At 39.7% G+C, this 72,089-nt stretch overlaps 1 protein-coding gene across 1 annotated transcript; it reads right to left on the bottom strand.

Moving 5' to 3' along the window:
* Positions 1–39,242: 39,242 nt before the first annotated feature.
* wdr18 (WD repeat domain 18) lies at positions 39,243–70,148 on the bottom strand (the record flags this gene model as incomplete). Its single annotated transcript, XM_080735700.1, has 11 exons — positions 39,243–39,554; positions 41,021–41,089; positions 41,779–41,954; positions 45,591–45,715; positions 47,416–47,480; positions 49,445–49,588; positions 54,142–54,280; positions 55,299–55,432; positions 63,407–63,517; positions 66,183–66,349; positions 70,106–70,148. 11 exons carry the CDS (start codon positions 70,146–70,148, stop codon positions 39,426–39,428), a joined length of 1,302 nt encoding a protein of 433 aa, XP_080591826.1. The 3' UTR covers positions 39,243–39,425.
* Between the last annotated feature and the right edge of the window lie 1,941 nt (positions 70,149–72,089).

Raw genomic sequence — 72,089 nt, 5'->3', positions numbered from 1 at the left:
CACAAGTGTTGCTCTAGCTACTAAATGGGGCAGTGAAACCCAGTTCCAAACAACCAGGGCGAGAAAGATAAAGCGTCACTTTGATGAACTTGCTGAAGACGGTCGGCTTACTGACGCAGTAAGCAACTTTCGGGTGAACGTTTTCAATGCTTTTCTCGATATTATCATACAGCAACTTGACCAGAGATTCACCAGCTTACGTGGGACTGCAACTATATTCGAGGCAATTCACCCCAACACACTGTTACTAGCACAGGATAAAGAGTTACACCAAGCTGTTACTAGCACAGGATAAAGAGTTACACCAAGCTGTTACTAGCACAGGATAAAGAGTTACACCAAGCTGTTACTAGCACAGGATAAAGAGTTACACCAAGCTGTTACTAGCACAGGATAAAGAGTTACACCAAGCTGTTACTAGCACAGGATGACGAGTTACACCAAGCTGTTACTAGCACAGGATAAAGAGTTACACCAAGCTGTTACTAGCACAGGATAAAGAGTTACACCAAGCTGTTACTAGCACAGGATGACGAGTTACACCAAGCTGTTACTAGCACAGGATAAAGAGTTACACCAAGCTGTTACTAGCACAGGATAAAGAGTTACACCAAGCTGTTACTAGCACAGGATAAAGAGTTACACCAAGCTGTTACTAGCACAGGATGACGAGTGACACCAAGCTGCCCAACAGCTTAGGGAGCGATATAGCCACCAGCTTCCCTGGCCAGCTGCTTTCTTTACGAACTTGTTTCAGGGACAAGATATCAAAACAAACTCTGTTGTGGATTTAGCTAAAATGCTCATTATAAACCACGCAGAAGTGACCTCTACATTCAGCGAGGTTTGCACAGCCTTTTTTTATTTCTAACTATTCCTGTCACTGTCGCAACCGCTGAGCGGTCATTCTCAAAATTAAAACTCATAAAAAACTACTTGAGGAGCACAATGGGACAAGAGAGACTAGTTGGACTAGCCATACTGTCAATAGAGAGTGAACAGGCAAGGAAAACAGATATACAAAAGATAGTGGATGATTTTGCAGAGCGCTCGTCGAGTCCCCTTTAAATAGTGGTGATTGAGTGCTGCAGCTGCTGCTATACGAAATTGCATACTTGTTCAATACAATAATAATGCAATTTAATTGCAATACTATACGAGTTGTCATGTACATGTGGTCGCTGTCCGCGATGGTGGTGCTGAATAAAATATCTGCATTTGTAGAAATTGCTGCAGCTGTATATTGATTGAAATGTGTTCCAAGTTGTCATGGTCGCTGTCCGCGATCATGGTGGTGCTGAATTAAAATGCTTAATTGTGACAACTATGACTACTATAACGCCGCTGTTGCGGTCATGTTTGTTGGCAACTCAATAACTAAATAAAAGTTTAATTGAAATGTAACTTAAAGCTTTCATTTATTATGCAGACTGTCACTAGCAGCATGAGGTAAGGTAGTGCGTTCTATGACCAGGAGTCCAGGACTTCTCTTCTATCCCGCATGTGTGTGTGTCAGTGTGTGTGCGCACTGTCACTGTGTGCATTTTGGTTGAATAAGATCTGTTGCATTGCTGTGCGCTTGTGTGCCGTCATGTATACAATACTATTGTGTATATAGGCTAGGTGTGCCACTGCCAGTCAGATAGTTTTGTCGGTGTGGGGGGGGGGGGGGGCTGCGGTGAGTGGCGGAGCCGGAGGCCCGGTCATTGTGGCTCGCATACCGGCCCGGTTTTTCCTTGTTCCGCCACTGGTCTGATGGACTGACTGATGGATGGACTAATGAACTGATGGTGACTGACTGACTGACTAAACTATGGTAGCGACTACACCACGTTACTGACTAAATGAATGAATGATTTTATTTTCGTGTCTGGCTGCCTTTCACAGCCCATCCCTTACGGGATTATTCAGACACAATTTAAATAACAGTTTTTTCCAGTGCCAACATGCTGACACAAAAATGAATAACTAAATAAATAAACAAAATAAAGTAATACTGCATACTGTATACTTCTGATCAAAAGTACATCAAGAGTCTGATATTCTGACTAAATAAACTATGGCACTGTCCAGGGACATGGAGAAAATGTTGGAGGCAGGGTCTGAAATGTTTAAAAGCATCGAAAATAGCAGACCTCCAAGCTCCCAACGAGACTGACTGTTTTCAGATTCAGATTCAGATTACTTTATTAACCATTGTGTAATACACATAGGAATTTGCTTTGGCATACTACATTTTTGCATTCAAATCATTTTTTCACATATAACAAAACAAAAAACAGACAAACACCAAACAACACCGACAGAACGCAACACGTAGTCACCACAGCAGCCATGGGCGGCGCTATCTTGATCTGTGGTACTACTGACTAGACCGGTGCAGACTTGTTACTGACCAAACAAACTATGATACAGACAGACTCTTGTTCCATTCAACACTTTTATAAAACCCAATGAGCAGGACACTGCGGGGAATTGAACCTCGTCCATAGTCAACCGTGGAACTAGGAGTTCCATACCAGTGTCTTTTGCTTTTGGTTTTATTTAGGTTGAATGGATCAGTGAATAGTCTGGTGTTTTACTCCGTTTCAAACTGTCACTGTTGGGTGTGCTTTTCCAAATAATACAAACAATCTCCTTTGCTGCTTTTTCCAAATAATACAAACAATCTCCTTTGCTGCTTGCATTCTTCTCCACACAATGTTCAAAGGCTCTGACAAAGCTTCTGTACTGCAGGGGATCTCCATCAAAACATGGAATCTCTCTTGGCGGCAGTAAGTGATAAGTTTGTAGCTGTACTAGCATGGCGGTTATGTCATTTTGTCTTTGTAATAAGTTGAAAATAGCTGAGGTGCTGTGGCTTTGTGAAGTTACAGTGGGGTTTGTTTTCTGTTGCTGTGGTTGTAGAGATTGCTGCGTGGAAGGTTGAGTTAGCAGTTGCTGTGGTTGTAGAGGTTGCTGCGTGGAAGGTTGAGTTAGCAGTTGCTGTGGTTGTAGAGGGTGCTGTGTGGAAGGTTGAGTTAACTGTTGCTGTGGTTGTAGAGATTGCTGTATGGAAGGATGAGATAACTGTTGCTGTGGTTGTAGAGATTGCTGCATGGTAGGTTGGAACTCTTTGGCTTGAGGATTGAGTGTGACTGTGGGTTCCTTTAACATGGTTCCTTTCCTGTAGTAGGATTCCATTCCATCTGAATGTGAGAGTGACAGAGCAATTGGCAACTGGGGGATTGTAACACCATAAAATGTCCTATTTTTTAACATTTCTTCCTCCTCTATTTCCCTTTTCTTTTTCAGAATGTTTTCCTGCTCCTGCAGAGCGAACTTCTCCTTTATTGCTGCAACTTTAATCTCCAGTTCAGCCCTCTCTGCCTCTGCCTGTAGGCAAGCTGATGCTATAGAAGACCTGCTGGTCCTGCTGTTCCAGACTTTGTCTGACTTCTATGAGCTGATTTAGTTTCCACATTAGATTGTCCACATCACATCCACATCACATTAGAATGCTGTCAGTTGGTTTAATTAAATTGTCCACATCATCCTCCTTCTCGAACAATTTCCACAGCCTTTGTACTTTTTCACTTCATCCACAAATTCCTTGACATTTATCATTTTTGCATTGAACCATAAATCATGTTAGCCTTCTCCTCTGGGGGCAATACTGACAACAGAGCCTTCTTCTTGCTTCCTTGATTAAGTTTAAATACTTCATAAACACACATTGATTCCGTTTGAATACTTCATAAACACACATTGATTCAGTTTAAATACTTCATAAACACACATTGCACCTCATGTTTGGATCCAGTTTAAATACTTCATAAACACACATTGCACCTCATGTTGGGATCCAGTTTGCATCCACTCCCAAATGCATTTTTGCAAGTTAGATGCCTTGTTCAAAATTTGCCTTTCTCTCTTTTTGCAAAATGTCCAGTTTATCCAGTAGGGCTTTAGGTGTCAATATGCTTTTTCGTTGCATGACCGGTGTCTCCGTTTCAACAACACTTTGAGTGGTTTTGGACTGCTTTTCAGCCTCTGGGGGCTGTGAACCTTTTACAACAGCCAGCGTGCCTTCAGTGAAATTGGAACAATGTTCAAAACCCAAACTTAAATCATAGTTAAAACCTCAAAACCTTCAGAACAGAGTCAGACCCACGAACAGGTTGCAACCATAACATTGTAACACTGTGAAACCAGTGATTTGAGATTTTGTTGTTCTACTTGCTGTATTCAGTGATGCATCTTGGATGTCTCCAAAGACTGGATCTGAGAGGATTGTGATTGATGCTCAATGAATGTGACGATGTCTTTCCATAATAGAATTTGCAGAGACTCGGGTTAGGGTTAATTTTCTCTTAGCTTATATGGAAGCTCCGAAATCAATGTTCTCATGTTGGATGACATATTCAGTCCCCTCATGTATTGCACATTCTACATTGCATTGCAACACTGGCGAAGGAAAAGTGTGAAGGCTTGAAGGGATTTGACATCTTCAGTCTTCAGTGGTGGCCAGCCAAGCACCTTCTCTATATATGCCATTTTGCCATATGCCATTTTGTCTTTGTAATAAGTTGAAAATAGGTGAGGTTTCGTGGCTTTGTGAAGTTACATTTGGGTTTGTTTGCTGCACAGCCGGGTTCATGTTTGTTGTATTGTCCTGAACATTGTCCTGTGCTGCATTCCAAGATACATGTGGTCTTTGTACAGATGGTGGTTGTGTTGGAATGGGTGGTGGTTGTTGTCGAGCAGGTTGTAGCGGTTGTAGTGATTGCAGTGATGGTAGTTGCTGTAGTAAAAGTTGTGGTGGTTGTAGAGATTGCTGTGTGGAAGGTTGAGTTAACTGTTAATGTGGTTGTAGAGATTGCTGTGTGGAAGGTTGAGTTAACTGTTGCTGTGGTTGTAGAGATTGCTGTGTGGAAGGTTGAGTTAGCAGTTGCTGTGGTTGTAGAGATTGCTGCGTGGAAGGTTTAGTTAGCGGTTGCTGTGGTAGTGGAGGTTGCTGCATGGTATGTTGGAACTATTTGGCTTGAGGATTGAGTGTGACTGCGGTTTCCTTTAATACGTTTCCTTTCCTGTTGTAGGATTCATTTATCATTTTTGCATTGAACCATAAATCATGTTTTGCCTTCTCCTCTGGGAGCAATACTGGCAACAGAGCCTTCTGAGCATCTCTTGCTTCCTTGATTAAGTTTAAATACTTCATAAACGCACATTGATTCAGTTTAAATACTTCATAAACACACATTAAGTTTAAATACTTCATAAACACACATTAAGTTTAAATACTTCATAAACACACATTAAGTTTAAATACTTCATAAACACACATTGATTAAGTTTAAATACTTCATAAACCCACATTGATTCAGTTTAAATACTTCCTAAACACACATTGATTCAGTTTAAATACTTCATAAACACACATTGCACCTCATGTAGGGATCCAGTTTGCATCCACTCCCAAATGCTTTTTTGCAGGTTAGATGCCTTGTTCAATTTTGCCTTTCTCTCTTTTAGCAAAGTTTCCAGTTTATCCAGTAGGGCTTTAGGTGTCAATATGCTTTTTCGTTTTGTGACCATATGTCTCCGTTTCGACAACTCTTCGAGTGGTTTCGGAGAGTTTTTCAGCCTCTGGGGGCTGTGAACCGTTTACAACAGCCAGCGTGCATTGTGTCACCATCAGTAGGCCTATGCCTTCAGTGAAATCAGAACAATGTGCAAAACCCAAACTTAAATCAGTTAAAACCTCAAAACCTTCAGAACAGAGTCAGACCCACGAACGGGTTGCAACCATAACATTGTAACAGTGAACCATGAACCCTCGAACGGGTTACAACCATAAAACTGAAACCATGAACAACCAATGCATTGGACTTGTACCCAATTGTAGACTTGCTGTGGTTGTAGAGGTTGCTGTGTGGAAGGTTGAGTTAACTGTTGCTGTGGTTGTAGAGGTTGCTGTGTGGAAGGTTGAGTTGGCGGTTGCTGTGGTTGTAGAGATTGCTGCGTGGAAGGTTTAGTTAGCGGTTGCTGTGGTAGTGGAGGTTGCTGCATGGTATGTTGGAACTCTTTGGCTTGAGGATTGAGTGTGACTGCGGTTTCCTTTAATAAGTTTCCTTTCCTGTTGTAGGATTCATTTATCATTTTTGCATTGAACCATAAATCATGTTTTGCCTTCTCCTCTGGGGGCAATACTGGCAACAGAGCCTTCTGAGCATCTCTTGCTTCCTTGATTAAGTTGAAATACTTCATAAACACACATTAAGTTTAAATACTTCATAAACACACATTAAGTTTAAATACTTCATAAACACACATTAAGTTTAAATACTTCATAAACACACATTGATTAAGTTTAAATAATTCATGAACACACATTGATTAAGTTTAAATACTTCATAAACACACATTGATTAAGTTTAAATACTTCATAAACCCACATTGATTCAGTTTAAATACTTCCTAAACACACATTGATTCAGTTTAAATACTTCATAAACACACATTGCACCTCATGTTGGGAACCAGTTTGCATCCACTCCCAAATGCTTTTTTGCAGGTTAGATGCCTTGTTCAATTTTGCCTTTCTCTCTTTTAGCAAAGTTTCCAGTTTATCCAGTAGGGCTTTAGGTGTCAATATGCTTTTTCGTTTTGTGACCATGTGTCTCCGTTTCGACAGCACTTTGAGTGGTTTCGGAGAGTTTTTCAGCCTCTGGGGGCTGTGAACCCTTTACAACAGCCAGCGTGCATTGTGTCACCATCAGTAGGCCTATGCCTTCAGTGAAATCAGAACAATGTACAAAACCCAAACTTAAATCAGTTAAAACCTCAAAACCTTCAGAACAGAGTCAGACCCACGAACGGGTTGCAACCATAAAACTGAAACCATGAACAACCAATGCATTGGACTTGTACCCAATTGTAGACTTGCTGTGGTTGTAGAGGTTGCTGTGTGGAAGGTTGAGTTAACTTTTGCTGTGGTTGTAGAGGTTGCTGTGTGGAAGGTTGAGTTGGCGGTTGCTGTGGTTGTAGAGATTGCTGCGTGGAAGGTTGAGTTAACTGTTGCTGTGGTTGTAGAGATTGCTGTGTGGAAGGTTTAGTTAGCGGTTGCTGTGGTTGTAGAGATTGCTGTGTGGAAGGTTGAGTTAACTTTTGCTGTGGTTGTAGAGATTGCTGTGTGGAAGGTTGAGTTAGCGGTTGCTGTGGTTGGTAGTGGAGGTTGCTGCATGGTAGGTTGGAACTCTTTGGCTTGAGGATTGAGTGTGTCTGTGGGTTCCTTTAACATGGTTTAACATGGTGGATTCCATTCCATCTGAATGTGTGAGTGACAGAGCTTGGCGACTGGGGGATTGTAACACTACTATGTTTGCATTGGTAGCTCTCAGTTGTGCATCAAGCTCCATCATTTCCTTTCTCTTTTTCAGCATTTTTTCTTCCTCCTCCATTTCCCTTTTCTTTTTCAGAATGTTTTCCTTTGTACTTTGTGTCCAAGTATTCACTTCATCCACAAATTCCTTGACATTTATCATTTTTGCATTGAACCATAAATCATGTTTTGCCTTCTCCTCTGGGGGCAATACTGGCAACAGAGGCTTCTGAGCATCTCTTGCTTCCTTGATTAAGTTTAAATACTTCATAAAGACACATTGATTCAGTTTAAATACTTCATAAACACACATTGCACCTCATGTTTGGATCCAGTTTGCATCCAGTTCATAAACACACATTGATTAAGTTTGAATACTTCATAAACGCACATCGATTACGTTTAAATACCTCATAAACACACATTGATTCAGTTTAAATACTTCATAAACACACATTGATTCAGTTTAAATACTTCATAAACACACATTGCACCTCATGTAGTGATCCAGTTTGCATCCACTCCCAAATGCTTTTTTGCAGGTTAGATGCCTTGTTCAATTTTGCCTTTCTCTCTTTTAGCAAAGTTTCCAGTTTATCCAGTAGGGCTTTAGGTGTCAATATGCTTTTTCGTTTTGTGACCATGTGTGTCCGTTTCGACAGCACTTTGAGTGGTTTCGGACAGTTTTTCAGCCTCTGGGGGCTGTGAACCCTTTACAACAGCCAGCGTGCATTGTGTCACCATCAGTAGGCCTATGCCTTCAGTGAAATCAGAACAATGTGCAAAACCCAAACTTAAATCAGTTAAAACCTCAAAACCTTCAGAACAGAGTGAGACCCACGAACGGGTTGCAACCATAACATTGTAACAGTGAACCATATGAACCCTCGAACGGGTTACAACCATAAAACTGAAACCATGAACAACCAATGCATTGGACTTGAACCCAATTGTAGACTTGCTGTGGTTGTAGAGGTTGCTGTGTGGAAGGTTGAGTTAACTGTTGCTGTGGTTGTAGAGGTTGCTGTGTGGAAGGTTGAGTTGGCGGTTGCTGTGGTTGTAGAGATTGCTGTGTGGAAGGTTGAGTTAACTGTTGCTGTGGTTGTAGAGATTGCTGCGTGGAAGGTTTAGTTAGCGGTTGCTGTGGTAGTGGAGGTTGCTGCATGGTATGTTGGAACTCTTTGGCTTGAGGATTGAGTGTGACTGCGGTTTCCTTTAATAAGTTTCCTTTCCTGTTGTAGGATTAATTTATCATTTTTGCATTGAACCATAAATCATGTTTTGCCTTCTCCTCCAGGGGCAATACTGGCAACAGAGCCTTCTGAGCATCTCTTGCATCCTTGATTAAGTTTAAATACTTCATAAACGCACATTGATTCAGTTTAAATACTTCATAAACACACATTAAGTTTAAATACTTCATAAACACACATTAAGTTTGAATACTTCTTAAACACATTGATTAAGTTTAAATACTTCATAAACCCACATTGATTAAGTTTAAATACTTCATAAACCCACATTGATTAAGTTTAAATACTTCCTAAACACACATTGATTGAGTTTAAATACTTCATAAACACACATTGCACCTCATGTTGGGATCCAGTTTGCATCCACTCCCAAATGCTTTTTTGCAGGTTATATGCCTTGTTCAATTTTGCCTTTCTCTCTTTTAGCAAAGTTTCCAGTTTATCCAGTAGGGCTTTAGGTGTCAATATGCTTTTTCGTTTTGTGACCATGTGTCTCCGTTTCGACAGCACTTTGAGTGGTTTCGGACAGTTTTTCAGCCTCTGGGGGCTGTGAACCCTTTACAACAGCCAGCGTGCATTGTGTCACCATCAGTAGGCCTATGCCTTCAGTGAAATCAGAACAATGTGCAAAACCCAAACTTAAATCAGTTAAAACCTCAAAACCTTCAGAACAGAGTCAGACCCACGAACGGGTTGCAACCATAACATTGTAACAGTGAACCATGAACCCTCGAACGGGTTACAACCATAAAACTGAAACCATGAACCACCAATGCATTGGACTTGTACCCGATTTTAGACTTGCTGTGGTTGTAGAGGTTGCTGTGTGGAAGGTTGAGTTAACTTTTGCTGTGGTTGTAGAGGTTGCTGTGTGGAAGGTTGAGTTGGCGGTTGCTGTGGTTGTAGAGATTGCTGCGTGGAAGGTTGAGTTAACTGTTGCTGTGGTTGTAGAGATTGCTGTGTGGAAGGTTTAGTTAGCGGTTGCTGTGGTTGTAGAGATTGCTGTGTGGAAGGTTGAGTTAACTTTTGCTGTGGTTGTAGAGATTGCTGTGTGGAAGGTTGAGTTAGCGGTTGCTGTGGTTGGTAGTGGAGGTTGCTGCATGGTAGGTTGGAACTCTTTGGCTTGAGGATTGAGTGTGTCTGTGGGTTCCTTTAACATGGTTTAACATGGTGGATTCCATTCCATCTGAATGTGTGTGTGACAGTGCTTGGCGACTGGGGGATTGTAACACTACTATGTTTGCATTGGTAGCTCTCAGTTGTGCATCAAGCTCCATCATTTCCTTTCTCTTTTTCAGCATTTTTTCTTCCTCCTCCATTTCCCTTTTCTTTTTCAGAATGTTTTCCTTTGTACTTTGTGTCCAAGTATTCACTTCATCCACAAATTCCTTGACATTTATCATTTTTGCATTGAACCATAAATCATGTTTTGCCTTCTCCTCTGGGGGCAATACTGGCAACAGAGGCTTCTGAGCATCTCTTGCTTCCTTGATTAAGTTTAAATACTTCATAAACACACATTGATTCAGTTTAAATACTTCATAAACACACATTGCACCTCATGTTTGGATCCAGTTTGCATCCAGTTCATAAACACACATTGATTAAGTTTGAATACTTCATAAACGCACATCGATTACGTTTAAATACCTCATAAACACACATTGATTCAGTTTAAATACTTGATAAACACACATTGATTCAGTTTAAATACTTCATAAACACACATTGAACCTCATGTTTGGATCCTGTTTGCATCCACTCCCAAATGCTTTTTTGCAGGTTAGATGCCTTGTTCAATTTTGCCTTTCTCTCTTTTTTTAAAGTTTCAGCCTCTGGGGGCTGTGAACCCTTTACAACAGCCAGCATGGCTGGCTCAACCTGCGCAGATTCAAGTTCAAGTTCGACCCTTTGAGCGTGCATTGCGTCACCATCAGTAGGCCTATGCGTTTCAGCCCCAGTGGCGGGTAGTTCAACCATTACGCATAATTCATTTCATCCTGAACACCTTTATCAGACGCCATAATAAATAGCAATGCAAAATACCAACAGTTCAAATATAAAACTGTGCTTTCAGTGAAATCAGAACAATGTGTAAAACCCAAACTTAAATCACAGTTAAAACCTCAAAACCTTCAGAACAGAGTCAGACCCACGAACCGGTTGCAACCTTAACATTTTAACAGTGGACCATGAACCCTCGAACGGGTTACAACCATAAAACATTAGAAATGCTGTCTGTTGGTTTAATTAGATTGTCCACATCATCCTCATTCTCTTGAACCACAACCACATTTACACAGCCTTTGTACTTTATGTCCAAGTATTCACTTCATCCACAAATTCCTTGACATTTATCATTTTTGCATTGAACCATAAATCATGTTTTGCATTCTCCTCCGGGGGCAATACTGGCAACAGAGCCTTTTGAGCATCTCTTGCTTCCTTGATTAAGTTTAAATACTTCATAAACATACACTGATTTTAAATACTTCATAAACAAACATTGCACCCCATGTTTGGATCCAGTTTGCATCCAGTTCATGAAACACATTAAGTTTAAATACTTCATAAACACACATTAAGTTTGAATACTTCTTAAACACACATTGATTAAGTTTAAATACTTAATAAACCCACATTGATTAAGTTTAAATACTTCATAAACACACATTGATTCAGTTTAAATACTTCATAAACACACATTGCACCTCATGTAGGGATCCAGTTTGCATCCACTCCCAAATGCTTTTTTGCAGGTTAGATGCCTTGTTCAATTTTGCCTTTCTCTCTTTTAGCAAAGTTTCCAGTTTATCCAGTAGGGCTTTAGGTGTCAATATGCTTTTCCGTTTTGTGACCATGTGTCTCCGTTTCGACAGCACTTTGAGTGGTTTCGGAGAGTTTTTCAGCCTCTGGGGGCTGTGAACCCTTTACAACAGCCAGCGTGCATTGTGTCACCATCAGTAGGCCTATGCCTTCAGTGAAATCAGAACAATGTGCAAAACCCAAACTTAAATCAGTTAAAACCTCAAAACCTTCAGAACAGAGTGAGACCCACGGACGGGTTGCAACCATAACATTGTAACAGTGAACCATGAACCCTCGAACGGGTTACAACCATAAAACTGAAACCATGAACAACCAATGCATTGGACTTGTACCCAATTGTAGACTTGCTGTGGTTGTAGAGGTTGCTGTGTGGAAGGTTGAGTTAACTGTTGCTGTGGTTGTAGAGGTTGCTGTGTGGAAGGTTGAGTTAACTTTTGCTGTGGTTGTAGAGGTTGCTGTGTGGAAGGTTGAGTTGGCGGTTGCTGTGGTTGTAGAGATTGCTGCGTGGAAGGTTGAGTTAACTGTTGCTGTGGTTGTAGAGGTTGCTGTGTGGAAGGTTGAGTTGGCGGTTGCTGTGGTTGTAGAGATTGCTGTGTGGAAGGTTGAGTTAACTGTTGCTGTGGTTGTAGAGATTGCTGCGTGGAAGGTTTAGTTAGCGGTTGCTGTGGTAGTGGAGGTTGCTGCATGATATGTTGGAACTCTTTGGCTTGAGGATTGAGTGTGACTGCGGTTTCCTTTAATAAGTTTCCTTTCCTGTTGTAGGATTAATTTATCATTTTTGCATTGAACCATAAATCATGTTTTGCCTTCTCCTCCGGGGGCAATACTGGCAACAGAGCCTTCTGAGCATCTCTTGCTTCCTTGATTAAGTTTAAATACTTCATAAACGCACATTGATTCAGTTTAAATACTTCATAAACACACATTAAGTTTAAATACTTCATAAACACACATTAAGTTTGAATACTTCTTAAACACACATTGATTAAGTTTAAATACTTCATAAACACACATTGATTAAGTTTAAATACTTCCTAAACACACATTGATTCGGTTTAAATACTTCATAAACACACATTGCACCTCATGTTGGGATCCAGTTTGCATCCACTCCCAAATGCTTTTTTGCAGGTTAGATGCCTTGTTCAATTTTGCCTTTCTCTCTTTTAGCAAAGTTTCCAGTTAATCCAGTAGGGCTTTAGGTTTCAATATGCTTTTTCGTTTTGTGACCATGTGTCTCCGTTTCGACAGCACTTTGAGTGGTTTCGGACAGTTTTTCAGCCTCTGGGGGCTGTGAACCCTTTACAACAGCCAGCGTGCATTGTGTCACCATCAGTAGGCCTATGCCTTCAGTGAAATCAGAACAATGTGCAAAACCCAAACTTAAATCAGTTAAAACCTCAAAACCTTCAGAACAGAGTCAGACCCACAAACGGGGGCAACCATAACATTGTAACAGTGGACCATGAACCCTCAAACAGGTTACAACCATAAAACATTAGAAATGCTGTCTGTTGGTTTAATTAGATTGTCCACATCATCCTCATTCTCTTGAACCACAACCACATTTACACAGCCTTTGTACTTTGTGTCCAAGTATTCACTTCATCCACAAATTCCTTGACATTTATCCTTTTTGCATTGAACCATAACTCATGTTTTGCCTTCTCCTCCTCCTTTAAATACTTCATAAACAGATTTCGATTAAGTTTAAATACTTCATAAACACACATTGCACATCACACATCACAGTTCATTATTAATTTGCTAAAACAAAAACATCCCTTCCTTCTCTCTCTCAAGCTCATTAAATGCCAAAAACCTGGCAAGACCATAATTCCATAATTCTTTAGAATCATGACATTGCATACATGAGTAAATAATGTGACAAAAAAGCAACAGGGGCTGTGGGGAAAAAGTGGTTAATAATGAGACATTCCCTCAAAACATCAAACACACCACACCCTCCCAGGTTTAAGATGCACCATCACACAGAGGAAATGATTTATATAAGCAAACAGCTGTGTGAAAGCACACCTGTCTGAGAGTAGCTAGCAGTCATAAAGTAAGATCTAAGAATAAGAAAGATATACCCTATATAAGGGCCTGCACTGCTTTTACTGAGTGCAGACACAGAACACATCCTAATCTATGGCCTAATTGGGTTGGACAAAATAAGGCAACTCGGCAAAATCATTAGGGGGTGGCAAACTGGCGAATGATGTGACTTCAACATCCTCTCCATCAGAATGGATCATTTCCCTATCCTGGGCGAGAGCACGGTCAGATATGGGGGTGCATAATCAGCTATGGGGATCATAGCATACTGGCCTATGAATGACTTCATGAATGACTTAACAAGAACACCAAGACAAGGGATCACGCAACACACCAAGACAGCAAAAACCAACACCAAGACACAGACAAGACAGACTGACACCTCATCTTTGGATCCAGTTTGCATCCAGTTCATAAAAACACATTGATTAAGTTGAATATTTCATAAACACACATTGATTCCGTTTAAATACTTCATAAACACACATTGATTAAGTTTAAATACTTCATAAGCACACATTGATTATGTTTAAATACTTCATAAACACACATTGATTAAGTCTAAATACTTAATAAACCCACATTGATTAAGTTTAAATACTTCATAAACACACATTGATTCAGTTTAAATACTTCATAAACACACATTGCACCTCATGTAGGGATCCAGTTTGCATCCACTCCCAAATGCTTTTTTGCAGGTTAGATGCCTTGTTCAATTTTGCCTTTCTCTCTTTTAGCAAAGTTTCCAGTTTATCCAGTAGGGCTTTAGGTGTCAATATGCTTTTCCGTTTTGTGACCATGTGTCTCCGTTTCGACAGCACTTTGAGTGGTTTCGGAGAGTTTTTCAGCCTCTGGGGGCTGTGAACCCTTTACAACAGCCAGCGTGCATTGTGTCACCATCAGTAGGCCTATGCCTTCAGTGAAATCAGAACAATGTGCAAAACCCAAACTTAAATCAGTTAAAACCTCAAAACCTTCAGAACAGAGTCAGACCCACAAACGGGGGCAACCATAACATTGTAACAGTGGACCATGAACCCTCAAACAGGTTACAACCATAAAACATTAGAAATGCTGTCTGTTGGTTTAATTAGATTGTCCACATCATCCTCATTCTCTTGAACCACAACCACATTTACACAGCCTTTGTACTTTGTGTCCAAGTATTCACTTCATCCACAAATTCCTTGACATTTATCCTTTTTGCATTGAACCATAACTCATGTTTTGCCTTCTCCTCCTCCTTTAAATACTTCATAAACAGATTTCGATTAAGTTTAAATACTTCATAAACACACATTGCACATCACACATCACAGTTCATTATTAATTTGCTAAAACAAAAACATCCCTTCCTTCTCTCTCTCAAGCTCATTAAATGCCAAAAACCTGGCAAGACCATAATTCCATAATTCTTTAGAATCATGACATTGCATACATGAGTAAATAATGTGACAAAAAAGCAACAGGGGCTGTGGGGAAAAAGTGGTTAATAATGAGACATTCCCTCAAAACATCAAACACACCACACCCTCCCAGGTTTAAGATGCACCATCACACAGAGGAAATGATTTATATAAGCAAACAGCTGTGTGAAAGCACACCTGTCTGAGAGGAGCTAGCAGTCATAAAGTAAGATCTAAGAATAAGAAAGATATACCCTATATAAGGGCCTGCACTGCTTTTACTGAGTGCAGACACAGAACACATCCTAATCTATGGCCTAATTGGGTTAGACAAAATAAGGCAACTCGGCAAAATCATTAGGGGGTGGCAAACTGGCGAATGATGTGACTTCAACATCCTCTCCATCAGAATGGATCATTTCCCTATCCTGGGCGAGAGCACGGTCAGATATGGGGGTGCATAATCAGCTATGGGGATCATAGCATACTGGCCTATGAATGACTTCATGAATGACTTAACAAGAACACCAAGACAAGGGATCACGCAACACACCAAGACAGCAAAAACCAACACCAAGACACAGACAAGACAGACTGACACCTCATCTTTGGATCCAGTTTGCATCCAGTTCATAAAAACACATTGATTAAGTTGAATATTTCATAAACACACATTGATTCCGTTTAAATACTTCATAAACACACATTGATTAAGTTTAAATACTTCATAAGCACACATTGATTATGTTTAAATACTTCATAAACACACATTGATTAAGTCTAAATACTTAATAAACCCACATTGATTAAGTTTAAATACTTCATAAACACACATTGATTCAGTTTAAATACTTCATAAACACACATTGCACCTCATGTAGGGATCCAGTTTGCATCCACTCCCAAATGCTTTTTTGCAGGTTAGATGCCTTGTTCAATTTTGCCTTTCTCTCTTTTAGCAAAGTTTCCAGTTTATCCAGTAGGGCTTTAGGTGTCAATATGCTTTTCCGTTTTGTGACCATGTGTCTCCGTTTCGACAGCACTTTGAGTGGTTTCGGAGAGTTTTTCAGCCTCTGGGGGCTGTGAACCCTTTACAACAGCCAGCGTGCATTGTGTCACCATCAGTAGGCCTATGCCTTCAGTGAAATCAGAACAATGTGCAAAACCCAAACTTAAATCAGTTAAAACCTCAAAACCTTCAGAACAGAGTGAGACCCACGGACGGGTTGCAACCATAACATTGTAACAGTGAACCATGAACCCTCGAACGGGTTACAACCATAAAACTGAAACCATGAACAACCAATGCATTGGACTTGTACCCAATTGTAGACTTGCTGTGGTTGTAGAGGTTGCTGTGTGGAAGGTTGAGTTAACTGTTGCTGTGGTTGTAGAGGTTGCTGTGTGGAAGGTTGAGTTAACTTTTGCTGTGGTTGTAGAGGTTGCTGTGTGGAAGGTTGAGTTGGCGGTTGCTGTGGTTGTAGAGATTGCTGCGTGGAAGGTTGAGTTAACTGTTGCTGTGGTTGTAGAGGTTGCTGTGTGGAAGGTTGAGTTGGCGGTTGCTGTGGTTGTAGAGATTGCTGTGTGGAAGGTTGAGTTAACTGTTGCTGTGGTTGTAGAGATTGCTGCGTGGAAGGTTTAGTTAGCGGTTGCTGTGGTAGTGGAGGTTGCTGCATGATATGTTGGAACTCTTTGGCTTGAGGATTGAGTGCGACTGCGGTTTCCTTTAATAAGTTTCCTTTCCTGTTGTAGGATTAATTTATCATTTTTGCATTGAACCATAAATCATGTTTTGCCTTCTCCTCCGGGGGCAATACTGGCAACAGAGCCTTCTGAGCATCTCTTGCTTCCTTGATTAAGTTTAAATACTTCATAAACGCACATTGATTCAGTTTAAATACTTCATAAACACACATTAAGTTTAAATACTTCATAAACACACATTAAGTTTGAATACTTCTTAAACACACATTGATTAAGTTTAAATACTTCATAAACACACATTGATTAAGTTTAAATACTTCCTAAACACACATTGATTCGGTTTAAATACTTCATAAACACACATTGCACCTCATGTTGGGATCCAGTTTGCATCCACTCCCAAATGCTTTTTTGCAGGTTAGATGCCTTGTTCAATTTTGCCTTTCTCTCTTTTAGCAAAGTTTCCAGTTAATCCAGTAGGGCTTTAGGTTTCAATATGCTTTTTCGTTTTGTGACCATGTGTCTCCGTTTCGACAGCACTTTGAGTGGTTTCGGACAGTTTTTCAGCCTCTGGGGGCTGTGAACCCTTTACAACAGCCAGCGTGCATTGTGTCACCATCAGTAGGCCTATGCCTTCAGTGAAATCAGAACAATGTGCAAAACCCAAACTTAAATCAGTTAAAACCTCAAAACCTTCAGAACAGAGTCAGACCCACAAACGGGGGCAACCATAACATTGTAACAGTGGACCATGAACCCTCAAACAGGTTACAACCATAAAACATTAGAAATGCTGTCTGTTGGTTTAATTAGATTGTCCACATCATCCTCATTCTCTTGAACCACAACCACATTTACACAGCCTTTGTACTTTGTGTCCAAGTATTCACTTCATCCACAAATTCCTTGACATTTATCCTTTTTGCATTGAACCATAACTCATGTTTTGCCTTCTCCTCCTCCTTTAAATACTTCATAAACAGATTTCGATTAAGTTTAAATACTTCATAAACACACATTGCACATCACACATCACAGTTCATTATTAATTTGCTAAAACAAAAACATCCCTTCCTTCTCTCTCTCAAGCTCATTAAATGCCAAAAACCTGGCAAGACCATAATTCCATAATTCTTTAGAATCATGACATTGCATACATGAGTAAATAATGTGACAAAAAAGCAACAGGGGCTGTGGGGAAAAAGTGGTTAATAATGAGACATTCCCTCAAAACATCAAACACACCACACCCTCCCAGGTTTAAGATGCACCATCACACAGAGGAAATGATTTATATAAGCAAACAGCTGTGTGAAAGCACACCTGTCTGAGAGTAGCTAGCAGTCATAAAGTAAGATCTAAGAATAAGAAAGATATACCCTATATAAGGGCCTGCACTGCTTTTACTGAGTGCAGACACAGAACACATCCTAATCTATGGCCTAATTGGGTTGGACAAAATAAGGCAACTCGGCAAAATCATTAGGGGGTGGCAAACTGGCGAATGATGTGACTTCAACATCCTCTCCATCAGAATGGATCATTTCCCTATCCTGGGCGAGAGCACGGTCAGATATGGGGGTGCATAATCAGCTATGGGGATCATAGCATACTGGCCTATGAATGACTTCATGAATGACTTAACAAGAACACCAAGACAAGGGATCACGCAACACACCAAGACAGCAAAAACCAACACCAAGACACAGACAAGACAGACTGACACCTCATCTTTGGATCCAGTTTGCATCCAGTTCATAAAAACACATTGATTAAGTTGAATATTTCATAAACACACATTGATTCCGTTTAAATACTTCATAAACACACATTGATTAAGTTTAAATACTTCATAAGCACACATTGATTATGTTTAAATACTTCATAAACACACATTGATTAAGTCTAAATACTTAATAAACCCACATTGATTAAGTTTAAATACTTCATAAACACACATTGATTCAGTTTAAATACTTCATAAACACACATTGCACCTCATGTAGGGATCCAGTTTGCATCCACTCCCAAATGCTTTTTTGCAGGTTAGATGCCTTGTTCAATTTTGCCTTTCTCTCTTTTAGCAAAGTTTCCAGTTTATCCAGTAGGGCTTTAGGTGTCAATATGCTTTTCCGTTTTGTGACCATGTGTCTCCGTTTCGACAGCACTTTGAGTGGTTTCGGAGAGTTTTTCAGCCTCTGGGGGCTGTGAACCCTTTACAACAGCCAGCGTGCATTGTGTCACCATCAGTAGGCCTATGCCTTCAGTGAAATCAGAACAATGTGCAAAACCCAAACTTAAATCAGTTAAAACCTCAAAACCTTCAGAACAGAGTCAGACCCACAAACGGGGGCAACCATAACATTGTAACAGTGGACCATGAACCCTCAAACAGGTTACAACCATAAAACATTAGAAATGCTGTCTGTTGGTTTAATTAGATTGTCCACATCATCCTCATTCTCTTGAACCACAACCACATTTACACAGCCTTTGTACTTTGTGTCCAAGTATTCACTTCATCCACAAATTCCTTGACATTTATCCTTTTTGCATTGAACCATAACTCATGTTTTGCCTTCTCCTCCTCCTTTAAATACTTCATAAACAGATTTCGATTAAGTTTAAATACTTCATAAACACACATTGCACATCACACATCACAGTTCATTATTAATTTGCTAAAACAAAAACATCCCTTCCTTCTCTCTCTCAAGCTCATTAAATGCCAAAAACCTGGCAAGACCATAATTCCATAATTCTTTAGAATCATGACATTGCATACATGAGTAAATAATGTGACAAAAAAGCAACAGGGGCTGTGGGGAAAAAGTGGTTAATAATGAGACATTCCCTCAAAACATCAAACACACCACACCCTCCCAGGTTTAAGATGCACCATCACACAGAGGAAATGATTTATATAAGCAAACAGCTGTGTGAAAGCACACCTGTCTGAGAGGAGCTAGCAGTCATAAAGTAAGATCTAAGAATAAGAAAGATATACCCTATATAAGGGCCTGCACTGCTTTTACTGAGTGCAGACACAGAACACATCCTAATCTATGGCCTAATTGGGTTAGACAAAATAAGGCAACTCGGCAAAATCATTAGGGGGTGGCAAACTGGCGAATGATGTGACTTCAACATCCTCTCCATCAGAATGGATCATTTCCCTATCCTGGGCGAGAGCACGGTCAGATATGGGGGTGCATAATCAGCTATGGGGATCATAGCATACTGGCCTATGAATGACTTCATGAATGACTTAACAAGAACACCAAGACAAGGGATCACGCAACACACCAAGACAGCAAAAACCAACACCAAGACACAGACAAGACAGACTGACACCTCATCTTTGGATCCAGTTTGCATCCAGTTCATAAAAACACATTGATTAAGTTGAATATTTCATAAACACACATTGATTCCGTTTAAATACTTCATAAACACACATTGATTAAGTTTAAATACTTCATAAGCACACATTGATTATGTTTAAATACTTCATAAACACACATTGATTAAGTCTAAATACTTAATAAACCCACATTGATTAAGTTTAAATACTTCATAAACACACATTGATTCAGTTTAAATACTTCATAAACACACATTGCACCTCATGTAGGGATCCAGTTTGCATCCACTCCCAAATGCTTTTTTGCAGGTTAGATGCCTTGTTCAATTTTGCCTTTCTCTCTTTTAGCAAAGTTTCCAGTTTATCCAGTAGGGCTTTAGGTGTCAATATGCTTTTCCGTTTTGTGACCATGTGTCTCCGTTTCGACAGCACTTTGAGTGGTTTCGGAGAGTTTTTCAGCCTCTGGGGGCTGTGAACCCTTTACAACAGCCAGCGTGCATTGTGTCACCATCAGTAGGCCTATGCCTTCAGTGAAATCAGAACAATGTGCAAAACCCAAACTTAAATCAGTTAAAACCTCAAAACCTTCAGAACAGAGTGAGACCCACGGACGGGTTGCAACCATAACATTGTAACAGTGAACCATGAACCCTCGAACGGGTTACAACCATAAAACTGAAACCATGAACAACCAATGCATTGGACTTGTACCCAATTGTAGACTTGCTGTGGTTGTAGAGGTTGCTGTGTGGAAGGTTGAGTTAACTGTTGCTGTGGTTGTAGAGGTTGCTGTGTGGAAGGTTGAGTTAACTTTTGCTGTGGTTGTAGAGGTTGCTGTGTGGAAGGTTGAGTTGGCGGTTGCTGTGGTTGTAGAGATTGCTGCTTGGAAGGTTGAGTTAACTGTTGCTGTGGTTGTAGAGATTGCTGTGTGGAAGGTTTAGTTAGCGGTTGCTGTGGTTGTAGAGATTGCTGTGTGGAAGGTTGAGTTAACTTTTGCTGTGGTTGTAGAGATTGCTGTGTGGAAGGTTGAGTTAGCGGTTGCTGTGGTTGGTAGTGGAGGTTGCTCTATGGTAGGTTGGAACTCTTTGGCATGAGGATTGAGTGTATCTGTGGGTTCCTTTAACATGGTTTAACATGGTGGATTCCATTCCATCTGAATGTGTGAGTGACAGAGCTTGGCGACTGGGGGATTGTAACACTACTATGTTTGCATTGGTAGCTCTCAGTTGTGCATCAAGCTCCAGCATTTCCTTTCTCTTTTTCAGCATTTTTTCTTCCTCCTCCATTTCCCTTTTCTTTTTCAGAATGTTTTCCTTTGTACTTTGTGTCCAAGTATTCACTTCATCCACAAATTCCTTGACATTTATCATTTTTGCATTGAACCATAAATCATGTTTTTCCTTCTCCTCTGGGGGCAATACTGGCAACAGAGCCTTCTGAGCATCTCTTGCTTCCTTGATTAAGTTTAAATACTTCATAAACACACATTGATTCAGTTTAAATACTTCATAAACACACATTGCACCTCATGTTTGGATCCAGTTTGCATCCAGTTCATAAACACACATTAAGTTTGAATACTTCATAAACGCACATCGATTACGTTTAAATACCTCATAAACACACATTGATTCAGTTTAAATACTTCATAAACACACATTGATTCAGTTTAAATACTTCATAAACACACATTGCACCTCATGTAGGGATCCAGTTTGCATCCACTCCCAAATGCTTTTTTGCAGGTTAGATGCCTTGTTCAATTTTGCCTTTCTCTCTTTTAGCAAAGTTTCCAGTTTATCCAGTAGGGCTTTAGGTGTCAATATGCTTTTTCATTTTGTGACCATGTGTCTCCGTTTCGACAGCACTTTGAGTGGTTTCGGACAGTTTTTCAGCCTCTGGGGGCTGTGAACCCTTTACAACAGCCAGCGTGCATTGTGTCACCATCAGTAGGCCTATGCCTTCAGTGAAATCAGAACAATGTGCAAAACCCAAACTTAAATCAGTTAAAACCTCAAAACCTTCAGAACAGAGTGAGACCCACGAACGGGTTGCAACCATAACATTGTAACAGTGAACCATGAACCCTCGAACGGGTTACAACCATAAAACTGAAACCATGAACAACCAATGCATTGGACTTGTACCCAATTGTAGACTTGCTGTGGTTGTAGAGGTTGCTGTGTGGAAGGTTGAGTTAACTGTTGCTGTGGTTGTAGAGGTTGCTGTGTGGAAGGTTGAGTTGGCGGTTGCTGTGGTTGTAGAGATTGCTGTGTGGAAGGTTGAGTTAACTGTTGCTGTGGTTGTAGAGATTGCTGCGTGGAAGGTTTAGTTAGCGGTTGCTGTGGTAGTGGAGGTTGCTGCATGGTATGTTGGAACTCTTTGGCTTGAGGATTGAGTGTGACTGCGGTTTCCTTTAATAAGTTTCCTTTCCTGTTGTAGGATTAATTTATCATTTTTGCATTGAACCATAAATCATGTTTTGCCTTCTCCTCCGGGGGCAATACTGGCAACAGAGCCTTCTGAGCATCTCTTGCTTCCTTGATTAAGTTTAAATACTTCATAAACGCACATTGATTCAGTTTAAATACTTCATAAACACACATTAAGTTTAAATACTTCATAAACACACATTAAGTTTGAATACTTCTTAAACACACATTGATTAAGTTTAAATACTTCATAAACACACATTGATTAAGTTTAAATACTTCCTAAACACACATTGATTCGGTTTAAATACTTCATAAACACACATTGCACCTCATGTTGGGATCCAGTTTGCATCCACTCCCAAATGCTTTTTTGCAGGTTAGATGCCTTGTTCAATTTTGCCTTTCTCTCTTTTAGCAAAGTTTCCAGTTAATCCAGTAGGGCTTTAGGTTTCAATATGCTTTTTCGTTTTGTGACCATGTGTCTCCGTTTCGACAGCACTTTGAGTGGTTTCGGACAGTTTTTCAGCCTCTGGGGGCTGTGAACCCTTTACAACAGCCAGCGTGCATTGTGTCACCATCAGTAGGCCTATGCCTTCAGTGAAATCAGAACAATGTGCAAAACCCAAACTTAAATCAGTTAAAACCTCAAAACCTTCAGAACAGAGTCAGACCCACAAACGGGGGCAACCATAACATTGTAACAGTGGACCATGAACCCTCAAACAGGTTACAACCATAAAACATTAGAAATGCTGTCTGTTGGTTTAATTAGATTGTCCACATCATCCTCATTCTCTTGAACCACAACCACATTTACACAGCCTTTGTACTTTGTGTCCAAGTATTCACTTCATCCACAAATTCCTTGACATTTATCCTTTTTGCATTGAACCATAACTCATGTTTTGCCTTCTCCTCCTCCTTTAAATACTTCATAAACAGATTTCGATTAAGTTTAAATACTTCATAAACACACATTGCACATCACACATCACAGTTCATTATTAATTTGCTAAAACAAAAACATCCCTTCCTTCTCTCTCTCAAGCTCATTAAACGCCAAAAACCTGGCAAGACCATAATTCCATAATTCTTTAGAATCATGACATTGCGTACATGAGTAAATAATGTGACAAAAAAGCAACAGGGGCTGTGGGGAAAAAGTGGTTAATAATGAGACATTCCCTCAGAAACGTCAAACACACCACACCCTCCCAGGTTTAAGATGCACCATCACACAGAGGAAATGATTTATATAAGCAAACAGCTGTGTGAAAGCACACCTGTCTGAGAGGAGCTAGCAGTCATAAAGTAAGATCTAAGAATAAGAAAGATATACCCTATCTAAGGGCCTGCACTGCTTTTACTGAGTGCAGACACAGAACACATCCTAATCTATGGCCTAATTGGGTTGGACAAAATAAGGCAACTCGGCAAAATCATTAGGGGGTGGCAAACTGGCGAATGATGTGACTTCAACATCCTCTCCATCAGAATGGATCATTTCCCTATCCTGGGCGAGAGCACGGTCAGATATGGGGGTGCATAATCAGCTATGGGGATCATAGCATACTGGCCTATGAATGACTTCATGAATGACTTAACAAGAACACCAAGACAAGGGATCACGCAACACACCAAGACAGCAAAAACCAACACCAAGACACAGACAAGACAGACTGACACCTCATCTTTGGATCCAGTTTGCATCCAGTTCATAAAAACACATTGATTAAGTTGAATATTTCATAAACACACATTGATTCCGTTTAAATACTTCATAAACACACATTGATTAAGTTTAAATACTTCATAAGCACACATTGATTATGTTTAAATACTTCATAAACACACATTGATTAAGTTTAAATACTTAATAAACCCACATTGATTAAGTTTAAATACTTCATAAACACACATTGATTCAGTTTAAATACTTCATAAACACACATTGCACCTCATGTAGGGATCCAGTTTGCATCCACTCCCAAATGCTTTTTTGCAGGTTAGATGCCTTGTTCAATTTTGCCTTTCTCTCTTTTAGCAAAGTTTCCAGTTTATCCAGTAGGGCTTTAGGTGTCAATATGCTTTTCCGTTTTGTGACCATGTGTCTCCGTTTCGACAGCACTTTGAGTGGTTTCGGAGAGTTTTTCAGCCTCTGGGGGCTGTGAACCCTTTACAACAGCCAGCGTGCATTGTGTCACCATCAGTAGGCCTATGCCTTCAGTGAAATCAGAACAATGTGCAAAACCCAAACTTAAATCAGTTAAAACCTCAAAACCTTCAGAACAGAGTGAGACCCACGGACGGGTTGCAACCATAACATTGTAACAGTGAACCATGAACCCTCGAACGGGTTACAACCATAAAACTGAAACCATGAACAACCAATGCATTGGACTTGTACCCAATTGTAGACTTGCTGTGGTTGTAGAGGTTGCTGTGTGGAAGGTTGAGTTAACTGTTGCTGTGGTTGTAGAGGTTGCTGTGTGGAAGGTTGAGTTAACTTTTGCTGTGGTTGTAGAGGTTGCTGTGTGGAAGGTTGAGTTGGCGGTTGCTGTGGTTGTAGAGATTGCTGCGTGGAAGGTTGAGTTAACTGTTGCTGTGGTTGTAGAGATTGCTGTGTGGAAGGTTTAGTTAGCGGTTGCTGTGGTTGTAGAGATTGCTGTGTGGAAGGTTGAGTTAACTTTTGCTGTGGTTGTAGAGATTGCTGTGTGGAAGGTTGAGTTAGCGGTTGCTGTGGTTGGTAGTGGAGGTTGCTCTATGGTAGGTTGGAACTCTTTGGCATGAGGATTGAGTGTATCTGTGGGTTCCTTTAACATGGTTTAACATGGTGGATTCCATTCCATCTGAATGTGTGAGTGACAGAGCTTGGCGACTGGGGGATTGTAACACTACTATGTTTGCATTGGTAGCTCTCAGTTGTGCATCAAGCTCCAGCATTTCCTTTCTCTTTTTCAGCATTTTTTCTTCCTCCTCCATTTCCCTTTTCTTTTTCAGAATGTTTTCCTTTGTACTTTGTGTCCAAGTATTCACTTCATCCACAAATTCCTTGACATTTATCATTTTTGCATTGAACCATAAATCATGTTTTTCCTTCTCCTCTGGGGGCAATACTGGCAACAGAGCCTTCTGAGCATCTCTTGCTTCCTTGATTAAGTTTAAATACTTCATAAACGCACATTGATTCAGTTTAAATACTTCATAAACACACATTAAGTTTAAATACTTCATAAACACACATTAAGTTTGAATACTTCTTAAACACACATTGATTAAGTTTAAATACTTCATAAACACACATTGATTAAGTTTAAATACTTCCTAAACACACATTGATTCGGTTTAAATACTTCATAAACACACATTGCACCTCATGTTGGGATCCAGTTTGCATCCACTCCCAAATGCTTTTTTGCAGGTTAGATGCCTTGTTCAATTTTGCCTTTCTCTCTTTTAGCAAAGTTTCCAGTTAATCCAGTAGGGCTTTAGGTTTCAATATGCTTTTTCGTTTTGTGACCATGTGTCTCCGTTTCGACAGCACTTTGAGTGGTTTCGGACAGTTTTTCAGCCTCTGGGGGCTGTGAACCCTTTACAACAGCCAGCGTGCATTGTGTCACCATCAGTAGGCCTATGCCTTCAGTGAAATCAGAACAATGTGCAAAACCCAAACTTAAATCAGTTAAAACCTCAAAACCTTCAGAACAGAGTCAGACCCACAAACGGGGGCAACCATAACATTGTAACAGTGGACCATGAACCCTCAAACAGGTTACAACCATAAAACATTAGAAATGCTGTCTGTTGGTTTAATTAGATTGTCCACATCATCCTCATTCTCTTGAACCACAACCACATTTACACAGCCTTTGTACTTTGTGTCCAAGTATTCACTTCATCCACAAATTCCTTGACATTTATCCTTTTTGCATTGAACCATAACTCATGTTTTGCCTTCTCCTCCTCCTTTAAATACTTCATAAACAGATTTCGATTAAGTTTAAATACTTCATAAACACACATTGCACATCACACATCACAGTTCATTATTAATTTGCTAAAACAAAAACATCCCTTCCTTCTCTCTCTCAAGCTCATTAAATGCCAAAAACCTGGCAAGACCATAATTCCATAATTCTTTAGAATCATGACATTGCATACATGAGTAAATAATGTGACAAAAAAGCAACAGGGGCTGTGGGGAAAAAGTGGTTAATAATGAGACATTCCCTCAAAACATCAAACACACCACACCCTCCCAGGTTTAAGATGCACCATCACACAGAGGAAATGATTTATATAAGCAAACAGCTGTGTGAAAGCACACCTGTCTGAGAGGAGCTAGCAGTCATACAGTAAGATCTAAGAATAAGAAAGATATACCCTATCTAAGGGCCTGCACTGCTTTTACTGAGTGCAGACACAGAACACATCCTAATCTATGGCCTAATTGGGTTGGACAAAATAAGGCAACTCGGCAAAATCATTAGGGGGTGGCAAACTGGCGAATGATGTGACTTCAACATCCTCTCCATCAGAATGGACCATTTCCCTATCCTGGGCGAGAGCACGGTCAGATATGGGGGTGCATAATCAGCTATGGGGATCATAGCATACTGGCCTATGAATGACTTCATGAATGACTTAACAAGAACACCAAGACAAGGGATCACGCAACACACCAAGACAGCAAAAACCAACACCAAGACACAGACAAGACAGACTGACACCTCATCTTTGGATCCAGTTTGCATCCAGTTCATAAAAACACATTGATTAAGTTGAATATTTCATAAACACACATTGATTCCGTTTAAATACTTCATAAACACACATTGATTAAGTTTAAATACTTCATAAGCACACATGGATTATGTTTAAATACTTAATAAACACACATTGATTATGTTTAAATACTTCATAAACACACATTGATTATGTTTAAATACTTCATAAACACACATTGATTAAGTTTAAATACTTTATAAACACACATTGCACTTCATGTTTGGGCTTTAGGTGTCAATATTCTTTTTCGTTTCGTGACTGGTGTCTCCGTTTCGACAACACTTTGAGTGATTTCGGACAGTTTTTCAGCCTCTGGGGGCTGTGAACCCTTTACAACAGCCAGTGTGGCTGGCTCAACCTGCGCAGATTCAAGTTCGACCCTTTGAGCGTGCATTGCATCACCATCAGTAGGCCTATGCGTTTCAGCCCCACTGGCGGGTAGTTGAACCATTACGCATAATTCATTTTCACCCTGAACACCTTTATCAGACGCCATACTAAATAGCAATGCAAAATACCAGCAGTTCAAATATATAACCGTGCTTTCAGTGAAATCAGAACAATGTGCAATACCCAAACTTAAATCAGTTAAAACCTCAAAACCTTCAGAACAGAGTCAGACCCACGAACCGGTTGCAACCATAACATTGTAACAGTGGACCATGAACCCTCAAACAGGTTACAACCATAAAACATTAGAAATGCTGTCTGTTGGTTTAATTATATTGTCCACATCATCCTCATTCTCTTGAACCACAACCACATTTACACAGCCTTTGTACTTTGTGTCCAAGTATTCACTTCATCCACAAATTCCTTGACATTTATCCTTTTTGCATTGAACCATAACTCATGTTTTGCCTTCTCCTCCTCCTTTAAATACTTCATAAACAGATTTCGATTAAGTTTAAATACTTCATAAACACACATTGCACATCACACATCACAGTTCATTATTAATTTGCTAAAACAAAAACATCCCTTCCTTCTCTCTCTCAAGCTCATTAAACGCCAAAAACCTGGCAAGACCATAATTCCATAATTCTTTAGAATCATGACATTGCGTACATGAGTAAATAATGTGACAAAAAAGCAACAGGGGCTGTGGGGAAAAAGTGGTTAATAATGAGACATTCCCTCAAAACATCAAACACATCACACCCTCCCAGGTTTAAGATGCTGCACCATCACACAGAGGAAATGATTTATATAAGCAAACAGGCTGTGTGAAAGCACACCTGTCTGAGAGGAGCTAGCAGTCATAAAGTAAGATCTAAGAATAAGAAAGATAAACCCTATCTAAGTGCCTGCACTGCTTTTACTGAGTGCAGACACAGAAAACATCCTAATCTATGGCCTAATTGGGTTGGACAAAATAAGGCAACTCTGCAAAATCATTAGGGGGTGGCAAACTGGCCAATGATGTGACTTCAACATCCTCTCCATCAGAATGGATCATTTCCCTATCCTGGGCGAGAGCACGGTCAGAATGACTTCATGAATGACTTAACAAGAACACCAAGACAAGGGATCACGCAACACGCCAAAAACCAACACCAAGACACAGACAAGACAGACTGACTTGCTCTCCCTCTCACAGTTCATTATTAATTTGCTAAAACAAAAACATCTCTTTCTTCTCTCTCCCAAGCTCATTAAACGCCAAAAACCTTCTCATTCTCACAGCCATAAAACAAAGAGGCACTATGTGATTGGTGACCTTCAGAAACACGTGACCATCTTGCAGACTTCACGTAAACATCAACGTCCAAATGCACTGCAAATACATGTTGTTTATTAAACCAGAGAGCATACTAGCAGAGGTGGAGAAAGTACTCACATTTTCTACTCTCGGCTCAGACGAGCTTCCATCGGAGTCTCCAATCGTTCCGGTTCTCCATACACCCGGCCAGCTTCGAAGAGCTTTCAGCTCAGCATGTCACTGAGTTTGAACCACTGTCAGTACAGTAAGTAGTTGTGCTTATGTGCTTATGCTTATGTGCATATGCTTATGTGTGCATAGCTTATGTGCATAATATGCTTATGTGCATATGCTTATGTGTGCATATGCTTATGTGCATAATATGCTTATGTGCATATGCTTATGTGTGCATATGCTTATGCTATGCTTATGTGCTTACGTTGACATGTCAGAGTGAGTTTGAACCACTGTCAGTACAGTAAGGAGTTGTGCTTATGTGCTTACGTTGACCTTCTGACATGTCAGAAGGTCACACCAGTTCGAGGAGAGGTTGCCCCCCGAAGGGGGTCCTCGCACGGCTGACTTGTGAACGCGGCGTCCCGTTTGGGCGGAACCTTCGCCCCGGCCCGGGGGCCGTCGGGGAACATTAGGCCACACTCTTGCCCACCCGAGGGGGCACGGCACAAACGATGTCTGAGATCCCCCGTCACAAGGACGGCGGACCCTAACTCAATGTGCACTTCGAGTGCTTGGCACCTCGTTCCTCCCATCCGCCGTACTCCTCAGCCTAACCGACTCCCCACGCAACTTCACGCAGACCGCTCCACGCGATAGGGAAGCCGGCAGGCTCTTTCTGCTTGCACTGATGCCCAAGAGGATCAAGAGACTTGATCGGGGAGAGGGACACCACAGAGGGCCCTCGTATGGCTGAGTAGAGGGATGCGGCTCCCCGTTGACCCGTAGGTCGTTGGGGACGTTATGCTTCGCTCTGCCCACGAAGGGTGCGGCACAAACGAAACCTGAGATCTCCTGCCCCGGGAGGGACGAGGAGACCCTAGTTCAATGTGCACTTCAAGCGAGAGCACCTCAACCATGCCTCAGCCACACTCCCCAACGCTCCAACCCCCACCCGTTCCACACGGAGAACGGCTCCACGCAGATAGGAGGCTGGAGTATTCTCTCCATGGCATCACTGCAATGCGCCTTAGGACACCGGGAGGGGCACATGCTTCACGCCCGTGTCCCTCCTACCGACCCCTGCTGACTCCGCGTCAGGGAGGGCATCGGATCGTGAGGTTGTGGGCCAGTGGAGGGGTGTGTGTGTGTGTGTGTGTGTGTGTGTGTGTGTGTGTGTGCTTACGTTGACATGTCAGAGCCTTCTGGGTAATGTAGTTGTCCTGAAGGAGGATGTTGGGCTGTAGAATAGACACAGGAATTAACCCATTAAGACCAGGAACGCATCATTACTTTAACCATGTTTTCATGCTTTAACTGTTAACTATAGATAGATAGATAGATATAGATAGAGTTAAAAACAATAACAGATGCAAGCTTGTAGATCTGACATTTTTGAATTTGTATCAATTTGTGCAAGTCTTTGAATATTTGACCCAATTCTATAATCTATCTTAAATAAGTAAATGTACTTATTAGTTACTTTAGGCCACTGCATAGGCCTACTAGCTTTAACTCTTAATAAAGACAGCAGTGATTTGCTTTGGATGTTTGACATTATGTGAAGTCCACAAGATGGACACACATTTTGTCAGGTCACCAATTTCCCCATAACACTGGAGGAGGAGCTAGGCAGAAATATGAGGCTTGGAATTTGTCTTGAAAAGAACCACAGAAGTCTTTAGACCAGGGCTCTTCAGTGTTTTCAGGCCAAGGACCCCTTAATCGAGAGAGAGAGATGCAGCAGGGACCCCCACAACAGATACAGTAGTTTTGTTTGACAGCACAATCATCAGTGTATTTTGGATTCATGTCAATTTGTGTTTTCAGATGTTTAACCACTTGACCATCAATACTTAATAAACTTGACCTTTTAGTCATTGACACAGAAGCCCAAAAGCTCAAGGAACCCCTCACATGCTACTTAAAGCAAATTTATTTTTTGTATTTCCTGTATAGTGAAGTTGATGGGACAGTGAATATACAAATGGCCATAACCTTTTTTCACGATGTTTCCGGCAGAGCAGGCCTCTCATTCTGTGGACCTTAATGACCAAACTAAGATAAAATAGAAATAAAAAGTACGGCAGAACATCACAAGTCCTCTCCCATTATCAGGGACTGGGTCCATGACTATTTCACTCTGTGCTTGGTCTGCTCTTTTTCCCCTCTACACTAAACCTCTTTGCCAGAAATAGCCGATCTACAAGCTCACAACAAGGCGTTGCATGGGAGCTTGTAGATTTGCTATTTTTGGCTAAAGTTCACAGATTATGTTCAAGTTAATATAAAAGAGGAGAAAAAAAGTTTCTATCACTCAAAGATTTGGAGGACCCCCTGTAGTAACTCTGAGGACCCCCTAGGGGTCCCGGACCCCCTGTTGAAGACCCCTGCTTTAGACCAGTGGTTCTCACAGTGTGGTCTGAGGACCCCCAGGGGTCCTCTCAACTTATCACCATCAGTATAAACCATACATGTGCAACTGGCAGCCCCCACCTTCACTTACTGTCTAGCGCCACCCGCAGGTTAATATGGGAATACTGATATTATTGATTTCAGCTGTTACAATTCTAAACATGCAAACTAACCTGCTCCAAGTACTTCAGTCTATATTAGTAGCTTAATGACTAGTATTACATTTGTATTGTCTTTTAAGTTCATACAGTTAAAGGGGTATTTCACTTTAAAAAAAAAAGAAGAAAAAAAAAAACGTTGTCATTTCATCGTCTAAGCAGGCTCTTGGGAACACCCAGGACAGCTTTTGAATTTCTAGATATTTGATATTCATTTCCCCCTTCCAGGACCTTCCTATACAAACCCATTATAACTTCAAACTCACTTTTAACCATGATAGATTCAATGAAAACAACTGTCCTTTTTTCTGGTGACTCCTGACACCCTCCGAATACGTGAGCAGGCCATGTTTTTTTTATAACATTTTTCATTGATTCCTATTAATCAAATGAAAATTATTAAATACAATAAAAAAGATTGTAAAAAAAATAAAAGTTATCAAAAGAAAGCATGGCCTGCCTACGTATTCAGAGGGTGTCAGGAGTCAGAACGGTTGTTTTCATTGAATCTATCATGGTTAAAATGGAGTTTGAAGTTATAATGGGTTTGTATAGGAAGGTCCTGGAAGGGGGAAATTACTTAACAAATATCTAAATACTGAATGAAGAAATTAAAAAAACTGTCCTGGGTGTTCCCAAGAGCCTGATTAGACGATAAAATGACAAAAAAGTTTTTTTTATTTTTTTTTATTGAAATATCCCTTTAACATAATTATAACTAAATGCATTTGATGTTAAATTAGAAATGTACTTTTCAGGATAAAAGAAAACAAACAAAAACAAACAAACAAAAAAAAAACATTAAGTTAATCATCTGGGGACCCCCCAAAATCATTTGGGGACCCTCCTGGGGGTCCCGACCCACAGGTTGAGAACCTCTGGCCTAGAGAACAACCATCGATATGGAGAAATAAAATACTAATAAAAACTCATAAAAACTCTTGCACTCTGAGTAGGACCCTTCACTTATTAACTGCCAAAACTCATCATATTTAAACTCATTACAGTTGGACATTAATTGTGTGAATGCAGTCAAGCACTGACTGGTTTATATAAAATATAGCATACAGGCTAGATCAGGGGTCTTCAACGTTTTCACGCCAGGCACCCCAAAACTGATGGGGAGATTGAGCAGGGACCCCCTACCACCACGTAGGGTCAGGCTAGCCGCAAATTGCAACACTAGATTGTATTTTAATCGGATGAATCTAGGGTTGCAATACCTCCCATAGGCAGCCATTGCATCAAAACAGTTTTTCTGCTATCTGATTGTAATAAACGGCGTCAAATATTGGGGCTGTATGGAAAGCTTGGAGTATCCTATCTGCAAAGTGTTTGTTTCACAAAAATCCACCGTAAACATGTTAGGAGCTACTTTCTATCAAGAAATTGGCTTCAGGTGATTATTTTTGAGCGGTGGTCACACCGTCTCCATAGCGTGGCCGTGTGTGTATCCGTGAATGTATGTATTTGGGTGGGTGGGTCCGTATGTAGCCTAAGTACCCCTGGTGACCAGAGAGGTGCTGTTGAGTCTAGTCTGCCCTGAGCATCAACTGCAATACCAGTGGTGGCCTGAGTGACATGGATGGATGGATCTCTCTCACACGCAAGCAAGCCCCCCCCCCCCCCCCCCCCCCCTGCCCCCATATTATTATTATTATTATTACCATTATTATTTTTTATATTTTTTTTAAATATTTTTTTAATCTTTTTTATTATAATTATAATTATTATTATATATTTGTTTTGCTGTTGCGCAGCCTCCACGACCACCGCTCAGTTCACACGGGTGTGATTTTTTCTAAGTGCTGGAGTTTGGAAGCGCTTGTGGGAAGTCACTCAGCGGTCCTGTGTACCAGCTGGTTCTAAATGTCACATAATGCAGGAGGCAGCGGGACGCTGCATAATAGAAGACGAGCGCTTCCGAAGTTCAACACTTAGAAAATAAACCATGTCTGCTCGGATTTCTTGACAGAAAGTTGCTCATAACATGTCTACAGTGGAGTTTTATGAAAGAAACTCTTTGCAGATAGAAAGAGGATACTCCAAGCTTTCCATTGAGCCCCAATATAGGTGAGTTTGAAGTTGTTTAATACAATCATCAGAGAGCAAAAAAACTGTTTTGATGCATTGGCTGCCTATGGGAGGTATTGCAACCCTAGATTTATCACATTAAAATAAAATCTAGTGTTGCAATTTGCAGCTAGGTTCAGGCTACAACATATGTTTTACTTATTAACTGAGAACCAATGCCAATACTATCAACAATCTGACAGTTGCACGGTATTCTAATCACATATAAAAGCTATTCAAAATGTCATCATTTTTAACATACAGTAAATGTGGAAAATGTTAGAATGACCATTTTTGTAGTACATCCGTGGACCCCCTAGGGGTCGCGGACCCCCTGTTGAAGACCTCTGGCTAGATTATAGAATGTAGTCTTCTTAAAATAATACAACCTACTGTATGTGTGGCTGCAGAAAGCCTGGTATGTGTGGCCCTAAACATCATCAGTACAACACCAAACAGCTCATTCCATCCTAAATACTCAGTGACTTTCAGATCAGATCAGAACTTCACGAAGCTTCAAACACAAACACTCATTAAACAAACTCATTTAGCTTCTCTTTAGCACAATTAGCAGGCATAATAAATCCACCATAAATAAAGAAGTCCTTCTACAATATAGGCTAGCCTACAACACATTATATGGCAGGAGTCCTCGATCAAATAAAAAATTATTTAAAAAAGCAAATGAATCTCAGTTAAACCAACAAGACAATAAAGGAATAAAGAAACTGTCGGCTCTGATGTTCTCATTTAGGAACAAATTACAAGAGATAATAGACCCATCAAAAAATAAATTATACTGATTATATAATGATCAAAACAAAATGATTTAAATGAAGTCATTTAAACCAAGCAGAGAATAAATCAATGCAAGTCGAGGCTCGTTTCAACACAACTAAACCAAGCCGAGACAGAAAGAGAGACAGAACAGTAAAGAAACACTGAACAAACATTTCTACACCTTTAAACACTGTTAATAATGACAGCAAAGCCATTAAATGAACCACAGGGACTAATTAATTAATGATAAGTGAATTAAACTCACAGTATCAAAGCAGCAGAACCAAACACATCAAACAGAAAGCAGCAGAGACAGAGAAATCCACACATCTCATAACAACTTAAAGTGATTTCACTCACGGTATGAAAGCAGCAGGTCCAACACATTCAAACACACCAAACAGTCAGCTGTGCCACACGGCCGTACGGCTGAGCTATAGAACAGCATTTATAGACCTGAGGTAGTTCTTTTACCTCTGCAGGGTTTCTGTAAGGCAGTGGTTCTCAACCTTTTCAGGCCGGGAACCCCCCAAATAATAATATTTTAACTGGGGACCCCCCACAATAATCGTATTTTAACTGGGGCCCCCACCCTGACGAGCACTTACAGTTGACTCAACTGTGTTATTTTTGTACAACAGTTCTATTGTGAAAATAGCAGATCTACATGCTCACAACGCATTGCGTTGCGAGGCATGCAGATGAGATGTGTGAGTATGTAGATCTGCTATTTTCACAATTGCTGCCTCTAATATTTGAAAATTTGGCCAATGTTTAATTTGTCATTTTAGAGGTATTAAAAAGTCCTTAAATTGTCACTTTAGAAATGTCCAGATACCCTCTATACACTTAAACTTTATGTTGGTTTGTTTACTGTTGAGAGAGAAAACAATGCTGCACATTAAGTTAATCATCTGGGGACCCCCCAAAATAATGTGGGGACCCCCTGGGGGTCCCGACCCATAGGTTGAGAACCACTGCTGTTAGGCACACAGTGGTGTGACATGGGGTAGTTATTTACCTCTGCTAGATTCCTGTAAGCTCACAGCTTACAACCACTAATATAGTCTGAACGCGAGAAGTGTGAATGATCTGCCTAAAATGTGAGGTTTTCTGTGTTTTGTTAAACAGAATAACATTCATAAATAATAGTTTGAAGCTTTATAATGAGGACACAACACGCTTGCCTTACAGACTCTAGTCAAGGCATTAAGGTACCTCCCACCTAGACTGATATAAAGTTGAATGAATGGAGATATTGGGGGGTCTCCAGATGTTTCGCTTATATATCATTGGTTAACATGTATTTTCTCATTCAACAGTAAACAGACCAACACACAGTAGCCTATAAGTGTATACAGGGTATCTGCACATTTCTAAAGTGATCATTTAAGGACTTTTAAGATCTTTTTAGTACCTCTGGTCAAACATTGGCCAAATTGTCTAATATTAGAGGCAATAGCAGATCTACATTCTCAAAACACAAGGCGTTGTGAGCATGTAGATCTGCTATTTTCACAATAAAACAGATCGAGTCAAACTAATAAAATTAGTCCCCAGTTGAAATATGATTATTTTGGGGGGTCGTGGACTGAGCAGGTTGAGAACCATTGCTTTAGAGCAACAGCAATAAACCAGACCTCTATTCAGAAACACCCCTACTTAGAAACATCCCTATTCAGAAATACCCCCACTGAGGTTAGGGTTTAGGTTAGGTTTAGGTGACACCTCCATTTAGAATAATGGAAGTCAATCTTCAATAGAGATGTGTAACCAACCAAGCTAACCTACAACCTTTTCACTGTTTTTCCCATATTCTATTTGAGACTATGTTTTGTCAGATTGTTTTGTGGGCCAAACTGCCATCATAGTGCTGAGGGCATTTAGGTGTACAGACCAGGGGGATTTTCACACTCAAACCAGAGGACCACCATTAGGGTTGGGTACCGAAATTCGGTACCGGGACAGAACCGATAAGGACATGACGGTTCCTGGGTACCCAAACATAATATTTACTTTCGGTACCGCTTATCGGTTCCTAGACGCACCAGTAAAAAAAAAAAGACGCGCTATTATCCGTTCATCCGGCTACATTACATTACGTGCACTTCACAGGACAAGCCCTACACGGGCTACACTACGAAGGGCGCACACTCTGAATTGGGAAGCGGCTCTGGTATTCCTCCAACATACATACACACAAGCGCACACACAATCGTGGGACAACTGCGTTGCCACAGTCAACAACAACAGCGATGCTAGCAAAATTAGCAGCCCATCCACCAGTACAGTACAGCTGAGCCCTGCACAGCCACAGAGAGACGTGAGATGGAGTCGAAACATTTATAACAGCGTGGCATTCATCTGAAAGACTGTACGGCAACGGCAACAGTGCTTGCGGACCCCCGTGTGTCTCTCTGGGTTATGGTGCGACTGCGGGCTCAGCTCTCTGTCGCGACTCGCTCGCTCGCTGAGCTGTGTTATTTTGTCAAATCTAAGCTGGCAAATCTAAGACTTCCGGTAGCCGATCTTTTCAGAATAAGATATGAGACTTCCAGGCGGTGGTCAATTTCGTAATGCAATAATACTTCCAGACGGTGGTCGACTTCTTAATCTCTTCAGAATAGTATCGCTGAAGACATTGAAATATGATTTCATTTGTCATAATTCATTAAAACTGTAATTAAACATTCAAATTCAATTAAAAAATTATGTTTTAATTGATTCATTAAAACTGTAAATTAAACATTAAAATTAAATAAAAAAAAAAATGTTTTTGTGTAAAAACCAAACCATTTTGGAACCGAAATAGGAACCGTTTGGAACCGGAACCGATAAGCAGAACCGAAACCGGAACCGGAATCGTAAAAATCCAAACGATACCCAACCCTAACCACCATGCATTTAGCTTGGTTGGCTAGTCCTCCTACAACAGCTCACATAATACATCTGGTTAGCCCTCAATACAAATTCATTACATTATACAAAACATAGCAAAATGACTCAAATACAACAAAATACCAAAACATACCCAGTCAATACAGTATATTCCAGGATCCCTCTGGATACCCAGTACACCTCATGCTTCCAGGTCTGCTACAAACACCCAAATGAGAGGCTTCTGGGCAAACCACTAGGCCTCCAAAATGGCCACCACATATATACACCTTACCCTTAAAGGGCCAGCGCTACAGAACACAGATGCATAGGCTGTCAATGGTTGCTGTTGCAACTCTAGATTCAACATTTGTAAAATATAATATAATTTAATATAATATGTTTACATGTCAATATAAACAACATGAAAAGCCTCAGGCAGCAGCTATAGGTCCACATCACTGATTTAACAGACCATACTGTAGGTTGTCCATACTCAACATCACTGATTTAACAGACTATAGCAGGGGTCTTCAACAGGGGGTCCGGGACCCCTAGGGGGTCCTCAGAGTTACTACAGGGGGTCCTCCAAATCTTCCACTCCTTTTTTATACTAACAACTTGAACCCTAGTGAACATATTCTGAGAACTGTAGCCAAAAATACAGATCTACAAGCTCACATCGCCTCGTGCTGCGAGGCATTTTGAGCTTGCGGACACACCAGTGCGCCGCGCACTGGATTTCCGAACGCACCAAGTGCACCGAATAAACGAACGACAACATGGCACACCAGTGCGTTGAGTGCGCATTTCCGAACGCGCCCCTTGTTTCCAGCTGGCTTGACATTTTGCCACCCGACCTGACCCAAAACGGGCAAAAATCACGCCAAAACCCGAGAAAATGTCATATTATTGAACAGTCACGAGCAGAGCCTCCCAAACCGGCCCAAAACCCGACTAGAATCACACCAAAACCGCACGTGCATGCCTACACCCCCACCCGTTCACTTAGATCAACCAACACAGGGATGCTGACAGAACCCTCGCTAAAAACTCCAGGGCAAAAATCCACTCGTCCGAGACAGTTTGCCCTCCTGGCCCCCAAGTTGTGGAATAAACTCCCTGTCGCACTTAGAACAACGGACTCACTCGCTAGCTTTCGCCGTGGACTGAAGACTCACCTTTTCAGACTCCACCTAAACCCTTAGCACTACTGAAACACTCAATGACCATACATGAAGCTAGTTAAAATGTTTTTTAGGTTTTATTTTTATTTTATTTTTTCTTGACTGATTATATTGTTTCCTAGATAGATATTCACTTGCATTTGTTATATTGCTGTTGATGTACTGACATATTATCTTGTTTATTATTGATGTTTTTATCTGCTTATTGTAAGTTGCTTTGGATTAAAAGCGTCTCCTAAATGCCTAAACTGTAAGAGAGTTGGCTTAGAGCGCCGATTAGACGCGCTGCGGCCCTGATTATCCTGATTATTATAAAGGTATCTATCTATCTATCTATCTATCTACCTATCTATCTATCCTATGGTTTGGTCTCCTTCAGAAAGAGTTAGAGTTAACCTGTTCTGTTCTTAATAGCCTCATGTCTGTTTTGTATCGCTGGGCCAAAGATCTTGTCAAATAACCTCTAAAAGAATATCTTGTAAATATTCAAGCATGAATGTGTACTTATCATTGTAAATAAATAAAGATATGTTACGTTTCCACTTTCTCACATAAGACATATCCTTATATGGTCATATAAGGACACATCACTTGATTTGTGGTTGGAATTATTAATCACAATTAACTTCACACTTTATTACATCAACTGTATTTATTATCAACTGAGACACAGAATATATGTGTGTGTGTGTGTGTGTGTGTGTGTGTGTGTGTGTGTGTGTGCGCGCGTGTGTGAATCAACAAAGAAACAACGTATCAAAACATCACAAAGTTGGCATGACATCACCGTCAAGTAAAAAAAAACTGTGTGTGCGTGCGTGCGTGCGTGCGTGCGTGCGTGCGCGTGTGCGTGTGTTTAAGTAGGTTTGGTCAACAGCTGTGTAGAAAAGTCGTAAAGATCTTTGTTGACTTTCTTCAGAGTTCGAACTTCTTCCTCCAACTCTGACACTCTGACCTGAGTGTTCTCTCCCTCTCCATACACACCCTGGGCGAGAGAGAGGGAGAGATAGAGAGAAAGAGATAGAGATAGAGAGAGAGGGAGAGAGAGAAAGAAAGAGATAGAGAGAAAGAGAGAGAAAGAGATAGAGATAGATAGAGAGAGAGAGAAAGAAAGAGAGAGAGAGAGAGAGAGAGAGAGAGAGAGAGAGAGAGAGGGAGAGGGAGAGGGAGAGAGGGAGAGAGAGAGAGAGAGAGAGAGAGAGATTGAATAACTTATTAGTAATAAATGTAAACCGAGGTCAGACATTAAAACAAAACAATCCTGCTGATCATCATGTCTGTCTGTCCGTCCGTCAAGCCTCATGTCACACTCCATTATATGGCCAAGACATCTCCATATATGGAGCTGGTCAATACCTCTACATCTGACATCAAAATATCTTTATTCTCCCAAGGGAGGAAATCAGTCCCCCAGAGGCAGCACAGCAGTATAAGGAAGAAGTTACAGAGAAGTATGAAACACGTACTGTAACAGCCAAAGCTACATATAACCCATATAATACACTACTGTAATGAAGCTACATATAACCCATATAATATCACTACTGTAATGAAGCTACATATAACCCATATAATACACTACTGTAATGAAGCTACATATAACCCATATAATATCACTACTGTAATGAAGCTACATATAACCCATACACTACTGTAACTCTCCTTACCTCAATGATCAAACATGAAGCTACATATAACCCATATAATACACTACTGTAATGAAGCTACATATAACCCATATAATAACACTACATGATCACAATGATCACACATGAAGCTAGATAGCATTTTTAGGTTTTAGAAACTTTTTTTTACTGATTAGGTGCGTGGTCTACCTATGTTATTGTTTTCTAGATTGATATTCCTATGCATTTGTTGTATTGCTTTTGATGTTCTGACTTATTATCTTGCTTATTATAGTGATTTTTTATCTGCTTATTGTAAGTTGTTTTGGATTAAAAGCGTCTGCTAAATGCCTAAATTGTAAATTGTATGCGTTTAAGTCCCAGAAAAGTACAGTCACTTTGATTGGCAGTTCTGCCAAATGCTCACCCCAAAACATGATTTATGAGACTGTGATGGTTTGTGTGGGACAACCAAGGCATGGATGAGTTTGTAATGACAGCCAGTACAAATAAATCACTTCTGACCACAACAAATAGTGTAAAAGTGATAGGCTTATAGGCTCCACTCTATGCTATGAGAGCTGCTGGGTTCTGCTGGGGAAACTGGACAACAAGGGTATTTCTGCCAAATAGACCCCATGGATCTATCGATCTATTGGGATCAATATAAGTAGGACAATTATATGCTATTATAATATATCATGTAATAATATGTATAAGTAGGACAATTATATGCTATTATAATATATCATGTATGTATATCATTATATGTTATATAATTATATGCTTTTATAATATATCATGTAATAATATGTTATATTCTCACCTTGTTGTTAACAGCACTCATCAGAGAGTACAGCCTGTCAGCTTTATCCAGGAAGGCAGGAGGTTGTTCCTACACACACACACACACACACACACACACACACACACACACACACACACACACACACACACACGCGCGCGCGCACACACACAGACGCGCGCACACACACACACACACACACACACACACACACACACACACACACACACACACACACACACACACACACACACACACACACACACACACACACACACACACAGATATGCTATTATTGACTAAATGCATTGTGGTCCTCTGGAGTGAGTGTAAATGGCATTATAACAACTGAAATCAATAATATATCAGTATTCCGGTATTAACCTGCGGGCCGCATTAAGTGAAGGTGGGGGCCGGGCCGCCAGTTGCCCATGTATGATATAGATATAGTTATATCATCTACAGATGATACAGGAGTATATGTTCATATATATCAGACCTGGGCATTGTGCGGCCCGGGGGCCGTATGCTGATGACTATAACAGATGTTAGGTGTATATAGTACAGTATATACAGTATTTACCTGTGTATTGAGAGCATATAGATATAGTGCAGATGATACAGGACTATATGTTACAGATGTTAGGTGTATATAGTACAGTATATACAGTATTTACCTGTGTATTGAGAGCATATAGATATAGTTATATGCAGATGATACAGGACTATATGTTACAGATGTTATGTTAGGTGTATACAGATATGGTTGCCATGGTTACCTGTGTATTCAGAGCCAGTCTCAGGTTCAGGACCCCCGCCTCCCCCCCCAGCCCCTCCCCCTGCTGGGAGGAGATCAGGTGACGACTGAACCGAGGGAGAGACACGATTGGACGGCTGTCTGATGATGTCATCATGTTAGCTGGACAGGGCATGATGACAGCGTTGGTGACTGGACCTGAGAAATATGATGTCATTAAAATATAATATATTAATATGTAATATGATGTTATTAACTCATTGACTGGCCCGAGTTTCCAGAGTTATTGCCAGACCCATGAAATGGGTAGGCCTACATAAGCAAATGTCGGTCTGTCCGGGTTTTCTATATAAAGGGTATATATGATGATGACATGATGATGACATGCCTACAAAAGGCATGATGTCATAAATGATGATGACAGACAGGGGGTCTGGCACAACCAGGTTGACCTGGTCTAGTTACAGTAGTCCCAGGCTGCCACAGCCCGAGTTTCCCGAGTTGGAAGCCATTTTGAAAAAAAAAAAAAAATATATATATATATATATATATATATATAAATATTAAAAAAATTCTAAAAATGCCTTAAATGTATTAGGCATGATCGCAATTGGGAAATTGCATGTTTAGCCCCATAACAAACATCTTTCAAAATGTCAAAAATGGCTGTTTTGTCTGACTTTGAAGGCTTGTATCTCACCTAGAAGTTTGCGGCCCGAAGTCTAGAGTTCAGGCCGCTGCGGCCCTCACCGCCATGTTGCGGCAGTGTGGTGTGTGTAATGGCCAAATGTTTTTTTTTTAGAAAAAAAAGTTTTTTGAGAAAAAAAAAGTTTTTTGAGAAAAAAAAACGTTTTTGAGAAAAAAAAACGTTTTTGAGAAAAAAAAAATTTGAGAAAAAAAATTTAGAAAAAAAAAAATTTTTGAGAAAAAAAAATTTTTGAGAAAAAAAAATTTTTGAAAAAAAAAAATTAGAAAAAAAAAAGTTTTGAAAAAAAAAATGGTGATGCGATGACGTGGTGTATACGGATGTTACTGCGATTGAGGTGTAAGAGAAAAGTGGAAAGTTGTGAGCTAACTATTAGCTATTTTTGTGTGTGTTCTGGCTACGCCCCCCTCGGTTGAAATTGGATCCGCCGGTCCCATAGCTGGGAATACGAGCCAATGGACGGCGGTCACCGGTCACCATGGCAACGGGGGGCCAATGATAGAGTTAGGGCGGTATTCCGTGAGTTCTACCGACCTACTACCGACCTACATCTGATCTATCTATGAGTTGAGGTGGATGTGAAGTGGGCGTGAATGGGCTTGGAAGTGGGATGCGGCTCTTAGAGGAATGTAAGTATAGATGAATGCCTGAACGGATTTCCAAGCGGATTTTTTTGTTTGAAAGCTGTTAAAAAGTACTACACATATGGTGCATATAATGGTGCATGGGCGTGCACGATCCGTGCACTACAAATTGATCCGTGCACTAGAAATTTAGGAACGTGGCATCCTGGTACTTGGCGGCCATCTTGAAAAGGGCATTCAATGAGTTAAAATAAAATATATTAATATTTAATATGATGTTATTAACACATCTGGTGCCAACCCCGAGTTTCCCGAGTTTGTATTGGTACCACCCCTGTGCCAACCCCGAGTTTCCCGAGTTTAGGCCGTTTTTGATTTTTTTTCAAAAATGTTCTTTTTTTTGGACCTCCAGAAATGTATTAGGCATGATCGCGTTTGCGAAATTGCATGTTTAACCCCCATACCAACCCATTCTTTCAAACATGGCAGCTAGGGATGTTCCTAGCGACTAATTTCACTGACGTGTACACGACAATTTTGTAAACGAATATTCGACTATTCGAAAATTAATTGTGATTTTTTTTTATTGTAATTTCACACAGAAAATAGCCAAAACTGAGCACTTCGATCTATTAGGGCAAACCTCGTTTGAAAAAAGTATCAAGAGTATATAAAAGCCTTTTAAAATGTTATATAATATTGAAATCTTGCTCAAATTAACACTTACGTTGCTATGATTTTTTCTCTTCAATTTCCCACGTTGCCATGGTTACCATAGACTTCCATGTAATTCACCGTTTGTCAGCCTTCTGATTGGTCCCCGAGACTCCCTGACTGGCCAACCAGAAAAATACATTCACTTTTTGCAAGCGGGGGTGGAGTTCTGCAGTCGGAGAAAGTGGCAGCCGTCTTTCACCGGCTGTCCGCACTGCGGAGCATGGCCAGGCCGCTCGCGACCATAGCGTTTGCGATCATTGTAATGAATAAGCTTCAACAGACTAGTTCACATGGACCTTATCAATGGTCTAACTTGTTACGTTTGGGTACATATATTTTAAATGGGCAGAATTACGAAAAGCCAGCCTATTATGTGAGGAGAACAGATTATAGTTCTCCTCTTCCTACCCAAGATGCAATGCGCGATTTCTATTCTCTCTCTGATCCAGAGGATTAAACTAATTAAAACATATATTTTCGGGGGGAAATTACTGTTTTGCTATGTAATTACTGTACCCTTTTCTTCCCTTTTTATTAATATCACGTAGATGTGTTTTTTTTGGTACTTTATATAGCTGTAATGAGGCTATGAAGGGAAAAAAAATCCCATCCACTTCCACTATAAAAGAATCTGCAATAGTGATTCTGTCCCACTGGGATTAAACAAATTAAAACATATATTTTCGGGGAAACCCCCTGTTTTGCAATGTAACTACTGTACCTTTGTCTTCCCTTTTTATTAATATCACCTAGATGTTTTTCCTTTGGTACTTTAAATTGCAATAATGAGGCTATGAAAAAAAAAATCCCATTCACTGCCACTATAAAAACAATCTGCCCAGGGTTAATGTCCCATCATAGTAACAGGGCAGAATGGGGCGGGATTTGCAAAAGCCTGAATTGCGCAATTGTGTAAAAAGTGCACGCCCATGCCTAGATGATGCACCACGTGTGTAGATGCTGTTCACAGCTTTCAAACAAAAAAATCCGCTTGGAAATCAGTTCAGGCATTCATGATTTATGGGCCATTATGTTTTCTTCAGATGTAAACAAACATGGCTGCCATGTTTGAAAGAATGGGTTGGTATGGGGGTTAAACATGCAATTTCGCGATCGCGATCATGCCTAATACATTTCTGGAGGTCCAAAAAAAAAAACGTCCCAAACTCGGGAAACTCGGGGTTGGCACAGCATTGGTACCAATACAAACTCGGGAAACTCGGGTTTGGCACCAGATGTGTTAATCAATTACGTCATTGAGTGAATCTAGGTCAGATCAATAATTAGCGCATCAGTCTCAGCTTGGTCGCTACAACAGCTGATGTCTGTCTGACTGGAGTCGCTAACTGAGCAACAGCTCTGTTCTCTTCAAAGTTAGCTACATAATGGTATTCCATTCTCAGCCAGTGTATTATTAAGTTTTCTCCTTGGCTTGTCTTCACCTTAAAATATGGATTAATTCATGGACCGGATCACAGATGCAGCGTGCAGGCTATCCTACTCGAGGTAACGAGTGATTCACATCCAGTATCTTTAAGATACACGTCGCTTAATTGCCATTAATTTACTTGCGCAGCGGACAGCCTCGTCAGCCTGCATGTCCCACAAAGGACATACCTTTGTGGGAGGTGTGTTTTTTTTGGACCTCCAGAAATGTATTAGGCATGATCGCGATCGCGAAATTGCATGTTTAACCCCCATACCAACCCATTCTTTCAAACATGGCAGCCATGTTTGTTTACATCTGAAGAAAACATAATGGCCCATAAATCATGAATGCCTGAACTGATTTCCAAGCGGATTTTTTTGTACCTTATAAGGACATACCTTTGTGGGAGGAGCATCGGAGGGTCTGTTTGCTCAGGACGTCCCACAGCCGCAGGGTTTCGTCATGTGACCCTGAGAGGAGGAGCGTCCCGTCCAGAGAGACTGAGAGACATGTGACCATGTTCCTACACACACACACACACACGCACACGCACACACACACACACACACACACAGTGAGGTTAGGTTATCATGTAAAGTATCAACCCTGAAGGTCTACTGATAATGATGTCACAGCTTAACCCTGCAAGGCCCAGCGTTGCTTTTTGGCAAAGTTTTTTAAATCCTTTTTAAAAAAAAATTATAATTAGTTTTCCTGTTCTTTTTTCACATTAACATCATCATTAAATCCTATTGTTTAGTATTACAATGCCATTGGCCACGATATTTGCATATAAATACCCCCCACAGAGACTGACATTCACACCTCCCAGAGAAGTTGAAATTCCAGCGTCTGGACGAACAACATCTCACTTTTTAACTGAAGCTATTCCTCACTAAAACATAAGTAAAATGCCTGTAATATTTTTTTTCGTGATCTTTAGGGTTAGGGTTGTCTTGTACATATTTTATTATTGTGAAAAATATCCCCAAAATGCAAATTAGAACATGATTTATGATTTATGATTTATGGCTATAAAACCTTACAAAAACATTATTTTTTTAAAATGACATGTTCCTGTGATTAGGACTCCTACAACACCATCTGATTCTTTTTAATTGTTTTGGGCCAGTAGAAATTAATTCGGGTCTTGCAGGGTTAAGAAGCCCATTAGCAGTTTGGGAGGAAAAAACGGTGAGGTCTTCAAACTGCCAAAACTATAAAATGATACATTATTGCGACCGTAGGTCGCATTTACTACCAAAACCTCCACCGGCTGTCTGTGAGTGAGTCAGTCCGTCCGTCACACTTTTGCCCTGCTCATATCTCCACAACCGTTGCCCCCATCCATGCCAAATTTTGCACACACACTCCTTCACTGCCAAAATACAACCTCCAAGGACCCCCGGAGCCCCAGGGACCCCCAGGTCCCTGGGGGACCCCCAGATGTAAAAAATGACCAAATGTGCTCACACGTCACACGTCACACTTTTTCCCTGCTTATATCTCCGCACCCGTTGACCCGATCCATGCCAGATTTTACACACACACTCCTTGCCTGCCAAACTACAACCTCCAAGGACCCCCGGAGCCCCAGGGACCCCCAGGTCCCTGGGGGACCCCCAGATGTAAAAAATGACCAAATGTGCAAAAATGACCAAATGACCACCCCAACGGGGCTGCTCACGGGGAATTCCCGGGGACCACCGACTCCTGGTGCTCCAGAATGGATGCAAAAGTGGTGGCGCCCCCAGTGGAGGACCCCCTGCCACTGCAGCGCACATAAAATGCCGTAACTCGGGCTAGGAGCGTCCGGGAGAGCCGGGGCCGGTACCTATTCGTCCGCCAAGGCAACGCGGAGACCCCACCCCTCATTTCTCACATGGCCCTATTCTAGCGCCACCTTCAGGCCAATTTTTAAAACACATTTTTGGACACTGCTCCTACAGTTTTTGCCCTAAAATCACGAATATCACTACACAGCATGTCTACACTCATGTCATCAACATGGATCAGGAAGATTTTGGAAAAACAAATTTTAGCCCTATTTGTGGAGATAAGCCACCTACGGTCGCTTATCTCCCGATTAGGGAGTCTTACTGGTATTATAAAAAACATGATATCAAATAAAATATGGATCAATATGGGGGGCATTTCTCAGGAGTGGGAGGGGCTGGGAGTCATTGTACATCCTCTACTGGCCACCAGGGGGCGCTACTCTACCTGTGTCCTTTGAACACCTGGTTTCCATCGTTGTCCGACTGGAAGCTTTTCTCACGACTCAAACTCTGAATAAAGATAAACACAATGAACAATTATAAACAATAACAATGATATATATATATATATATATATATATATATATATACCATATAATATATATTATATATAACACAATGAACAATTATAAACAATAACAATGATATATATATATATATATATATATATATATATATATATATATATATATACACCATATATTATATATAACACAATGAACAATTATAAACAAGGCTAACATCCTCCATTTATAATATTTTTAATAAAAACAAGTTATGACTTAATGCCTTTTAAAAACAAATGGGAGACAGACTTAGGATGTGTGTATGACCCTATAGATGTGTGTATGACCCTATAGGATGTGTGTATGACCCTATAGATGTGTGTATGACCCTATAGATGTGTGTATGACCCTATAGATGTGTGTATGACCCTATAGATGTGTGTATGACCCTATAGATGTGTGTATGACCCTATAGATGTGTGTATGACCCTATAGGATGTGTGTATGACCCTATAGATGTGTGTATGACCCTATAGATGTGTGTATGACCCTATAGGATGTGTGTATGACCCTATAGATGTGTGTATGACCCTATAGGATGTGTGTATGACCCTATAGATGTGTGTATGACCCTATAGATGTGTGTATGACCCTATAGGATGTGTGTATGACCCTATAGATGTGTGTATGACCCTATAGATTGGCAAAATATTTTGGAAAGATCACAAACGGTTCTGATTTCTACAAAACACAGACAGATGCAATTTAATATCTTCCATAGAACTTACTTTACCCCGCTCAGGTTACACAGGATTGATGTGAACATTTCTGCTTTATGTCAAAGATGTAAAACAAACGAAGGCAGTCTCATACACATGCTGTGGAACTGCCCTTGTCTGGTAGATTACTGGAAGTTGGTCATATCCACCGTCTCAAAGGTAGTGAATCGTCATATACCACATGATCCAAGAATATGGATACTGGGTGACGTTACTCTTTTTAATCTAAATTTTATAAAAAAATACTTTGTCTCGCTTGCAAGCACAGCTGCAAAGAAAATCATTCTAGTTAATTGGAAGTCGGAGAACGCACCCTCACAGAGACACTGGATAAATGAGCTTTCTTCTTATTGCACACCAGAAAAGATTCTGTACAATGTCAGAAGAAAACCTGAATTATTTCAAAAGATTTGGCAGGATTTTTTGGACTGCCCACTATATCCCCTACAGGTTGACTTCAGTGTTTTCAGATGGAAAAGTATAATGTCTTGATATAGAGTAAGAGTGTAGTGGTGGGCCATTCGGGGAAAGGGGTGGGGGGTGGGTTCGGGAGGATTGGGTTTTTTCTGTCTTTTATTGTTATCTTTTCTGTCTTTTATCTTGTCTTTTACTTTTTTTACTGTCTTGTTCTAAAAAAAAAAAAGAGTGATACATTTTTGATGGTATTTGTATAATGATTGATATTTGTTAATAAACACATCTTAAAAAAAAAAAAAAAATGATACATGACATAGAAATAAACAATAAACAATTATAACAGCATTAAGGGGATTGCACACGGTACGCTGTCACCGCCTGCTAGTAATTCATTTTCAATGAGAGGCGGGCGGCTATTTCGTCCGCGCAGCGAAGTTTAGAGGCGGCGAGGCGAGCGGGCGCAGTCCCGTGAAAATCCCCGCGAGCGTGCTCGTTTGTGCATGCGTACGCGGGCGGTGAGAGATGGATTGTGTTCATCTTTGTGAAATACCGCGCAGCGTTTACTCAAAGAGCGAGTGTGTTAGTGTATCACCGCGGTGCGGTCCTCGCAGATCCAAGCGGGAGCCCCGGCGGCAACCGCTGTCCGTCTGTAGAGCGCCTTAGAAGGACCAGATATATCATAGTCCTAAGATACCAGATACGATACCAGATATATCACAGTCCTCTGTGAGAGATATAATAATAACAATAATAACAATAATAATAAAGTTACCTGACTCGCCAGCGCCACCTGGAAGATGTTTCCGTCACTTCCTCCACAGAACAGGAAGTACTCACAGGGGTCAAGGGTCACTGACATTATGCCCACATCAAAGAGAACAGACAGGATCATGTGACCTGAAGACACCTCCCACAACTACACACACACACACACACACACACACACACACACACACACACACACACACACACACAGACAATCGTTTACTGAAAATACACACTTCCCACAACCACACACACACACGTGGCCTGAAGACACCTCACACAACTACACACACATAGACACCCATTAAGTAAAATACACACCTAACCCTCCCATAACTACAAATTAATAAGTTATTTGCACTGTAATTAAAGATGGGGTGCCATGATCCCCCCCCCCCTATAAAACATGATTATCAGCTATTATGATTATGATTATACTAGGAGGAAGATTTTTTTCCAAAAAAGTGTACAGAAAGAGTTAAAATTATGTTTTTATGTGGCCACACCCCCAGTTCATTAAGTATACGTGGTTGTCATGGTGGGTGGTGACCCAGCTGAAGTTAGCCACACCCACAGTGTTGGGTGAATGGTAATTAGGGGAGGGGTTGATTCTATGATGTAATAAGTATGTGTGTTTTTGGACCGGCACGTTTGACCCCACAAGGTGGCAGCCTCCAGGAAGAAACCCCAAATAGAAAAGATACATAATTGCTCATAACAACCACACCAGGGGGTCTAATGAAGTACTGTCAACCTCCTAGACACATGAAAACCAGAAAAAGTACAAAACCATGGATATGTCTTAACTTAAAGGGCCTACACCATGCTTTTAAAACTATATTTTTTGTATAAATATATGCTCAAAATTGAGTCTTAGACAGGTTTTAACCCTCAACAAACACTCTGACCATTCTTTTTGTTTGTTCTAGCTCTACTATAATGAGGCTCTCCAGCTGCAATACCAAAACGGCCTCTGTTTGCTCAGGGGCGCATCTAGTGGGGTTTTTCCACCCCTCCCCCCGTCCCTCCTCTTCACTCCTCCCCGGACCCCACGTTGACAACAAATAATGTTAATATTGGGCCAATACAATACAATATACTCTGATTATAGCCTACTGTAGGCCTATGTTGTATGTTATAGGCCTACTGTCAAATGACACAGGGCGACCGTTGCTAGACCAGACATTACAGAAAGTTAATCTACATTAGACAATCAACCCCACCTGCATCGTATTTATGTATAAAAAAAAAAGGAAAAAAAAAAAATGTTTTGAAAAAAAATGTTTGAGGAAAAAAAAGAAGTTTTTTGAAAAAAAAAGTTTTGAAAAAAAAGTTTTTGAAAAAAAAGTTTTTTGAAAAAAGTTTAAAAAGTTTTTGAAAAGTTTTTTGAAAAAAGAAAATGTTTTGAAAAAAAAAAACATTTTGAAAAAATTTCTTTTTGAAAACTTTTTTTGACTGAAAACATTTTTTTGAAAAGAAATGTTTGAGAAAAAAAAGAAGTTTTTTGAAAAGTTTTTTGAAAAAATTTTTTTGAAAAAAAAGTTTTGAAAAAAAAAGTTTTTGAAAAAAAGTTTTGAAAAAAAAAGTTTTTTGAAAAAAAAAGTTTTTTGAAAAAAAAAAGTTTTTTGAAAAAAAAAAGTTTTTTGAAAAAAAGTTTTTTGAAAAAAAAATGTTTTGAAAAAAAAAATTGAAAAAAAAGTTTTTTGATTTTTTTTTTTTAACTCTGAAAAAAAAACGGGAATCCGTGTGACGTCACACGGATCAACTCTCAGAACAGCACTGTTCTGAGAACCCGTGGAAAGCTTTTCATCTCTGTCTTCCCAAAACCAGAGAAAGACACAATGGTCAGAAATAGGACTTAGTGAGGATAGAAGGTGCCAGTGGGACCCCAAAAAAAGGTTTTAAAATAGAAAGAGTGAAAATTCATGGTGTAGGTCCTTTAAGCCTTTCCAAGCCACGGGGAGCCCCTTAATGTTAAAACCGTAGTATATCGCACATCCCAGCAAGGAGTCTCAGCCGCGCCGTACTTTCCCGGACTTTGTCATTAAAACCGGAATAAATGATTTTGATCCGAAAATCGGCGATCGTCTAACCTTCCCTAGTCACCGCTCGTCCATCGGTGGCTCGTGGCTGCTCTGACATGAACAGAAGTGACTCTCATGGCGTTTCCTTCTTCAGCCTTCCTTCCTCCCACCCACTTGTTGTTTGGACGTTAGCACTAGCAGAGCTGGAGTGCTAGGTGTTAGGCTATCCAAAGTGGACACATCGACTGTTCAGTCACTTCCTGGACTATATGCATGGATCGTTATGCGCGCGGATCGCGCACGCGAAACGCACGGGGAGATCGATGCTCGGCCATCAGATATACAAGCTCACAACGGAGATATGTGTGAGTGATATGTGTGAGTGTGTATTATAGTATTGTATGTTTATACGTATATTTTTACAGTGAAATGTATTTGACTATGATACCCCAGGGGTGGGGCCCGACAAGCCTTGTGCTTCTCCCTAACCCGTTTCGGACACTTGGACAATGGACACAAAAAAGGGGGGTGGAAAAAAGAAAACTCAAAATGAAAAGAATTACGCTGTTCTATTTGAATACACTCTTATTGTTTATTGTTTCTATGTCCGAAATAAAACTAAACTGAACTGAACTGAAGATCGAGAAAATCACAGTGAGCTAATGACCCTGGGGGAAAAAAAAAAGAAAAAACAACAGCGCTGTCCAAGAAGGAGGGGCGGCGGGCTCATGTTTATAAACATAATATTATGTCTCAGATCACAATACAATAATAGAAATTTCACAGCTAATCTACCAACCACCATTCTATTTTGGCTGGCAAACTGTTAACTCATTTAATGCCACCCTTTCACCACTAGAGGGGGCCCAGTGTGCCACAGACAATCCCATAGAGATATGCTGGTATATGCAGAAGCCCTGCAGCCATGACTTGCCTAAACACTTTCCTTTGTGCATGTACAGGAAGAGGATGAAGTTAGCTTGAAGTTAGCTATTGGCTACCAAGCATTTTAAAAGCCTTATTTTCGTCAACTTAGCCATGATTAAACCTTGCACACCTCATGCATGGGAAAAAAACAGAGAAGAATGAGCTCTAAAAAATCCAATGCAATCCTGGATTGCATTGTTGTGGGTTTGTGCAGTTTGTTCACAGCTTTCAAACAAAAAAATCCGATTGGAAATCCGTTCAGGCATTCTTGAGATAATAGCCATTATGTTTTACACTGTTGTGAGCTTGGAGGTCTGCTACCTGAGTTGTATGGGGGTTGTATGGGGGTTAAACATGCAAAATCGCGATTGAAATCATGTTCACTAGTTTTGATGGGGTCCAAAAAAAAAAATTTCAAAAAAAAATTTTCAAAATTTTTTTTTTTTTTTTTTTTTTTGAATCACGTGTATATACGTGATTGGCACTGTGGGATGCGCTAATATATCACGTGTATACACGTGATTGGCACAGAATGAGTTAAGAGGCAGTGCCATAGTTTTGTACTTTTCTGGTTTTCATGTGTCTAGGAGGTTGACAGTACTTCATTAGACCCACTGGTGTGGTTGTTATGAGCAATTATGTATTGCCTTTCTATTTGGGTTTTAGCTGTAGGCTGCCACCTTGTGGGGTCAAACGTGCCGGTCCAAAAACACACATACTTATTACATCATAGAATCAACCCCTCCCCTAATTACCATTCACCCAACACTGTGGGTGTGGCTAACTTCAGCTGGGTCACCACCCACCATGACAACCAGGCATACTTAACACATCTAGTGCCTCTTAATCTGAAGGTTGCTTGGTGCCTCGGCGCCACGCAGTTTCCTCCATAGGCCGCCGCTATTATTTTGAAGGGCTGGAAGGGGGTTGTTTTTGTTTTTTTGGATTATCACTTGACGGCAACGATTACGTCATCTAGTCACATGACAGTGTGGGACAAGAAGAGGAAAGATGGCTGCGCCCTGCCTTGTGCCTTGTTTACATTTAGATCTGCTGCAAAATGTCTCAAAATGGCTATTTTGTTTAAATGAAGTTTCTTTATGGGCCTCTCCATTGACTTAACATTGAGGAGCTTCACTTCGCGTGCACGCCCAACGTGCGTTGTAAACAAATCGCCGACATTACCGATGCGGGCGGGACCGGAGCGACGTACAGTAAGTAATCATATCTTTACTGTATATACAGTAAGATTCACAGTCCTCACCGTCAACGGCGCCATGGTATTAACCCTTTCAATGACGGTGAGGACTGTCAACGGCGGCGAAAAAGTTAATGAACTGGGGGTGTACATAAAAACATAAAAACATAATTTTAACTCTTTCTGTACACTTTTATTGAAAAGATCTTCCTCCTGGTAGAATCATATTCATAATCATAATGGCTGATAATCATGTTTTAGAGGGGGAAAAATCATGGCACCGCCTCTTTAACAGTCTGGTCCATATATGGATATGTCCATATATGGAGATGTCTTACCTTAACAGTCTGGTCCAATGAGGACGTGGCCACTCTGGCCTGGGTTCCCATCATGGATATGTCCATATATGGAGATGTCTTACCTTAACAGTCTGGTCCAATGAGGACGTGGCTACTCTGGCCTGGGTTCCCATCATGGATATGTCCATATATGGAGATGTCTTACCTTAACAGTCTGGTCCATATATGGATATGTCCATATATGGAGATGTCTTACCTTAACAGTCTGGTCCAATGAGGACGTGGCTACTCTGGCCTGGGTTCCCATCATGCCACAGTGCAGGTCTGTGATTGGCAGAGAGTGACGAGACAGGATGTGACGAGGCTCCAATGAGTGGTTGTCACACTGTACCACACTGTAACACACAACGTAACAAACACCCATTATACAATATACACAACACTGTACCACACTGTAACACACAACGTAACAAACACCCATTATACAATATACACAACACTGTACCACACTGTAACACACAACGTAACAAACACCCATTATACAATATACACAACACTGTACCACACTGTACCACACTGTAACACACAACGTAACAAACACCCATGTTACAATATACACAACACTGAACCACACTGTAACACAATGTAACACACTGTAATAAACACCCATGTTACAATGTACACAACATGTACACAACACTGTACCACACTGTAACACAATGTAACACACTGTAATAAACACCCATGTTACAATGTACACAACAATGTACCACACTGTAACACACTGTAATAAACACCCATGTTACAATGTACACAACATGTACACAACACTGTAACACACTGTAATAAACACCCATGTTACAATGTACACAACACTGTACCACACTGTAACACACTGTAATAAACACCCATGTTACAATGTACACAACATATACACAACACTGTAACACACTGTACCACACTGTAACACAATGCAATAAACACCCATGTTACAATGTACACACATTAATTACCTGTATAGATTCCATATCAGATTAATATAGTTTATATTAAATATAATAAAGTTAATATTAATTAATTACCTGTATAAATTCCATATCAGATTAATACATTTAATATTAATTAATTACCTGTATAAATTCCATATCAGATTAATAAAGTAGTATTAATTAATTACCTGTATAGATTCCATATCAGATTAATATAGTTTATATTAAATATAATAAAGTTAATATTAATTAATTACCTGTATAAATTCCATATCAGATTAATACATTTAATATTAATTAATTACCTGTATAAATTCCATATCAGATTAATAAAGTAGTATTAATTAATTACCTGTATAGATTCCATTATATCAGATTAATATAGTTTATATTAAATATAATAAAGTTAATATTAATTAATTACCTGTATAAATTCCATATCAGGGCCACGTTGTCTTTTCCTCCAGAAACAAAATGGCTGCTGTCATCAGTGAACTTTATGACGGTGAGGTCCTGATAGTGTCTGGACAGGATGGCTAGTAGACTGCCTGAACACACCTGTACATAGAGCACATAGACACTCTGTTATAGAGATACACAACCTATCTACACACTGAGGATGGCTAGTAGACTGCCTGATGAGACCTGCAGCACATAGACACTCTGTTATAGAACCACAACCTATCTATCTATTATTATCTATCTATTATCTACTCTATGATCTACTCTATTATCTATCTATAGCTATCTATCTATTATCTACTCTATTATCTATCTATAGCTATCTATCTATTATCTACTCTATTATCTATCTATAGCCATCTATCCTAACCCTAACTTTATAACACTGAGGTCCTGATAGTGTCTGGAGAGGATGGCTAGCAGACTGCCTGATGAAACCTGCAGCACATAGACACTCTGTTATAGAGATACACAACCTATCTACACACTGAGGATGGCTAGGAGACTGCCTGAAGAGACCTGCACAATGACACATAAACACTCTGTTATAGAGATACACAACACATCTACACACTGAGGATGGCTAGGAGACTGCCTGAAGAAACCTACACAATGACACATAAACACTGTTATAGAGATACACAACACATCTACACACTGAGGTCCTGATAATGTCTGGAGAGGATGGCTAACAGACTGCCTGATGAGACCTTTAACACAGAGCATATAGACACTCTGTTATAGAACCACAACCTATTTATCTATTATCTACTCTATTATCTATCTATTATCTACTCTATTATCTATCTATAGCCATCTATCCTAACCCTAACTTTATAACAGTGAGGTCCTGATAGTGTCTGGAGAGGATGGCCAGCAGACTGCCTGATGATACCTGCAGCACATAAACACTCTGTTATAGAGATACACAACACATCTACACACTGAGGATGGCCAGCAGACTGCCTGAAGAGACCTTTAACACATAAACACTCTGTTATAGAGATACACAACACATCTACACACTGAGGATGGCCAGCAGACTGCCTGATGAGACCTGCAGCACATAAACACTCTGTTATAGAGATACACAACACATCTACACACTGAGGATGGCTAGGAGACTGCCTGAAGACACCTTTAACACATAGACACTCTGTTATAGAGATACACAACACATCTACACACTGAGGATGGCTAGGAGACTGCCTGATGAGACCTGCAGCACATAAACACTCTGTTATAGAGATACACAACACATCTACACACTGAGGTCCTGATAGTGTCTGGAGAGGATGGCTAGTAGACTGCCTGATGAGACCTTTAACACAGAGCATATAGACACTCTGTTATAGAACCACAACCTATTTATCCTAACCCTAACTTTATAACAGTGAGGTCCTGATAGTGTCTGGAGAGGATGGCCAGCAGACTGCCTGAAGAGACCTGCACAATGACACATAAACACTCTGTTATAGAGATACACAACACATCTACACACTGAGGATGGCCAGCAGACTGCCTGAAGAGACCTGCACAATGACACATAAACACTCTGTTATAGAGATACACAACACATCTACACACTGAGGATGGCTAGTAGACTGCCTGAAGACACCTGCACAATGACACATAAACACTCTGTTATAGAGATACACAACACATCTACACACTGAGGATGGCCAGCAGACTGCCTGAAGAGACCTGCACAATGACACATAAACACTCTGTTATAGAGATACACAACAACATCTACACACTGAAGATGGCCAGGAGACTGCCTGAAGAGACCTGCACAATGACACATAGGCCGATTATCAAATCAAATACTTGGGGACTTGGACTTCCCTCCTTGGGAGTTCAGACTAGCAAGTTCTCCTTGGGAGAAGGGACTTCCGAGGACGGGAGGACGGGAGGAGGGTAGTTCTGCTATTGGAATAGCAGCATACTCAATGACGTCACCGTCTCAGCTTGCTTCAGGGCATTCCACTGCGCATTTCTGTGCACTCAACAGTCATTGTGCACTTTACAAATAAACATATATATTAGAAAAAATAAAATAAAACACAATGCTGGCTCTGTTTTTTTAATTCCTTTTTCCAAATGTCAACCATCCTATACTGTTATACAGTATAATGTTTTTAAAAATAGAAATGTGTATATGAATAACATATTATTAATCATAATAATAATATGGCCCACTGTGTGTACAGCCCTGGGTGATTATTATCGTATTATGCCATTCTCACGTAAATCTTACTGCAAGTGGCCAAAAATGTAATAATGACTTAAAATAAAGTCAGATATAACATCTAAGCTACTCTTCAATAAATGACTTTTCAGGGCTTAATGTGCATTGACAATAAAATATGAAATACTGAAACAGCCTTGCCCTATTCATTAGTTCATTAAAGTGTAGCCTATATTAGGTCAATAATTGTAAAATTGATTGACTGAATACAATCAAATGAAATACTGCAGGCTTGTATATTTTAAGCATCAATACATATAAAGCCAACATTAAAAAAGATGTGGACATTTGCACATACTGTAGTGTAGATGGTGCTGTTGAACCGTTTATTGACAGAAAAGCAAGAGAAGAAATGGTGAAAGGCATTGTGGGTAATTTGCTGTGGAAAGTAAGCGCAAGTGGGTTCCCACTGACCACTGCTCCTTACAGTCTGTTAACAGTCTCTCATCTTCTATTAATACATCACTGACCACTGCTCCTTACAGTCTGTTAACAGTCTCTCATCTTCTATTAATACATCACTGACCACTGCTCCTTACAGTCTGTTAACAGTCTCTCATCTTCTATTAATACATCACTGACCACTGCTCCTTACAGTCTGTTAACAGTCTCTCATCTTCTATTAATACATCACTGACCACTGCTCCTTACAGTCTGTTAACAGTCTCTCATCTTCTATTAATACATCACTGACCACTGCTCCTTACAGTCTGTTAACAGTCTCTCATCTTCTATTAATACATCACTGACCACTGCTCCTTACAGTCTGTTAACAGTCTCTCATCTTCTATTAATACATCACTGACCACTGCTCCTTACAGTCTGTTAACAGTCTCTCATCTTCTATTAATACATCACTGACCACTGCTCCTTACAGCCTGTTAACAGTCTCTCATCTTCTATTAATACATCACTGACCACTGCTCCTTACAGTCTGTTAACAGACAGTCTCTCATCTTCTATTAATACATCACTGACCACTGCTCCTTACAGTCTGTTAACAGTCTCTCATCTTCTATTAATACATCACTGACCACTGCTCCTTACAGTCTGTTAACAGTCTCTCATCTTCTATTAATACATCACTGACCACTGCTCCTTACAGTCTGTTAACAGTCTCTCATCTTCTATTAATACATCACTGACCACTGCTCCTTACAGCCTGTTAACAGACAGTCTCTCATCTTCTATTAATACATCACTGACCACTGCTCCGTACAGCCTGTTAACAGACAGTCTCTCATCTTCTATTAATACATCACTGACCACTGCTCCTTACAGTCTGTTAACAGTCTCTCATCTTCTATTAATACATCACTGACCACTGCTCCTTACAGCCTGTTAACAGACAGTCTCTCATCTTCTATTAATACATCACTGACCACTGCTCCTTACAGCCTGTTAACAGACAGTCTCTCATCTTCTATTAATACATCACTGACCACTGCTCCTTACAGCCTGTTAACAGACAGTCTCTCATCTTCTATTAATACATCACTGACCACTGCTCCTTACAGCCTGTTAACAGTCTCTCATCTTCTATTAATACATCACTGACCACTGCTCCTTACAGTCTGTTAACAGTCTCTCATCTTCTATTAATACATCACTGACCACTGCTCCTTACAGTCTGTTAACAGTCTCTCATCTTCTATTAATACATCACTGACCACTGCTCCTTACAGCCTGTTAACAGTCTCTCATCTTCTATTAATACATCACTGACCACTGCTCCTTACAGCCTGTTAACAGACAGTCTCTCATCTTCTATTAATACATCACTGACCACTGCTCCTTACAGTCTGTTAACAGACAGTCTCTCATCTTCTATTAATACATCACTGACCACTGCTCCTTACAGTCTGTTAACAGTCTCTCATCTTCTATTAATACATCACTGACCACTGCTCCTTACAGTCTGTTAACAGACAGTCTCTCATCTTCTATTAATACATCACTGACCACTGCTCCTTACAGTCTGTTAACAGTCTCTCATCTTCTATTAATACATCACTGACCACTGCTCCTTACAGTCTGTTAACAGTCTCTCATCTTCTATTAATACATCACTGACCACTGCTCCTTACAGTCTGTTAACAGACAGTCTCTCATCTTCTATTAATACATCACTGACCACTGCTCCTTACAGTCTGTTAACAGTCTCTCATCTTCTATTAATACATCACTGACCACTGCTCCTTACAGTCTGTTAACAGTCTCTCATCTTCTATTAATACATCACTGACCACTGCTCCTTACAGTCTGTTAACAGACAGTCTCTCATCTTCTATTAATACATCACTGACCACTGCTCCTTACAGTCTGTTAACAGACAGTCTCTCATCTTCTATTAATACATCACTGACCACTGCTCCTTACAGTCTGTTAACAGACAGTCTCTCATCTTCTATTAATACATCACTGACCACTGCTCCTTACAGTCTGTTAACAGTCTCTCATCTTCTATTAATACATCACTGACCACTGCTCCTTACAGTCTGTTAACAGACAGTCTCTCATCTTCTATTAATACATCACTGACCACTGCTCCTTACAGTCTGTTAACAGTCTCTCATCTTCTATTAATACATCACTGACCACTGCTCCTTACAGTCTGTTAACAGTCTCTCATCTTCTATTAATACATCACTGACCACTGCTCCTTACAGTCTGTTAACAGTCTCTCATCTTCTATTAATACATCACTGACCACTGCTCCTTACAGTCTGTTAACAGTCTCTCATCTTCTATTAATACATCACTGACCACTGCTCCTTACAGTCTGTTAACAGTCTCTCATCTTCTATTAATACATCACTGACCACTGCTCCTTACAGTCTGTTAACAGACAGTCTCTCATCTTCTATTAATACATCACTGACCACTGCTCCTTACAGTCTGTTAACAGTCTCTCATCTTCTATTAATACATCACTGACCACTGCTCCGTACAGCCTGTTAACAGACAGTCTCTCATCTTCTATTAATACATCACTGACCACTGCTCCTTACAGTCTGTTAACAGTCTCTCATCTTCTATTAATACATCACTGACCACTGCTCCTTACAGCCTGTTAACAGTCTCTCATCTTCTATTAATACATCACTGACCACTGCTCCTTACAGCCTGTTAACAGTCTCTCATCTTCTATTAATACATCACTGACCACTGCTCCTTACAGCCTGTTAACAGTCTCTCATCTTCTATTAATACATCACTGACCACTGCTCCTTACAGCCTGTTAACAGACAGTCTCTCATCTTCTATTAATACATCACTGACCACTGCTCCTTACAGTCTGTTAACAGACAGTCTCTCATCTTCTAATTAATACATCACTGACCACTGCTCCTTACAGTCTGTTAACAGTCTCTCATCTTCTATTAATACATCACTGACCACTGCTCCTTACAGCCTGTTAACAGACAGTCTCTCATCTTCTATTAATACATCACTGACCACTGCTCCTTACAGTCTGTTAACAGACAGTCTCTCATCTTCTATTAATACATCACTGACCACTGCTCCTTACAGCCTGTTAACAGACAGTCTCTCATCTTCTATTAATACATCACTGACCACTGCTCCTTACAGTCTGTTAACAGACAGTCTCTCATCTTCTATTAATACATCACTGACCACTGCTCCTTACAGTCTGTTAACAGTCTCTCATCTTCTATTAATACATCACTGACCACTGCTCCTTACAGTCTGTTAACAGACAGTCTCTCATCTTCTATTAATACATCACTGACCACTGCTCCTTACAGTCTGTTAGCAGACAGTCTCTCATCTTCTATTAATACATCACTGACCACTGCTCCTTACAGCCTGTTAACAGACAGTCTCTCATCTTCTATTAATACATCACTGACCACTGCTCCTTACAGCCTGTTAACAGTCTCTCATCTTCTATTAATACATCACTGACCACTGCTCCTTACAGTCTGTTAACAGACAGTCTCTCATCTTCTATTAATACATCACTGACCACTGCTCCTTACAGTCTGTTAACAGTCTCTCATCTTCTATTAATACATCACTGACCACTGCTCCTTACAGTCTGTTAACAGACAGTCTCTCATCTTCTATTAATACATCACTGACCACTGCTCCTTACAGCCTGTTAACAGACAGTCTCTCATCTTCTATTAATAAATCACTGACCACTGCTCCTTACAGTCTGTTAGCAGTCTCTCATCTCTATTAATACATCAAATAAACATAAATACGCACAAATGTTTACGGCTTAATTTTCCCATTAGCCTTAAAACATCATCTTCAAATGTAATACCTACGGTCAGATTTGGTCGAATTTAAGACTTTTTAAGACCTTAAATTCCCCATTTATTATTTAACTCATTGAGTGCCAGCCTATCACCACTAGAGGGCGCCCAGTGACCAGAGAATAATAGAGATATGCTGGTAATGCATGCCCAAGCCCTGGAGCCATGACTTGCCTGAACACTTTCCTTTGTGCATGTACAGGAAGAGGATGAAGTTAGCTTGAAGTTAGCTATTGGCTACCAAGCATTTTAGAAGCCTTATTTTCGTCAACTTAGCCATGATTAAACCTTGCACACCTCATGCATGGGAAAAAAACAGAGAAGGATGAGCTCTAAAAAATCCAATGCAATCCTGGATTGCATTGGAGTGGATTTGTGCAGTTTGTTCACAGCTTTCAAACAAAAAAATCCGATTGGAAATCCGTTCAGGCATTCTTGAGATAATCGCCATTATGTTTTACATGTAATGTAAACAAAAATGGCTGCCCTGTATGTTAGATGGGGTTGTATGGGGGTGGAACATGCAAAATCGCGATTGAAATCATGTTCACCAGATTTGATGGGGTCCAAAAAAAAAAAAAAAAAATTCAATTTTTTTTTTTTTTGTTTTTAAAAAAAAAAGCCGAACTTGTTCGGGATCGGCACTCTACGATACGCTAATAAAGCCGAACTAGTTCGGGATTGGCACTCAAAGAGTTAAAGGGCCTACACCATGCTTTTAAAACCATATTTTTTGTATAAATATATGCTCAAAATTGAGTCTTAGACAGGTTTTAACCCTCAACAAACACTCTGACCATTCTTTTTGTTTGTTCTAGCTCTACTATAATGAGGCTCTCCAGCTGCAATACCAAAACGGCCTCTGTTTGCTCAGGGGCGCATCTAGTGGGGTTTTTCCAGAAAAAAAAGAAGTTTTTTGAAAAAAAAAATAAGTTTTTTGAAAAAAAAAAAGTTTTTTGAAAAAAAAAAAAGTTTTTGAAAAAAAGTGTTTTGAAAAAAAAGTTTTTGAAAAAAAAAAGTTTTTTGAAAAAAAAAGTTTTTTGAAAAAAAAAGTTTTTGAAAGAAAGTTTTTTGAAAAAAAAGTTTTGAAAAAAAAGAATTTTTTTTTTTTTTTTTTACTTGACAGTTTTTGAAAAAAAAGTTTTGAAAAAAAAAATTTGAAAAAAAGTTTTGAAAAAAAAAATTTTTGAAAAAAAAAGATTTTTGAATTTTTTTGGAAAAAAAACTTTTTTTTTTACTCTGAAAAAAAAAACGGGAAACGCGTGTGACGTCACATGCGTCAACTCTCAGAACAGCACTGTTCTGAGAACCCGTGGAAAGCTTTTCATATCTGTCTTCCCAAAACCAGAGAAAGACACAATGTACAGAAATAGGACTTTGTGAGGATAGAAGGTGCCAGTGGGACCCCAAAAAAAGGTTTTAAAATAGAAAAAGTGAAAATTCATGGTGTAGGTCCTTTAAGACAATTTAAGACTTTTTAAGGATCCGCGGGAACCTTTACACACATAAATAAATAAAAGGTGTAATATTGACCTCCCACAGGTAGATGGCGTCAGCGATCCCAGCCAGCAGCCACAGCCCATCAGGAGACGCAGTGAGACACGTTACGATGCCTGGACAAGCGATCTTCTGTTGAACCTGATCCTGTTAACAACAATAATATATAATTATCATTATTAATACACGTTAATACACATGTTACCATTACATATAGCATATATGATCCTACAAAATAATATAAATAACATTATTAATACATGTTACGATGCCTGGACAGGCAATCTTCTGTTGAACTTGATCCTATTAGAACAATATAAATATCCTTATTAATAATAATAATATAAATACCATTATTAATAACATAAATAACATTATTAATACACGTTACGATGCCTGGACAGGCAATCTTCTGTTGAACTTGATCCTATTAGAACAATATAAATATCCTTATTAATACTATATATATCATTATTAACACATCGACTTCCCACCAGGAGGCGCCAGTCATCCCCTCTGAGTGCCCCCATAGCACTTCCATAGAAGAATACGAGGCCCTGTTGCGTCAATGCATGCGTGATGACGTCACTTGGTCACATGAGCGCAGACAGGATGTTATTGTGTAACTTAATGTATGGGCTAGTGTTGATCATAGCTGTTCACTGCTGATCAAAATTTGGACATTTTGCCGCACGCGGCCACAGTTTTAGCCATAAAACAAACATCGGAGATAAAGGGCTTTAAAGATGGGGAAATGCATTGGAGTATACGGAGAAAAACGGCCGCGCGATGCTCACAGCGTCGACTCGAAGCGACTAGCGGCTAATGGGCTACATCCAGGCGTAGCCCCGACCTAACGGTGAGATATAAAGTTATACTGTAATTACAGTAAACGCGTCCAACGCGTCGTGGGCCTCCAGCGACATCAAAGAAATTGTCTCGTAGACACCTCGTGGGCACCCGCTGTGTTAATAATAATAATATAAATATCATTATTAATACACGTTACGATGCCTGGACAAGCAATCTTCTGTTGAACCTGATCCTATTAGAACAATATAAATATCCTTATTAATACTATAAATATCATTATTAATACATGTTACGATGCCTGGACAAGCAATCTTCTGTTGAACCTGATCCTATTAGAACAATATAAATATCCTTATTAATACTATAAATATCCTTATTAATACTATAAATATCCTTATTAATACTATAAATATCATTATTAATACACGTTACGATGCATGGACAAGCAATCTTCTGTTGAACCTGATCCTGTTATAATATAATATAAATACCATTATTATTAACTCATTCTGTGCCAATCACGCGTATACACGTGATATATTAGCGCATCCCACAGTGCCAATCACGTATATACACGTGATTCAAAAAAAAAAAAAAAAAAAAAAAAATTTTTTTTTTGGAAAAATTTTTTTGGAAATTTTTTTTTTGGACCCCATCAAAACTAGTGAACATGATTTCAATCGCGATTTTGCATGTTTAACCCCCATACAACCCCCATACAACTCAGGTAGCAGACCTCCAAGCTCACAACAGTGTAAAACATAATGGCTATTATCTCAAGAATGCCTGAACGGATTTCCAATCGGATTTTTTTGTTTGAAAGCTGTGAACAAACTGCACAAACCCACAACAATGCAATCCAGGATTGCATTGGATTTTTTAGAGCTCATTCTTCTCTGTTTTTTTCCCATGCATGAGGTGTGCAAGGTTTAATCATGGCTAAGTTGACGAAAATAAGGCTTTTAAAATGCTTGGTAGCCAATAGCTAACTTCAAGCTAACTTCATCCTCTTCCTGTACATGCACAAAGGAAAGTGTCTAGGCAAGTCATGGCTGCAGGGCTTCTGCATATACCAGCATATCTCTATGGGATTGTCTGTGGCACACTTGGCCCCCTCTAGTGGTGAAAGGGTGGCATTAAATGAGTTAATAATAATATAAATAACATTATTAATACTATAAATATCATTATTAATACACGTTACGATGCCTGGACAAGCAATCTGCTGTTGAACTGTTGCAACCGTTGTAACAATAATATAAATATCATTATTAATAACATTAATACACGTGTTATGATCCTAAATATGTACAATAATATCATTACCATTACATATGTGCATTACTTTAATACACATGTTATGATCTTCCTAAAATATTACATTATTTAACAATAAAAGACACGTTGCAATTCCTCCTTCTCACATGACGTCACCTCGGCGTTGATGAAGTTGCGGTTCATCGGAGCTCCCAGGATGAACTGGTTGTTATAGTAATAGTGATAGTGATAGATAGGGATAGGGATAGTAGTAGTAATAGTGATAGATAGTAATAGTAGTAGTAATATAATGGCATTACCTTTCTCTGGATCTCCCACACGTTGATGAAGTTCCTGTTCATCTGGTTATAGTAGTAATAATAGTGATAGTGATAGACAGTAATAATAGATAGTAGTTATATTAACCTTTCTCTGGATATCCCACACGTTGATGAAGTTGCGGTTCATCTGGTAGTTATAGTAATAGTAATAGTAATAGTTAGTAATAGTAGTTATATTAACCTTGCGTTGAATCTCCCACACATTGATGAAGTTCCTGGTTGTTATAGTAATAGCAGGGTGCATAGTGATAGATAGGGATAGGGCTAGTAGTAGTAATATAATATCATTACCTTGCATTGAATCTCCCACACGTTGATGAAGTTCCTGGTTGTTATAGTAATAGCAGGGTGCATAGTGATAGATAGGGATAGGGCTAGTAGTAGTAATATAATATCATTACCTTGCGTTGAATCTCCCACACATTGATGAAGTTGCGGTTCATCTGAGCTCCCAGGATGAACTGCTCGTTGAGGACGGTCAGAGTTCTGGACGTCGTGTTTCCTCCTCGATACGACATCACACTGGAACCACTGTGGAGGTCTGTGACGTTACAGTTCAATAACGGACCTGTAAATACATTAAATATTAATATATTATTAGAGCCACTGTGGAGGTCAATAACGGACCTGTAAATACATTAAATATTAATATATACATTAAATATTAATGAATACAGTAAATATTAATATATTATTAGAGCCACTGTGGAGGTCTGTGACGTTACAGTTTAATAACGGACCTGTAAATACATTAAATATGAATATATACATTAAATATTAATACATACATTAAATATTAATATATACATTAAATATTAATATATAGGACATCACACTGGAACCACTGTGGAGGTCTGTGACGTTACAGTTTAATAATGGACCTGTAAATATTAATATATACATTAAATATTAATATAGGACATCACTGTGGAGGTCTGTGACGTTAGAGTTCAATAACGGACCTGTAAATACATTAAATATTAATATATTATTAGAGCCACTGTGGAGGTCAATAACGGACCTGTAAATACATTAAATATTAATAAATACATTAAATATTAATATATTATTAGAGCCACTGTGGAGGTCAATAACGGACCTGTAAATACATTAAATATTAATAAATACATTAAATATTAATATATTATTAGAGCCACTGTGGAGGTCTGAGACGTTACAGTTTAATAACGGACCTGTAAATACAGTAAATATTAATATATACATTAAATATTAATATATACATTAAATATTAATGAATACAGTAAATATTAATATATTATTAGAGCCACTGTGGAGGTCTGTGACGTTACAGTTTAATAACGGACCTGTAAATACATTAAATATTAATATATACATTAAATATTAATATATACATTAAATATTAATATATAGGACATCACACTGGAACCACTGTGGAGGTCTGTGACGTTACAGTTTAATAACGGACCTGTAAATATTAATATATACATTAAATATTAATAAATACAGTAAATATTAATAAATACATTAAATATGAATAAATACAGTAAATATTAATATAGTATTAGAGCCACTGTGGAGGTCTGTGACGTTACAGTTCAATAATGGACTTGTAAATACAGTAAATATTAATAAATACATTAAATATTAATAAATACATTACAGTGATGTTAATAGGTTTTTAATGTAATGAGTCCCGGGACCCAAGGAGGGTCTTTCGGATGAGTCCCAGGGATATTTTATGGGTCCCACAAAAATTCAACGCGTCATGTCATTTTTGACAAAGTGCAGCATTTAACTTGAATTGGTTATTATATGGTTATTTACATTGTTTATCTTACAAAATACATACAAAAACGAATGAAACAATTAAACTATAATAGTACCTTGAGATGAAGAAGCACTAGGGATGGAGCTCGTTAATTTTTATTGATAATGAGCACCTTATCGATGTTGCTTATCGAGCCGGGCTTTTATCGAGCCCACTATTGAGCTTTTTTCTGTTATTTTGTGGAAAGACATGATGAGACACTAATATATATATATATATATATATATAATTACAGTACTATTCATGAATTAATAATAATAGCCTACTGTAAAACTATACTATAAACTATAGGCTAACATTTCCATGTCTCTCCTTTTTTTTTTTTTTTTTTTTTTTTACAGTAAATGCATAATCTATTTTTTCCATTAAATACATTTGACCAGGGCCTTCAAATACAGTACTTTAACAGACAGAAGGCAAGTCAACCTTTTTATTTTTGGAAAATATTTGAAGAAACTAAATGTGTACCGTCTCTTTAACAGTGTAATTTATAATGCATAGTACGACGGTGTCACGCAACAAAAAAATACCCAATCAACAAGCTCAAACCGTGTCTGCTCGCACCGCGTTGTGATCTTGTACATCTGCTATTTTCGGTAGACTCAGAAGTCGCGCTGGCAACGCTACGGATTCATTCGCACGGAGCGATACATTATAACTCTATGGCAGTGATTTTGAGTGTCCCAAACGGATTATTATCGATGGAATCATTCATATTTTCAAGCACCACATACTGTGGGTGGAAGAGAACGGGTGTCGCGCTGCTTCAACAGCCCGCGTTGGAGTTGTTTCAACTCGTCTCAGACTAGCTCTGGTCCATAGCGTTAGTGGAGGAGAACTCCACTAACGCTATGGACCAGAGCTAGTCGCAATGAAAATCAGAATGCAAGGAAGGGGGGGGGGGGGGTGGATCAATTGTAGATCGGCTGTTTTCACTAGTATGGCACTGAACTAACACATGAACACACAGGATTGTATAGGCTGAGCAGCTGGAAATGTTTCTGAGCTTGTAGATGGGCTGAGGAATTTATAGTGTCAGCAGCTCGTCAGCCAACTCAACTCAGCTGGTCCTGTACAGGTGACGGCACTCAAGGCAATCAGCCGAGCAAGGGAAGGGAGGGGCAGATGAGCAGTCAGAGGCAAACACAGGCACACTGAGGAAAAGAGGGACCGACCGACCGACAGACCGACAAAGCCTTTTGTAGGCCGACCCCCTGGGTCTGGCAAACACTCTTTGTTGTGTTGAGCAGAGAAAATGTGTTTGTTATTTTCACTACAGAACAGACTGAGGAACATCTGTCAGGGTTAGCCTAACCCTGACCATCTTAGTGTTAACTAAGATAAGGTGACTGACCATCTTAGTGTTAGCTAAGATAAGGTGACTGACCATCTTAGTGTTAACTAAGATAAGGTGACTGACCATCTTAGTGTTAACTAAGATAAGGTGACTGACCATCTTAGTGTTAACTAAGATAAGGTGACTGACCATCTTAGTGTTAACTAAGATAAGGTGACTGACCATCTTAGTGTTAGCTAAGATAAGGTGACTGACCATCTTAGTGTTAACTAAGATAAGGTGACTGACCATCTTAGTGTTAACTAAGATAAGGTGACTGACCATCTTAGTGTTAGCTAAGATAAGGTGACTGACCATCTTAGTGTTAACTAAGATAAGGTGACTGACCATCTTAGTGTTAACTAAGATAAGGTGACTGACCATCTTAGTGTTAACTAAGATAAGGTGACTGACCAGACGTCCCGGTTTCAAGCTGCGTGTCCTGACAAATATCTCTAAAACAGGGGTCTTCAACAGGGGGTCCGGGACACCTAGGGGGTCCTCAGAGTTACTACAGGGGGTCCTCCAAATCTCTGTGTGATAGAAACCTTTTACCCCCTTTTAACCACTTGAACCCTAACGTCCATATTGGGAGAACTTTAGCCAAAAAAGTACAAGCTCACAACGCATTGTAGCGCGAGGTGTTGTAAGCTTGTAGATCGGCTATTTTCGGCAAAGTGGTTTGGTCTAGAGGGGAAAAAGAGCAGACTAAGTACAGAGTGAAAGGTCAAGTTTATTAAGTATTGACGGTTCAAGTGGTTAAATATCTGAAAACACAAATTGATATGAATTGAAAATACACTGATGATTGTGCTGTCAAACCATTATAGAATCTATGAACAGGTTGTGGGGGTCCCTGCTTCATCTCTCTCAACTAAGGGGTCCCTGCTTCATCTCTCTCTCAACTAAGGGGTTGAGAGAGATAATAGATAAATAATAGTATCTGTTTTCAGTGGTTGCATAGACATTTATCATGTTCTTTTCATGAAAACATGCTCACCGAACATGAACAATTTCATTGTGTGTCTGAATTCAACGCTGAGGCTGTTTGTCAATCAATCACTCACTGCCTGGATGCAACCCTGCAGTGCGTGTGTGTGCGTGCACAAACGTTAGAGAATGGGCATAAACATACAGATTAATAAAAGTATAAATAATGATTAATAGATGAAACGGACCTGCAGCATCACAACACAACACCACCTCCATGGGCGCCGCCATCTTGAATGAAGTGAACACGTGGTGCGCTTTGTTCTAAGGTTTTCACCACCGCTGATTCTGGCTTTGGCGCCCTCGTGTGGACACAATGGAGAAATACAAGAGACAGACTTAAATAAATACATTCCTTATAATATATTAATATAATAGATCCGCTTTTCAGTTTTTAGATTGTTTTTGATCGATTGAAGACCTTATTATTAGTGATTGATTGATTGATTGATTGATTGATTGATTGATTGATTGAATACCTCATTAGTTATTAATAGTTCTCATAGGAAAAGAACAGAACAGTTCAGAATTCAGATACAGTAGCAAATAGCAATAGTAGCAATAGTATTATAATATAATATTATATTATATTATTTATATATAATAGGCCTACTGCACTGTAGAAGTAGCCGACTCTGTTACAAGTAAAAGTACAGAATTCAAAATGTACTCATGAAACTTAAGTGTTGGCATCAAAATGTAGCCTACAAAATACAATACCAAAAGTAAAAGTACAGAATTCAAAATGTACTCATGAAAGTGTTGGCATCAAAATGTAGCCTACAAAATACAATACCAAAAGTAAAAGTACAAAATGTTTGAAAATAGTCACGGTATAGAATTCGAGCGTAAGGCGGAGTTAGGGAGGAGTTTCGCTCCAGATGACGTATTTCCCGTCGCCATCCTCGAGGGACGTCACTTATAATAATAATAAGTGCACTACAACGTTTACACAACCTCCATGACGATCCTATTACTGTATGTATTGAGATAGATTGTAGTAGGCTACAACAGTTATCATCATCATCATTTCTCTCTCAAAATAACAACTTTTCTAGTGTTATTTCTTATCCTGGTAAACATCATGGGACTGTCTGACAGACAGCCTTGTTCATATTTTGTCTTTAAACAAAACTGTTTGCTCAATCTCATTGTAGGCTATATCCTATAATATATTCAATATAAATATATTTTTATGACAGATTTACTGGCCTCAACCTCCCGTGTAATATGTATTAGCCTAGACACTTCAGTCAACTCTGCCACTTTACGCAGATCATCTGAGAGAGAACATTGTGGTCAAGCAAGGATCACTTTTTATTGAGAGAGAGAGAGAGAGGTGCGCTTTCTCTAATTATCCAACAGAAGAGAGAGAGAGAGAGAGAGATGCTCAAGCCTATAATATATTAAATAGAAATATATGTGTTATGCCAAATTACAAAACCAAACCCGAGTGGCCCCGTAATTGTCGTGTCCAGTTCCGTCCCGTTCTGATTCCTTTTTTTTTTTTTTTTTTTTTTTGAGACCTGTGACATTGTCCTGAAATCCGTTTATTTCCGAGGTTCAGAGAGACCCGAGCATTTAGCTTATGATTAGGCTATTAAAAGTCCATGTGCCTCTGCCTTTCATGTGGTGAGGTCTACTCAATCTAACATACTGTCTGCAGCTGTGTGAACTGACTGACAGGCACTGTCAGATCAGAGCGGTGTAAACTTTATCATGTAATAATGTAGACTTATTATTGTCCAATGCTGCTGGTTGCATGGTTGCCTAGGAATCTATAATATTAACATTGAAACAAAAGCCAGGGAGAAGAATGCTTTTAGGCTATTTTCTATCTACAGAGGTAAGTCATTTTCCGTTTGTTTGTAATAGTAGGCTAGAAAGAGAGAGAGAAAGAGAGAGAGAGAAATGGTCGAGTGAGCTTCACTTTAAGACGGGACCTGTGTTGCATTGCCGAAATATAATCTCTTTAGGCCTAAACTAAGCCTATTTATTAAATCACAAGCGAATGTTGTTTACTTGCATAATGGGGACACTTTTTTTAATTGTAGGCTATTTTATATTTAGTCACTGGAAAATGTTTCAACATCTGATCTCTCAGTACTGTTGCTTCAAGTTTTTTTTTTTTTTTTTTGACTGGTCCCCCTCAGCAATGGCGCTGGTTTTGTA

The sequence above is a fragment of the Nannobrachium achirus genome (genome assembly GCF_963921795.1).
Source record: "Nannobrachium achirus genome assembly, chromosome: 1".
Taxonomy (NCBI): Eukaryota; Metazoa; Chordata; class Actinopteri; order Myctophiformes; family Myctophidae; genus Nannobrachium; species Nannobrachium achirus.
Note: the sequence above shows the minus strand (reverse complement) of the source record. Positions and strands in the feature narration are given on the sequence as shown.